This window comes from Phyllostomus discolor, chromosome 10 (assembly GCF_004126475.2).
Source record: "Phyllostomus discolor isolate MPI-MPIP mPhyDis1 chromosome 10, mPhyDis1.pri.v3, whole genome shotgun sequence".
NCBI classification, from domain to species: domain Eukaryota; kingdom Metazoa; phylum Chordata; class Mammalia; order Chiroptera; family Phyllostomidae; genus Phyllostomus; species Phyllostomus discolor.
In genome coordinates, this window is record NC_040912.2 from 90245368 (window position 1) to 90301551 (window position 56184).

At 52.6% G+C, this 56184-nt stretch overlaps 3 protein-coding genes, 2 long non-coding RNA genes and 3 other non-coding genes across 8 annotated transcripts; 2 read left to right on the plus strand and 6 right to left on the minus strand.

Annotated features, from left to right (window-relative positions):
- Positions 1–5010: 5010 nt before the first annotated feature.
- Positions 5011–8503, minus strand: ZNF786 (zinc finger protein 786; the record flags this gene model as incomplete). The annotated part of the gene is given in 6 exon segments (XM_036010287.1): positions 5011–6775; positions 6777–6941; positions 6943–7101; positions 7103–7195; positions 7197–7639; positions 8449–8503. Coding segments are annotated over 6 exon segments (2226 nt in total), but the record flags the coding sequence as incomplete, so codon positions are not given.
- A 9007-nt stretch (positions 8504–17510) lies between these two features.
- ZNF425 (zinc finger protein 425) lies at positions 17511–19211 on the minus strand (the record flags this gene model as incomplete). The annotated part of the gene is given in 6 exon segments (XM_028525249.2): positions 17511–18310; positions 18312–18408; positions 18410–18947; positions 18950–18976; positions 18979–19072; positions 19074–19211. Coding segments are annotated over 6 exon segments (1164 nt in total), but the record flags the coding sequence as incomplete, so codon positions are not given.
- A 14-nt stretch (positions 19212–19225) lies between these two features.
- Positions 19226–21945, minus strand: LOC118497217. The gene is made up of 3 exons (XR_004899751.1): positions 21571–21945; positions 21100–21228; positions 19226–19907 (listed from the first exon to the last, which is right to left on the minus strand). It is a non-coding gene; the product is annotated as an uncharacterized LOC118497217 (long non-coding RNA).
- A 5137-nt stretch (positions 21946–27082) lies between these two features.
- TRNAC-GCA lies at positions 27083–27154 on the plus strand. The gene has a single exon. It is a non-coding gene; the product is annotated as a tRNA-Cys (tRNA).
- A 1112-nt stretch (positions 27155–28266) lies between these two features.
- TRNAC-GCA lies at positions 28267–28338 on the plus strand. The gene has a single exon. It is a non-coding gene; the product is annotated as a tRNA-Cys (tRNA).
- A 6324-nt stretch (positions 28339–34662) lies between these two features.
- Positions 34663–37129, minus strand: LOC118497218. The gene is made up of 2 exons (XR_004899752.1): positions 36469–37129; positions 34663–35327 (listed from the first exon to the last, which is right to left on the minus strand). It is a non-coding gene; the product is annotated as an uncharacterized LOC118497218 (long non-coding RNA).
- On the minus strand, positions 35300–35371 carry TRNAC-GCA. The gene has a single exon. It is a non-coding gene; the product is annotated as a tRNA-Cys (tRNA).
- A 2155-nt stretch (positions 37130–39284) lies between the features above and the next one.
- On the minus strand, positions 39285–48622 carry ZNF783 (zinc finger family member 783). The gene is made up of 9 exons (XM_036010288.1): positions 48400–48622; positions 45525–45926; positions 45305–45431; positions 45013–45141; positions 43144–43176; positions 42953–43105; positions 41778–41888; positions 39479–40247; positions 39285–39427 (listed from the first exon to the last, which is right to left on the minus strand). Exons 1-9 carry the CDS (start codon positions 48421–48423, stop codon positions 39391–39393), a joined length of 1785 nt encoding a protein of 594 aa, XP_035866181.1. The 5' UTR covers positions 48424–48622; the 3' UTR covers positions 39285–39390.
- Between the last annotated feature and the right edge of the window lie 7562 nt (positions 48623–56184).

Below are 56184 nucleotides of genomic sequence, written 5' to 3' on the forward strand. Positions count from 1 at the left end.
CTGACATGCTTTTCAAGCAGTAAAAGTACAGGTCGTTTTCTCGTCTCCTTGCATGAAAACTCTAAGAGAATGGGGGAAGAAGATAATTTTCTGGACAGTTACACTCTATGTTTAACCTGTTGTTACCACTATGTGAATGACTCACTGAATCGTGGCTGCACCTTCATCTGCAAAAGAGACTTCAAAGGAAACATATGTGGCCCTGGCTGGTGTGACTCAGTGGGCTGGGCATTGTTCCACCAACCAAAAGGTCGCTGGTTTGATTCCTGGTCAGGGCACAGACCTGGGTTGCAGGTTTGGGGCGTGTGCAAGAGGCAACCAATTGATGTTTCTCTCTCACATCAATGTTTCCCTCCTTCTTTCTCCCTTCCATTCCCTCTCTCTAGAACCAATAAAAGAAAAAAATCAAATAATAAATAAATATCCATGACTTTAAAAGTCACTGAATGGGTAGGGCAGGGGATCCTGCTGGGGAAGAAAATGGCTGCTGAGGAAAGGCCAGCCAAGCAGCAAACAGAAGAAAGACCTGAGGGAACCTGTGTGGTCTTTGATTTCAGGAATTACTCTCAAATTTAAACGTCATGACTAGACAGATCAATCTCACAGATGTTCCTCATCACATGTGTGTAATGTTTTTTAATTATTGATTTTAGAGAGAGAGAGAGAAACAGTGACTTGCTGTTCCACTTACTCATGCATTCATCGGTGGATTCCTGTCTGTGCCCTGACCGGGGATCAGACCCAGAGCCTTGGGGTGTCGGGCTGACGCTCTAACCCACTGAGCTCACAGGCCAGGGGCTATTGAAAAGTCCTTTCTAATCCTCATCAGTTCTCCTACTCCTGTGCTCAGAAATAGATGGCCAGCCACAGGACCAAAGGGCGCTCCCCCTAGACCCTGTGGATGCGGTTCCTTTCGTCTCAGGACAGCTTCGCACCTGTCCTCGCCAATAATGGTTAAAAGCCTTCTACCTTTGTCCACATCAGGTCAGGAGTTCTGAAGCGGATCTTGAGAAGCCAGGCTTTTCAATATGTAAAACAGGCAAGGCTTTGGTGACATAATACCAGGAAGACTTTGTGATCGTTTTGCCGGTCCTCTTTCCAAAAGTTAACAGAAGCTGCAAACAAAGCAGATTCATACCCAGGAAGAGGTGGGACACTGAGTAAATTTGCCCTTGTTTTATAGGCATAGTGGGGAAAATGCATAAAGAAGTCAGCCATCGGAACCTCGGCAAACACTCATTTCTAACTGGAGAAACAAGACCTAAAGTAAATAATTTATTTAAAAAATTATTCCTTTTTTAGTTTTTAAAAGATTTATTTTTTTTTAGAGAGAGGAGACGGGAAGGAGAAGACAGGGAGAGAAACATCAGTGTGTGGTTGCCTCTTGTGTGCCCCCTACTGGGGACCCGGCCCACAACCCAGGCCTGTGCCCTGACTGGGAATCAAGCAGCCAGCCCTGTGGTTTGCAGGCCAGCACTCAATTCACTGAGCCACAGCAGCCAGGGCAATAGTTTCATTAAATGAACATTTGAGCATATACCACAGGATGCAGTCATGTAAGCAATGTATAGTCTTGTGGGACATGGTCATGTATACATGTTACATAGTACTGCTTGTCTGATAAAATCTGCATAGAACTGTCTTCAATGTTTTCTGTGTGATATCTTTAACACTCATGTGCTTATAAAAAAAGAAATATAGAAAGTTACATCTGAAGAATTCTCTACAATCGGTACTGCTTTTCACTCCAACAATATGAAATTTACGCTGAAAACTATTTGCCCCAAGAATACATTAGAAATGTCAGAAAGAAATGATAGATCATCAATGAACCGTCTGCACCCAAAATCAAAATATCGCTCACTTTCCCTAGAAGAAGGTGTCAAACGGGAGGAAGAAAAAGGCCCCATCGCTTCCTGATAGCCTGAAAAATGTGGGGCAGACACTTGATTAGGGCAGCCACAGTCCAAGAGAGGCAATACTGTGAATATTATTAATGAATATCTATTAAAGGAAAGAAGTCCCAGGAAACAGTTGTTGAAGGGGAGGAGGGAGAGCGCAGAACTGGAACTCCAGAAACCTGCGCTGCATTCTCAGTGACCCACGTGACCTGGAGCAAATCACTTCAGCCTGTCTGCAACTCCCTTTACTCGTCCATGAAACAAGGGGTTACCATCTCTAAGGGTTCTACCCTGAATACCATTTATTTATTTGTCTTTGCATTAGAGAAAAAGGGCAATAAGAATTGTCAATTTAGGCTATCAGGAAACTCCGTTCTTGTCACCCCTGGGGGCCTTTAAGACTTAAATGAGGGTTGCAACCATCGGCATCATTTTCTACGGAACTTGTTAAATGGGAGTCCCATTTGGTATTGTATTATCATATGCGCCCCCCCCACCCCCGCCCCGCATGGGACTCTTGTCCTTTTCTCAGCCATAGCGTCCTCTGTCCTTCTTTCCTCCATTCTGTGCCTCACCAACAGTATTCCCAACTCACAAGCTGAGTTTCGGGAACAAGAACACTCAGAAAGCCCTGGGCTGACAGTAAAATCGGTGTCTGTGTAGGGGCTCTCAAGCCAGTGATTGATTCCACAAGTGTTCGCAGAGCGCCCTCTGGGGGCCACAGGCTGGATGGATAAAGACAAAAAAAGCAGTCTGCTTCACGGAACTTGGTTTGCGGGTGGGTGCACAGATTTCCCCACACCGCCCTCCCTGGCCCCAGCGCGCCAGCTCGGGTCGGCTGCGCCAGGGCGGCAGATCTCACAGTCGGTCCGAGCACCGCGGACAGCATCTCCCCACGGCCTGAACAGCCCGAGCCGGCTGTGTCCTCCTGCCACCACGGACCGACCTGTCTGCCGGCTTAAAAATCACCAACTCCCACCTGACGGCTCCTGCAAAGTCTCAGTAGGCCAAGACTGAGACCCCACCGCGGCCCAGCTCTGCGCCGGGGGGCGGGGGGCGGCGGGGGGAGACCCCGGCGGGCGGAGCCTGCGCCAGTCAGCCCCGCCCCGCGGCCGGCCGTTGCCCTGGGAACGTTTCCTTCCCCGCTGCCTTCCCCGAGCGTGGACTCGGCTTCTACAGCGCCACCTGCCGGCAGGAGCACCAAACAGCCTCCCGCGTCGCCCGACAGTACTGCATTTTTGAACGGCGTCCTGATGGCCCCGGGCTCTGGACTCTGAAAACTGGAATTAACTAGCTAGGACACGCTAACAGGGCTGACTCCTTCCTTTTGTGGTTACACGAGGTTGGGTCTAAAATTGATCGGCATGTAAGTCAGGGAATTGGGTCATGCGTAACACTGTATTCTCCCCTCAATTTTTGCTACTCCAGACTGTCCGTTTTCAACACGAAATCGCGTGTGCACATGCTGGTTCACTACAACCACCTCCCGCCACCCACCCGCTTACGATGGTGGGTTTTCACTGTTTCAGGCAAGATTTAGTCTACCTTGGGTCAGGGCAACTCCCCAGCATCTATGAGGAACTTGGGAGGGGTGGGGTGGGCCGTAAAGGAGGCAAACAGAAAGGTTAAACTAATGCTGGGTCAGGGTTGGTTAGTAAAATTTGTTATCGCGGTGTCAATACACGGCTCTCCCACCACTCCCTATGAAGGCCGGCCCCTGGTCAACAGGAATGTGTACTGTTCGGGGAATGGATTGTAACTCCATTCTTATCTCCTTTTGGGAGCGGCTTCTGGTCCTGCAGCTGCTGCACCTACACCCTCACATGTAACACTAGAGTAGGGAGAAATCTTTCTGCCCCTATAGTCCTACATTTCTAAAGCAATTTTTTTGGTGTACTTTTCCCCCTTGATTTGCCTAACACCTTTCTCCCAACTCTTCCCCCTACGTTTACACCATATGTGCACTTATGATTAAGATATATAATTTTTACAAACTGAAATAAAAGGACCAAAAATTCTACAGAAAAATGGGCAAAAGGCTAGTATTTGTACAATTCAGTTTCTTCCATTTCCTTCCTTATCTTCTACCTGCTGGATCCTGGGTTCTATATCCTGAGAGATTTCTTTAATCCCAGTATAAGGTGTTTTATTTTAGCAATTACGTTTTTCTTTTATCTTCCTAGAACTTGCTTTTGTCTCTAGATGCTTCCTTTTTCATAAAATTATGTTATTTATAATAACAGTGCTTTCTCCAATTTTTCTGAATATTCTTTAAAATTTTTTTTTATTTTGTTTATTTTTAGAGAGAGGAGAAGGGAAGGGAGGGAGACAGAGAGGGAGAGAAACATCCATGGGTGGTTGCCTCTCACAGCCCCCAACTGGGGACCTGGCCAGCAACCCAGGCACGTGCCCTGAGTGGGAGGGAATCAAACCAGCGACCCTTTGGTTCACAGGCCGGCGCTCAGTCCACTGGGCAACAGTGGATATTATATATATAATATTTGAATATTATATATATATATATAATATTTGAAGCTAGTGTTCCACAGAAAATCATCTGTGATACACTGTTTCACAGTAATGTCTATTGCACTTGACCGAGTCCCTCAGAATTCCAGGGCAGCCATTCTGTGACATGAAACGTGAACTCTCTCCAAGTCAGGATTCTCTGTGAAATACAACCCTCTCCCTGTAGCATAAACACTGTGCTCACAGAACCCTCACCTAATGTACCAAACGCAGCATTTTGTTGGCTTTCTACTGGTATCGCGTTTACTTACAACATTTGCTTGAAAACGCTCTACACAAAGCTGTTGCTATTTTATCTGAACTTGGATTTCGGTCGTCTGCTCTGTCGCTCCGTCCATGGATGGGGACCTCGTCCACTCACTCAGCTTCAAGGGGCATCTCTGTCCCAGAGCTCCCAAATCGACACCTCCTGTCCCAAACTCTTCTCTAAATTCTAGTCCCACACATCTCGGCACCTTCAGTTTTATGTTTCTTCAACTCAGATTAGCCAAAATTTTGCTGAAACTAGCAGCTTTTCCTTGGGGGAATTAGTCATGGTCACTGTGGAATCTGCTGTGGAAACTTCAGCACTCACATAAACTATACTTTGGAGAACTCCTTTTATTATCATCAATTTCCAAATAAATCAATCTACACCGAGTCTAATGTCCTATTAGGCCTGCAACCAAACGCGCTGGACTTCACCCCCAGTTTAGGACCGCACTGTGAGTGAGAAGAGAGAAGGGGAGCTGACAGGCAGCAGCCGGCGCTGGAGGGATCTCCGGTTTACATCCGAGCTCCTGATTCCGGAGCTAGCGAAGCCTTTGGGGAGAAATTACCACGTAAGACGGCAGGAAGAACAAATGGGTCTTTTTGTCAACAGGTAGGAAATATACCTGTGATGATTTTAAAAAGGAAGCCCCTCTATGGTTTCTCACATGCCTAACTTGTGTTCCACTCTGGCTCAGACAAGGGCCCCTGTTCCTGAAACCCGTGCCGCAGTGGCTTGGCCACGGCGACCCCCAGGCCCTCTCCACCCCGACGGCTCCGGCGTCTCAGCTCCAGTCGGCCTCGATCATCGCGAAGAGCTGGCTGAGCCGCTTCTGAATGTCGGGCCCGCTCGGGGCCCGACAGGATTTCGTGTGCACTCGGGCGTGCTCGGCAAGCTTAGACTTATAGATGAAGCCCTTCCCGCAGTCGCCACAGGCGAAGGGCCTCTCGGGCCTGTGAATGCGCTGGTGCCTCAGCATGTGTCCCCTTTCCCGGAAGTTTTTGTCGCACTCGGGGCAGTGGAAAGGTCTCTCCCCTGTGTGCAGGCCCTGGTGGCTGAGCAGCTGTGCCTTCAAGCGGAAACTCTTGTCGCACTTGGGACACTGAAAGGGCTTCTCCCCCGTGTGTGTCCGGATGTGCTCCACGAGTTTTGACTGCTTCGCAAAGCCTTTGCCACACTCACAGGAGAACGGCAGCTGCCCGCTGTGCAGCAGCTGGTGGGCCTTCATGTCCGCCTTCACGCGGTAGCTCTTGCCGCACTCGGGGCACTGGAAGGGCCTCTCTCCTGTGTGCAGGCGCCGGTGACTCAGCAGCTGCCCCTTGAGGCGGAAACTCCTGTCGCAGTCCGGGCACTGGAAGGGCCGCTCCCCGCTGTGCACGCGCAGGTGCTCGGTGAGCTTGGACTGCCTGGTGAAGCCCTTGCCGCACTCTGCGCAGGAGAAGGGCCTCTCCGCGCTGTGGGTGTGCTGGTGGGCCTTCAGGATGCCCTTCAGGCGGAAGCTCTTGTCGCACTGGGGGCACTGGAAGGGCCGCTCCCCGCTGTGCACGCGCAGGTGCTCCCGGAGCTTGCACTGGTGGGTGAAGCCCTTGCCGCACTCCGCGCAGGAGAAGGGCCTCTCCGCGCTGTGGGTGCGCTGGTGGGCCTTCAGGATGCCCTTCAGGCGGAAGCTCTTGTCGCACTCGCCGCAGGAGAACGGCCTCTCCCCGCTGTGCCGCAGGCGGTGGGCTCTCAGCATGCTCCTCAGACGGAAGCTGCGCTCGCACTCCGGGCACTGGAAGGGCTTCTCGTCGCTGTGCAGCCGCTGGTGCCGCAGCAGCTGTCCCTGCTGGCGGAAGTCCCGGCCACACTCGCCACACCAGAACGGCTTCTCCCCGCTGTGCACCCGGGTGTGCTCGGCGAGTTTACACTGCTTGCTGAAGCCCTTGCCACACTTCCTGCAGGAGAAGGGCCTCTCCCCACTGTGCACACGCTGGTGGGCCTTCAGCAGGCCACTCAGGCGGAAGCTCTTGTCACACTCCAGGCACGGGAAGGGCTTTTCCCCCGTGTGCACCCGGACGTGGCTAGCGAGCGTGGCCCTGGTAGAGAAGCACTTACCTGCATTCTGTGCAAGAGAATGGCCTCTCCCCGGCAGGGAAGCGCTGGAGGACAACCTCCATGCTCCCCGCCAGGTGGCAGTGCTCCTCACGAGCTGGACAGGGGCCTGGCCTCTCTCCTGAGTGACCACTGCTGGGCTCGAAGGCCCCAGCACCCTGTCGGTGGGAGTCCTGGCCCCGCCCTGCCGCGCTGGCTCTGGGGGGCCTGGGCGCTGTTGTTCGGGAGGAAGCTCTTGTCACACCTGAGGCACTGGGAGGGCCTCGGCCCCGGGTGCGGGAGGTGGGGGCCGAGAAGCGCCCGCCTGTGGTGGAAGCACACGGTACAGTCAGGACTCGGTAAGCGGGCTCTTCCCTGCGTGTGCGGGCAGGTGTCTCAGCAAGTCCTGCTTCAGGCGGAAGCTCCTTCCACACTCGTGACAGCGGCAGCAGCCTCTGTCCCCGAGGGGCGCTCCACTGATGCTGCGGATCAGCCTGTCTGCCCGGCTTCTCCCAGGCCCCACGCGCCTGGTCCCTGGGGTGGCTCCTGTGGGGCCTCTCTGAGGGGTTCTTCTTCCAAAAGCTCTCCCTGCAGACAGGCCGCAGGGGCTGGGTGACCTCCCTGGAGGGTGCTTCTTGGGAGTCTGGGGGAGCCCGAGCTCTGGGGTTCGGGATTCTCTCTCTTTGCAGGGGCTCCCTGGAGTGGTGGACTGCGGGGAGCAGAGCCCGCGGATCGAGTCTGTCTGGCTTCACGAGGGTGGCACCTTGGCCAGGCCTGGAGGAAACACCTCCGCTTTTTCCCGATAAGGGTTCAGAGGAACAGGGGCTCTCACGAGACGCTACCCGAAAATGGCGTTCAGGTTCTCCGGGACGCCCAGCCTGCTGGCTTCCTGAAATTGAACCGAAAATCCAGTCAGAATTCCTATCTACGGCATGACTAAATGCCTCCTGTCACCAGTAAAGGCACCCGTAACAGTGACCTGTGGTGGCCCGGGAACCTGGTTTCTGCTGAGCTGCACTCAGGGTGCATTTCCGGTGGCTCTCTTCCGAGACCAGGAATCTGGTGAGGGTCTGCTGACTGCTCAGCTAAACAGACCTTCTTAGAATAATACAGAGAGGAGGGGAGGACAGGTCACGGGTGTGGGCCGGGGCTCTGGAGCCGACTGCCTGGGTTTGAGGCCAGGTGTCCACGGCAGCGCCCGTCAAGCTGATCTCTCTGGGCCTCAGGCCCGTCTGCAGAAATGGGGCAGGTGAGACTGCAGGGGAATTACACGGGTTCACGTGTGCAGAGTGCTCAGCGCAGGGCCTGGCGTGCTGCACCTGCTCTGCGAGCATCCCCCACTGTCAGGACCCCAGGACTGGCAGGCTCACCCGCTGCGATGAGCAGGTACCCCGGAGTCTCAGAGGGACGGCAGCAGTGTTCCTGGCCAGGTCCTGACTGACCCGAGGCTCCGTGTGACCCACGAGCAGTCCCTAAGCCGGGCAGCAAGGCCTCATCTCTGGTCCCCTCTCATCACTCTCTCCTTCTGGGACCCACTGCCCCTAACCACTGTGCTAACTGCCTTCCTCTAGAACACAGCCCCACAGCCCAGAGCAAGCCTTAGCCCAGCTGAAGCAGGAGACGAGCTTGGAGATTTAGAACTGAGAAGCCTGAATGGGACGTCTTAATCAAGGGCAGGGCTGATTTCTCCGTACTTACCCCGGAACTGCCATCCCTCAGCAACCGGGCCAAAGCTCGGATCTGCAGGGGCTGTGAGTTATGTCTCCTGGTCTCTGTGGCTCTCCTGACTCCCTGAAGAGCTCCGTCCCCCGTTCAATGCAGGAAATCAGTTCTGGTTTGGGAAGCCCACCGTCTGCACAGAGAGGCCAAACGGGAACTCGGTTTCCTCAAGGGTGACATTTAAGGCACACTGAGTTGTTTTTAAATTTCTTAAAATTAACTCAGGACCATGTATGAGAAGAGATGTCCAAGAACAGGTTATAGCCCTGGCTAGTGTGGCTCAGTGGATTGAGCACTGGCCTGCAAATCCCAAAGGGTTGCTGGTTCGATTCCCAGTCAGGGCACATGCCTGGGTTGCGGGCCAGGCTTGTGAGATGCAACCACACATTGCTGTTCTCTCTCTCCCTTTCCTTCTCCCTTCCTTCCATTCTGTCTAAAGATAAATAAAATCTTCAAAAACTAGTTTTAAATAAGTAAAAGTGTTTTCCCAAAAATAAACAAAACAATATGCATTTACATAATATCAAAAAGAATAAAATACTTGGAGATAAATTTAATAAAAAAATGCAAGACCTGTACAATATAAACTGTAAAATACTGTTGAAAAAATTAAAAGTCCTAAATAAATGGAAAGATACCCTATATTCATAAACTGGAAGAGCTGGTATTGTTAAGATGACAACAGTCCCCAAATCCAATCTGCCTTTTGTTTGGCGGGAAAGGGGGGGACAGGAGGGGGTTAGAAATTGACAAACTGATCCTAAAAGCAACAGGAATCAAAACAGTGTGGCAGTGACATAAGGACAGACACACAGACTGAGAAAATAGAGAATTTAGAATCCAGAAATAAACTGACATTTATGGCTGACTGATTTTCCAAAAGGCTGCCAGGAGAATTCAATAGGGGAAAAGTAGTCTTTTCAACAAACAGGTGTTGGGCCAACCGGACAACCATATAAAAGTGGGTTCCCACCCCATGCCATATAGAACAACTAACTCAAAACAGGTCAAAGACCCAAGTGTGAGTGCTGAAACCATAAAACTCCTAGAAGAAAACATGGGGGTGAACCCGTGGCGGCTCCGGATTAGGCATCGGTTTCTCTGATCTGGCACCCAGAGCTCAAGCAGTAAAAGGACACACAAACCAGACTTCATGAAAGCCTGAAAGCTGCTGTGCTGCAAAGGACACCAGGAAACCCACAGAATGGAGAATCATGTGTCTGATAAGGGCCCAGGATGCCAAACAAATAGAGAACACGTCTAATTTGACACTAAAAGGATGAAGAGCCCAGTGCAAAAGTGGGGGAAGTAGTTGAACAGATATTCCTCCAAAGAAGAGGAAAGAGGACGCTCAGCCTGGTGAGCCACCGAGGAAGCGCAGATACAACCACGAGGACATGCCACGGCAGGTCCACTTGACTTTGATGCTTGGGGTGTGCTTTCTGAGTGGCACGTGGTTAACAACCTAAGATTACATTTATTTCTCTTAGACTCAATCACTGGTTCTTCAGTAATAACGAAAACACAGTAATGTAATGTCTCAGATTATAGGATTCAGAAACACTCTACAGATAGAACCTGGAAAAATTATGGTAACAAAAAAATATATAAATATTAGAAACCCTGCAACATAAAGGAAACGGTACAGCTGCCAGGAACTGGCAGGAGAGGGGGAAGGAGGTATAGGAGAACTAACTTCCTCATCAGTCGCACACTCAAGGAGCCGAGCCATGTGATGTAAAGTCGAAGGCCCATAATCTGGAAGTTCATTCGTTATTCAAGTTATAAAGGTATCAAAAAAAAACTATCAAAATCTGGGGAGAAAGGGAAAAAGGAGACAGAAGGATGATAGCATAAGTGAGATAATGCCCCATTTTTCAGAGTGATGAGTTCATTAATGCAGCATAAACATGAAACATCCAAGAAGAGAATTGTAAGCATGACAGCACAGACGGGAGGCAACCACAGTAAGGACTAGACTAGAAATGGTTAAAAGTGGTTGCTTTGGGGAATGAACTGAGTAAGGGGTAAGCATGAGGTAAGAGAGTTTTATCAGTTGATACTTTTCTGGAAGGCATGTTTTTTTAATTTTTTAATTGATAATAAAAAGGAACACAAAAGACCCTGTCAGCAGCAAGACTAAAAAGAACACCCATCCCCACAACTGGGCAGAGACAGCTCAGGGGACAGCGGGGCCCAATCTCACTGCGGGGAAAGGAACATGAGCTTTTCGGACGCACGTGGACACCGCCGGAAAAGCTGACAGATTCAGACACCCGAGGCTGAAGGATCCAGGCGCTTCGTGGGTATGAGCTACCAGGCATGTGCCTGTGTGGACAGCCCTGGAACCTGAGAGTGTGCGGTGACCGAGTGCCCTGGAATGTACTTCTCTGTCACCCCCGCCGCCCTCACACTCCATGTTGTCTTCAGTATTCTCACGTAACGGTGTCTACCCTTGCGTAAGGAGTGGCAGCGCTGATGGGAGTATTAACAGAAGAATACTGGGTGAAAGTGCCTTGCGGAGTTGATTTCTGAGAATTCTGGCTACCTGACAGGTAGGCACATCCAGTGACGGGCCCTGTTCCAGGACCCAGGTGCAGACTCACCCACCAAGTCCAACACTGCTTACCTAGAGAAGCCAGGACCTCGTAATTGGTTCTCATCACATGCTTGTAAAGCTCCTTCTGCCAGGCCTCGAGGTTCTGCCACTCTTGCTCCGAGAAGTAAATGGCAATATCCTCAAAGGTCAGAGGTAGCTGAAATTACATGCATAACACACACACACAGTCACGACTGCTTCCAGGTGACTCCAGCTCCTTCCCGTCCTTTAGAAGACTTGGGGACTGGACACCGTTTTTTGCCTGTTTGGCAGCTTCTTCCTGGGGAGCGGCTCCTCCTCTGCTCTAGGCACGTGGTGCTGTTGCTAACCACAACCCCTTCCACGTTCCAAAAAGGATCCAGCATGTTAGCCTTTGCTGATGAGATGAAACACGTCACCGCACCTCTGCCAGCACAGGATGTCCTTGAAGACTATTTTTTTTTTTGCCAATGTGATGGGTAAAATATTTGTATTTCATTGTTTCACTATGCATTAATCTGTGAGGCTTAGCATCCTGTTCATACTTTTTTGGGGGGGGGGGTCTACATATCTTTGTGCATACCTGTTCATACCCTTTGCTCTCATAAGTCTTATATTAGTGATTAATAACGCTGACTGAGTAGCAAATGTTTTCTCCCAGTGTATCAACTGTAATTTGACTTTATCTTCTGTTATTCTGACCCTTCCATTTAGTTCAAAATCTAAGTCTTTTCCATAGCGTTTCCAGCTTTTTCTTTCCTTTCCCACATCAAAAGTTTATACAAATATTCTAACTGCTTTTTCCTTGTATTATCAGACTTGTTAGGACCTCTTTTGCAGCTTCAGGATTTAGTGTCTGGATTTGGAAGCCTCGGTAGTCTATTGTAGAACTATAAATGATATTCTTCTGAATTCTACATAACGTTTTTACAGCTTTATCAGAACGAGAACTTTTCCCGTATGAAACTCATTTCTCATAACAGAGAGGGACATAATTCTTTTTCCAAAATGATATTCAACAGACATAAAATATATTGAATAGTCTGTTTTTTCACCATTGATTTGGGACCATTTTTTATAAACTAGTTTTCCATTTATATTTGGGTACATTTTTCTTCCACTGGCAAATCTGCCTATTCTTGCTCCAAAACTGCACTCTTTCTTAGTTTTAGTGAATATTTTGCTATTTAAAAGGGTGGAGCCATCTTCCACCACCTCCATCATTTTTTACAGGGAATTGTCTTGACTTCTCTTGTCCATTTTCTCTTCTACATAAATAGAAAACATAGTTTGCCATAGTTTACACAAATTCTATTGGGATCTTGATAGGAATACACTGAGTATATGGATTAATTTTGGGAGAGCTGGATCTCCAAAATATGGGATCTTCCCTCCCAGAAACATGCTCTTTCATTTATCTAGATATTTCATGTGCTTTAATAAAGTTTATAGTTTTCTTCATATAGATATTATAGAATTCTTGATAGGTTCATTCCTAGCAATTTTAGAGTTTTAGTTGCTACTGTGAGAACTGACTGAATAGGAATAATCAAAACGCACACGTGAACACCTTGAAGTACCTGTCTGACCCTGCATGACTAGCCCCACCTTCCACACCTGGCGTTGTGACTTGCTGATTTCAGATAATCTTCCTTCCACGACTTCCCCATAACCCACAAGCCCCACTCCTTCTTACACCCACTTCCACAGCAAATGTCAGGTAGGTCTAAAAATATTATTTCTTAATCATTTAACATGCATAAAACTGCTGTTTTTATTAAGTTCCTATCCTTTTTTTTGGTCTTTAAAATTTTTTTTTATTTATTTTAGAGAGGGGAAGGAGGGAGGAGAGAGAGAAATGTCGATTTGTTGTTCCACTTATTGATGCAAGAATTATTAGTTAATTCTTGTACGTGTCCTGACTGGGGATTGAACCCATAATGGAACATTATGCTACCTGGCCAAGGCTCCTATCTTTTCTTTTTAACACGTAGCTGACAAACTTTTTTTTTTAATTATTGATTTTAGAGGCAGAAAAATATCAATTCATTACTGCACCCATTCATGTGTCCACTGGTTGCTTGCTGCATGTGCCCTGACTGGGAACCGAACCTGGGACGCTCCAGCTGAGCAAGACACCCAGGCAGGGCCAGCACTGACAAAAGTTTTGAGCGTTGTGTGCCCTACACCATTTCTCCCATAAGCTATGGTTTTTATTGCATGATTTTGCCTGGCACTGTGATCTTCAGAATTGCATGATGTATTGTAGCAGAATCAAATGTGTGTTTTAATCTCAGTTAAATATACTTATTCTCCTCTTCTCTGTAAATTCCTTACTTTTAAAAAAAAATTTAAATGTATTTTTAGAGAGAGGGGAAGGGAGGAAGAAAGCGAGGAAGGAAAACATGATGTGTGAGAGGAACATCAATCAACTGACTCTCTCAAGCCCCAAACTGGGGACCTGGCTCGAAACCCAGGCAGATGCTCTGACTGGGAACAGAAATGGCAACCTTTCCGTCTGCAGGCCAGTGCTCAATCCACTACTCCACAACAGCCAGGGCAATTCCTTCCTTTTATTTTTTTTTTTACAACTTTTTAAAAAGACTTTATTTATTTATTTTTAGAGAGGGGGGAAGAGAGGGAGAAAGAGAGGGAAACATCAGTGTGTGGTTACCTCTCACACACCTCCAACTGGGGACCTGGCCTGCAACCCAGGCATGTGCCCTGACTGGGAATCGAACTGGCGACCCTCTGCTTTGCAGTCCAGCGCTCAGCACACTGAGCCACACCAGTCAGAGCCAATTCCTTACTTTTAAATAAATGTTTTTCAAAAATGTTCCAAAAGCTTTCATTGTTTATGACAGATGAAGTTCAAGTCCTCTTGGTCCCCTTTTCAATCTTGTTCTCAGGCTCAGTCCTGGCTTCCTCCTTTCTGAGAAGCAAACAGTATGATGGATGTGGTAACTCTTCAGTCCATGTTTTTAATTTTTAATGTGCACACATATCTATAAATAATATATATCACTGCTTTGTCTTTTATACAAAAATACTTAATCATACTGCAACTTGGATTTTTCCATTCAATACTATGAGATCTGTCCATTTTGATCGAGAACAGACTTATTGTAATTTTCTATAGGGTTCCATTGTGTGAATGTCACAATTTTTAACCATTCTTTTAACCATTGCCCACTCCCTGTTTTCAGTTCTGTGAATTGCCTGTTCATATCCTTTGTCTGTATTTTTACTAGGTCGCCTGTCTTTTCATTTCTAGGATTTCTTTATATAATTTGTACATTGAGTGTTAACTACATTAGGTTGCAAATGCTTTTTCCGAGTGTGTCTAAATCTTTTAACTTTATTTATGCTGTTTTATACTAGACATAATTTTTTAATTTTGATGTAAATATATCTATCTTTTCTTAAGTTAAATGAGGAACGTGGAGTGGATTTCTGTGTTTTATGAAATTTTTTTCTACATTGAGGTTATTCTACATTTTCTTCCAAAAGGCTAAAGTTTCACATTTTTATGTTTCGACTTTTAATATACATAGAATGTAATTTTTTAATGGTATACAGTAGTGATTACCTCAATGTTCCCCCCCCTCCACCAAATGGAAAAGGCAGTATAGCTCCCTATTATCTATCATTTCCTCTATAAATGCACTGCATTATATTTTCTATATTTAACCCAAGGAATTATGACTTTTGTTGTGATTAACAGTATTTTAAAGTGAACGACCTCATGAATTTGTTTAGGAATGAGCAAAAACGCTCAACATAAAGTTTATACAGGAAAACATAATAAAAATAATGGCCACTCCCTCTAAAACTCGGTTTCGACAAAACGCTAATGAAATAATATGCACCCCAGTTTTTATGTCCTCTTCTACCCCCTCCAACGTATGTACCATCAGCATCCTTCCTTTGTACACTCAACACAAACTTGGACACGTTAGCGGCTGAACGCTGGCATCTCAGCCGCCGCCAAACATCGCTTCAACCACGCAGAATCTTAAATCTTTCAAAACACTCGCTCTGATTTCAACAACGAAAGCTGGTTGAACGGTAACACACGTCGCCGGCCCCACTCCTCCTTCCGTCCTTTTCCTTGTCCCCCCCCCCCCCCAAGGCGCGCGCCAGGGAGCCCCCAGCCCGGGCTCGGCAAGCCCACGCTCGGCTTCGTTCAGGTGTTCGGCCACGGACGAGTGCCACGAGCCGCGGTCACCAGCTCCGTCCAGGGCCGGACCCCACAACCCGAGTCTAGCGCGACCCCAGGCAGCGCCCCATCTGTCCGCCGCTGGCCCGCTCTGCACCTGGGCGTCCCCTCGAGGGACCCCTCTTACCGGAGCCGGTGCAGCCATGGCTCTTCGGGGTTCCGCCCGGCCCCCACGGCCGACCCACAGACCCGCCCACCGCCTCCAGCTCCGCCCCGACGCGCAGGCCCCGCCCCAGTGCATGCTGGGACTCGCGGCCGGGCAACGCCCTGACCCCACAGCGCCCCCAGCGGCCGGGAGGAGCGAATGCTGCTTGAGTTGCGGGTACCTGCGCCAGAGCCCCAGGCCCGCTGCCAGGATAGCCGCCACATGTCGGAAACAGGACACTCGCACTCTCTTGGGGGCTCAGGGGTGGCAGGGAGAGACAGAGGCGAATTGAAAGAGCTGGAGAGGGACGGAGACCGAGGCGGCAATGCAGAGTCAGCTGGAAATGGATGGAGAGGGGACAGGGACGGGGACACTTCACCAAGATGGAGACACAGAGGCAGCGCGAGGGTTTGGTTCCTCCCTAAGCCGACCCCACTCATCTGCGAGGTGACCCCAGCTTTAGATTGCGAGGGAGGTGAGGGGGTCAAGGGGCATTAACAGGCAGGTCCCCTGTGTGGACAGTTGGGAATCCACCCGGAGGGGCATTCTTGAGTGTGCAGACCACCCCTCAGAATTGTCCCAGTGAGGATGAGGAAGGTCAGTGGTTATCCTCAGAAAGTCTTGCAGACTGGACTTAAATGAGGAACGTGAGTCATAGTCTATAAAACCCAAGTAGTGGTCTTACAACCGAAACGTGAAATAGATCTCAAATTCGCTTTCACTCTGACCAGTCATTGTGGTTGCACTGCCTGGGCATTTGTAATTGCTATTCCTGCCTGAAACATCTTCTTTTCAAAAATTCCATATAGCTCCGACCACAGTGGCTCAGCTGGTTGGGCATCATCCCACAAAGCTAAAGGTCAGGGGTTTGATTCCCAGTCAGGGCACATGCCCGGGTTAGGGGTTCAGTACCCCTGTTGAGGCATATACAAGAGGCAACCAATTGGCATTGATGTTTCTCTCCCACCCTTCCCCTCTTTAAAAAGAAATAAAATCTTTGCAAAATTACAGATATACATAGCTCTGGCTGCTGTGGCTAAGTGGATTGAGTACCAGCCTGTGAATCAAAGGGTCACTGGTTTGATTCCCAGTCAGGGCACATGACTGGGTTGCAGGCCAGGTCCCTAGTAGGGGGGATGTGAGAGGCAACCACACATTGATGTTTCCCTCTCTTTCTCCCTCCCTTCCCATCTAAAAACAAAGAAAATCTTCAAAAAATAAAAATTACAGATATACATATAATAAAGCAAATTTTAAAACTAAAAGCTGCCCATAATTCTGACCATGTAAATGCTGTATTTTTTCCACGTAACTTCCAGTCTCTGTTACAGGAACAGTTTCCTCCCTCCAGCCTCTCCACTCGCTAGATCAAATGTCCTGAAACTTCAGTTTGCACAAGAGCACCTGGGAAGTCTCTCACTCACTACCTCTGGGGAGGGTTCCCCGGTCTGCCTTTTTAACATGTACGCCAGGCAAGGGCAAGAGTTGTCCTGAGGTACAGGCGTAAGAGGCCAGCCAGCGCTGACATCTGGCCCATACACGCAGGCACAGGCCAGAGGGAAATGTCATTTCCTTGGCACAAAGGCACCATCGACTCGGCAAGAAGCTTGCACCTACAGGAATGCACCAGCCAGAGGAGGCACCGCCGCTTGCTGTTTAGACATCGCCATTCATTCGTGGGGCACCCTTGATCCCAGCTGACTGATTCAGGTGGCTGACCACAGGTTGTGCTACAAAGACAGAACATTTATCTGTGGGCCCTGAAAATCCCTAAGGAAGGAAACCTTTATGTTTCTGTAGGAATCATGTTAAAGATGGACAGTCCACCAGGCAGACGAAGATTTGCTGGGACAGACTGGAGAGCTGCCTTGTGACACAGTAGGCCATGGAACAAAAAACGGAGTGATATTGTGAACTGACAATATTTTTTTCCTTCAGTGTTTAACTCGGAGATCTCAACATTCAGGTGTTTCTTGGGAACTGATACACCGCTGGACATGCAGAGAGGTTAGGGATATGCCGCTGCTTATTACTCACAATGGTGGACTGTTAGGTGATTTAGATTAATCCAGGAGGAAGTAACGCCTATGTGGCCATCATTTTAACAAATTAGATGGTAAGTGACATTTATTCGGAACAATGTAGAAAAATTCCCCCAAGACACAGATGCCCTCTCAGCCATTTGCAAGAAAATGAAAATTCACAATGAGACAAAACGGAAAACTCCCACCACACAAGGCAGCCTGCTAATGGAAAGCACGCTGAGGTGTTTGGGGGCAACAGTTCCGTCTGTAACATTTGTTCAGAGGCTGCGGGTTCAGATTGTAACGAAGGGATTGGCCTTGCTCTTGGACGACACACCAGTGGATGAAGCAGGAGAACAGAGTAAGACGCTCCTCCCACGACTGGCAGGCCCTGCCCATGACGGTTACAGAGGGGAGATGACTGTCATGCCTGGATCATCTGGACCCTTCTTCAAGGAGGCGTCACACCCCGCCTACTACGTATGCATCTGGCCCGTGTGTCTGAAGCCAGCGTTCCATGAATTCTTCATCCTCCCTCGGCCAGAGCCAAGAGATCTGCGGGCCCACCTAACGGCCGCCACTGCTCACTGCCTGTGTGGCTCGACTTAGAGGCCGATGGGCTTTTCCCTGGTGTGCACTGCAGCAACATGGGTGTTCAGTGCCCCCATGGACGTGAAGCTCCTCCCACACTCATCACGAGAAAAAGGCCTCTCCCCTCTGTGATGGTGCAGATGGGACTTCAAACTTCTCTTCTGGAGGAAGCCTCTGCCGCACTCAGGACACCCGAAGGACTTCTGTCCGCCGTGCATGTGCAGATGGACCTTCAGACTCCCCCTGATGCAGTAGCTCTTGTCGCACTGTGGACCCTGGAAGGGCAGTCTCGCCACTGTGGACTCGAGTGTGTTCTGTGAGCCTGTACTGCTGTGTGAAACCTTTGCCACGCTTCACACAAGAGAATGGTTTTTGGCCACTGCTGGAGCAGGTGGCTTTTCAAGTTTCCTTTGAGACGGAAACCCTTCCCGCACTCGGGACACGGGAAGGGGCTCTCCCCACTGTGGATTCTCGCGTGCTCGGCCAGCTGAGACTGCTGGGCGTAGGCCCTGCCGCACTCGCTGCAGGCGAACGGCCTCTCGCCCCTGTGCCCCCGCTGGCGGGCCTTCACAGAGGCCTTCCAGAAGCAGCTCTTGTCACACTCAGGACAGCGGAACGGCCCCTCCCCACCGTGCAGCCTCCTGTGCTCGGCGAGGTGGGAGTGTCGGCGGAAGCCCCGGCTGCACTCGGCACAGGAGAATGGCTTTTCCTTGGCGTGGACCTGGAGGTGCTCCGTGTGCCTGGACTGCCGGGGAAAGGTCTTGCCGCACTCGGCACAAGAGAACTCCTTCTGCCTGCTGTGGGCGCGGCTGTGGCGAGCGAGCTGGGAGGGCCGGGTGAACCTCTTGCCGCACTCGGCACAGGAGAGCGGCCTCTCCTCGCTGTGGAGCCGCTGGTGGGCCCTCATGGCGTTCTTCCAGGAAGGGCCCTCCCGCAGTCCGAGCACTGGAGGGCTTCTCCCCGCTGTGCTGCCCCAGGTGGGCTCGCAGGCTTCTGTGCAGGCGGAAACCCTTCTTGCACTCTGGACACTGGAAGGGCCGCTCCCCCGCTGTGAGCTCCGACGTGCTCAGCGAGGTGAGCCTCGCGGGAGAACGTCCTGTCACACTGGTCACACAGGGAACGGCTTCTCCCTGCCTTGTGCCCTCTGGTGTGCCTGTGCGGCAGCCTTCCAGGAGACACTCCAGGCACCCTTGGGACAACAGAAGGGCTTCTCCCCGCCATGCACCCCGCCGTGCTCAGCGAGCCTGTGCTGCTGGGCCAAGCCCTCGCCGCACCGCTGGCAGGAAAGTGGCCTCTCTCCTTTGCACAAACACTGATGTTTCTCTCAAGTGGCTTTGCGCCGAAAGGTCTTGGCACATTCAGGGCACTGGAAGGGCCGCCGCCCTGTGGGAGCAGCCTGGTGGGCGATGAGGCTGCGCTTCCCGTGGTAGCTCCTCTCGCTCTCGCCGCCCTGGAGGTGCTACTTCTCACCTGGGCTCCTCCAGGCCCACGGGAGGTCGGCGTTCCTTCCGGCCTGGCCCTTGTGCTGAGGGGACTCACGGGGCTGGCTCCTGGGGTGGCTCCTTCTGTGCTCTACCAGGTCTCTCTTGATGGGGAAGACCTTCCTGCAGACGAAGCAGGAATGGGATCTTGGCCCTGGGGGGACTTCCAGGTGCCCCCGGGGACCCCCTGCCTCATGCCCTGGGTCCATCTTTTCCCGGGGAGATGCTGTGACATTAGGGTTTGTACGTGGAGTCTCCATGTCTCAGCGACATTGCAAGGCGGCTCCTTGACCCGGTAAAGCTGTGGTTTCCTCCCCTGGTGAGGGAGCACGTGAGCCCCGCGCCTGGACACTGTTTAAATGGCATTCCTCTTCTTCGGCCCTGGGACTTCCTGGGTGACCTGGGGAGATAAAAAGAGCCACCTGTGTTAGTGATGTGCCTGCACTGCGGTGGTGTCCTGAGGGCCATTTTCACGTCACCACCAACGTGGGAAAGGGGACCTCCCTGACCCCTTTCCAAAGCTGCCCGCCACAGGTAAATTACACATAAGTTTAACTTTGATACCCAGATCCTCTTGTGATAGGTTAAGAAATGGCTTCGCATGAAAAAAAAAATGGCAGGCAAATTTGTGAAGCTGTGGATGGCCCTCAGAGGGCGAGCAGAATTTCAGTTTCGCTGAGAATGTAAAGGTGCCATTATAACAGTTCCTTAAATCTGTGGAATAAACAGCAAAATGGGAAGGCTTCAGGTCATATTCTTTATTTTTTTATCATTTAGAAACGTTATCGATTTATTATGAATAACATTCTGTTTATTATCGGTGGACACACAACCAGCAAAAGAGCCCTGAGGGAAGGAGCCCAGGTCGGGAGCACCTGCACGCGGGTCCCCATGCTGCCGGCCCCCACGGCAAGAGCCTGCAGGGAAGAAGGCTTCTTATAAAGCAGAGGGGCAAAGCCAGACGCCGCCACAGGTGCCCCACTGCAGTGCAGCCCCGGGCACAGTGTTTCTCAGAGAGGACCCCCAGCTCAAGGACCTCCTTGAGCACTTGTGGGACACATGCATGCCTGGGCCTGGGCTGTTAACTCCCAAACTTGGGGCGGGGAGACAAATGCTCCGCAATGACCATCATTTGCAAATACTACTGCCTGCTTTTCAAAATCTGGGAAAACCAGACTGGATTTTCCAAGCCCAAGGCCACTAGTCGTGATAACTCGAAACACCACCAATCAGCACAGGGCTCCAGTCTCCCCTAACCTGCTGGCATCTATCTCCGGAGCCTGACCTCTAACTGCTGGGGTGTCCTGGGCTCTGTGCTAACTATATGTTCCTCCTAGATGAACCCAACGAGTCCCCGAGCTTGGAACGGGAGACAGAATTCGGAGAATGAGTAAGACTGAGGGGCAGAGATCCCACTGGATAAAAAAGGGACGAGTGAAATATTCCCAGGCCATTTTGGGAACTTAAGGAGACACTGTGAATGTGACCAGGCATGGTCCCATGTTCATCCAGCCAACAGCTGATAAAGCGGGGGGAAGCCCATTACTATTAGGTCGGTTCTCGAGAAGTGATTCCTGGGAAGCCCATCTCACCCAGGGAATCCAGGGTCTCATAATTGGTCTCTTCATCACTTGTTGATACATTTCCTTCTGCCACTTCTCTAGGAGCTCCCACTCTTGCTTTGAAAAATACAAGGCCACGTCCTCGAATGTCATGGTTACCTGGAATCACAGAGCACGTATAAATCCATGCTCACTTTAAGGCTATTTTGCTTATCAAAAGCCACATCTTTCAGAGAGAGGAAGGAACTATGGTAGAGTAGCTGTCTCTGGATGGTGCCATGACCACACAATAAGGGGTCACAGATGTCTCAGTGGAACCAGGTGAAGTGAATGAATTAATGAACAGCAGGTCTTTGAGCAAATGCACCATCTCATGGGAGCACCTGCACTTACTAGCTACCAATTTTGTTATGTAAGACGGTGCCGATGCTGCTAGATGTAGATTCACAGAAGTCACAGAGATAGTACAGAAGGGTTCCCTGTACCCTTCACCCAACTGACCCCAATGGTCACATGGTACATCATTACACTACAATATGGAAGTCATGAAATTGACATTGGTGCGGTGTGTGCATAATTCTAGGCGATTTCATTGCATGTGCTGATTTCCCTCTTCTGTACCTGGTGTCTTCACCCTCTTAACAGGATTTTCCGAGAGCAAAAGTTTTTAATTTTGATGACATCCAATTTATTATTATTTTCTTTTATAGATCGTGCTTTTGGTGCCACTTCTAAGAACTTTTCACCAAGCCCTAGGTCTTGAAGACTTTTTCCTATGTCATCGTCTACAGGTCTTACACCTGGGTGATGTGATACTTCATGAAGAAAAACTGGATGTTCATATTTCTTTCTCTCAAGATTTGATTTAATTTTAGAAAGAGGGGAAGACAGAGAGGGAGAGAAACAACTCACTCATCTCTAACTGGGGCATCTGGCCCACAATCCAGGCACATGCCCTGACTGGGAATCGAACTCGCTACCTTTCAGTTCATGGGCCGGCACTCAATCCACTGAGCTACACCAGCCAGGGCCTGGTGCTGTTTTTATAAGGTGGGCTTTCAAAGAAATTCCTCTATCCTTTTTCTTATGTGCTTTCCACCTACAAGACTCTTCTGTGAACATACAATAGCACTGAACTGCTCTCGTGAAAAGTAAAACCAACTAGAAAATGCTGATTTCTCCTTGCCTATCACAAATAGTAGCCAAAAATCTGGCATAATCTGAACATTTTCTGTGGACTCAAACTTACAGCCAAAGAACTACACTTATAGGAGGAAGTCTAGTTGAAGAGACACAGCTTGAAGGAATCCGAACAGAATTTGTATCTGCCAAGAGACGTGAAGGGGAGGAGTGAGAAATGGAAGAAAATGCATTGATTGCATTACTGAAACTATTACATATGAAGTCTCATAGGGTACAAGGAAAACTTGCATATTCAGGGAGGTTATACTGTACTTAACTGATTGTAGAGAGAGAGTTTCCTGTATTAGGTTCAAGACATGCCTTTCAAACTCTAAAACCAGAGTTCAATTTTTCCATTAAAACTGCTAGGGTATTCGAGGTGACTTAAGATAACCACTCAGACTGGCTTCAAATCCTCTGTCCTTTCCTTGGAAGCAGTCTCCATCCAGCCTTCCTTCTCACTTGTTCTCATTCGCTCGTGAAGACGCACTTCTCAGAGGCCACCTTCCTGGCAGAGAAACCACGACCCGCAAAGAGCAGGAACAGCGTGGGTCCTAAGCGTGGCTCCCGGCGCCCCTTCCTTCCAGGTGCAGTGCACAGCTCCTGCACCGAAGTCGCGCCTTCCCCGGCCGCCGATCCCTCCACCTCCCTCCCTGAACGAGGACCACACTCCAGAGCGTGCGAGGAACCAGAAACTAGGCAGGGACCGCCACCTCCATGGTCGCACTTACTCGACACGGGTCTCCCAAAGCCTGTCGCGGTCCCGACCGGCCACTCTCCGGGACCCCGTAATACAAGACGTCCCGCATAGGACCTCCTCCGGCTCCGCCCCGACGTGCCGGCTCCGTCCCGACGTGCAGGCCCCGCCTCGGCGCGGTGCACGCTGGGACTCGAGGCTGGCCCTGTTCCCCCCGCCCCCACAGCGCCCCCCTGCGGCCGGGAGGAACGAACGCCGTCAGAGTTGCGAGTACCTGCGCCAGAGCTCCAGTCTGGCTGCCAGGATAGCCGCCACCTGTCGGAAGTGGATCTTCCCACTCTCTTGGGGGCTCAGGGGTGGCAGACAGAGACAGAGGAGAATTGAAAGAGTTGGAGAGGGACGGAGACAGAGGCGGCATTGCAGAGTTAGCTGGAAATGGATGGAGAGGAGACAGGGACGGGGACACTTCACTGAGATGGAGACACAGAGGCAGTGCGGGGGTTTGGGTCCAAACAAAGGCGACCCCAGTCATCTGCGAGGTGACCCCAGGAATCAAGCTAGGTTGGTAAGACAACCAAGGGCGTTAACAAGCAGGTCCCCTGCGGGCAGTTAGAGGCCCACCCTGTTGGGGACTCAGAGTGTGCAGACCACCCCCCAGAATTGTCTCTGCGAGGAGGCGGGTATTCATCCAAGACCTGCCCTTCATGGGTGCGGGCACTTCTGGCCAGGCTGGTATTAGCTGTCGTTGTTTGTATACGCCTGTCATCAGGCTGGGGGAGTTCCTTCTCACTCCTAGTCTGATGAGAGCTTTGATTGTGAGCAGGTGTTTCGTTTTTCAAAAGCTTCTTCTGTATCAATATATACGTTACTGTAGTTTCAACAAATGAACTTGGGGGAACACAAACATTCAGTTTAATACAATCCAGGGAAGGATTTCTTAAATGCAACCTCCAAAATCAAAACTTACGTAAGAGATAAATTTGATGATATCAAAATTGAAATTGTCATCGGACAAAAAATTCCTTAAACAAGAGACTCTGGGTTGAGAAACACATACGATGGAGAGTGGATTCGTACCAGAATATGGGTCAGAATATGAAAAAATTACTGAGATCTGTGGCACAACAGTGTGAGTACGCTAACATTCCTGAATGTCCACTTAAAATGGTAAATTCCACGTTATGTTTTTAACCACAACTAAAATGACAGAAGAGGCTATTTTATAACCAATAAATATGTGAAAAGAGCTCAATTTTGCTAGGAAGTAAGGAAATGAAAATTAATTAAAACGATAGAGGCACCATTTTCACTCTCCTCCCAAAACTTAGGGTACATTGAGATGTAACTAGATCAAGAGGTGATAAGGAGAACCCTGGCTGGTGTGGCTCAGTGGCTTGAGCGCCGGCCTGTGAACCAAAGTGTTGCTAGTTTGATTCCCCGTCAGGGCACATGCCGGGGTTGTGGGCCAAGTCCCCAGTAAGGGCACGCAACAGGCAACCACTCTATGTTTCTCTCGCACATCCTGTTTTCCTCCCTCTCTTTCTCCCTCCCTTCTATACTCTCTAAAAATAAATAAATAAAATCTTAAAAAAAAAGAGTTGGCGAGGGGGAAATGGTATTTTCATCTGCGCACAATGAAAGTACAATTGGTACACTCTCTATGGGACAACGTTGGGCAATAAAAATCGTAAAGTAAAATGACAACAACTACATAACCCTGTAATAGTAACAGTAAAAGCGTGCATACAATCCAGGAATTTCACTTCGGGGAAGATCCCCCGGAGAAAGCCGCAGCAGAAGAGCATCCGGAGACGTGTAGGAAGACGCTCATTGCGGCATCATTTGCAAAACAACAGGGAACATCCCTAGTACGCCCACTCATAGTGCCACAGATGCATACAACGTTTGCGCTTCTATAATGCGCCCAAATAAAGCAGTTGAAGGTAGTTTGATGGGGAGTCCGAGATGAAACAGGCACAGGCGCCAAAGGCAGGAGTGAGACAGAGCGCCCCGGGCACGCCCCCAAGTCCCTCCCGGCGATCAGATCACTCACCGCCCCCCCCCACCCGCCCCCAGGTGTGAGAGCGTCAGGGTGCTGGGGATCGGCCAGTGTTGTGCAGACACGCTTTTCTGGCCAGACGGTGCTGTGAGGACCCCTCCTCGGCAGAGGAAGAGTCGGGGCGTTCTCCCCCGCATTGAGCCTAGGGAAGGGGCTTCGTGGGGTCCACCAAGGGCCTGGGGGTGTGTCCTGGGGCTGGTGTCTGCAGTGGGGTGTGTCTAGCCCTCTGGACAGAGAGGGGCCAGGCCGCGCTCTGGAATCAGCAGGTGCCACCCGAGTGGGTGGGAACACAAGGCCCACGAGGGTTTCCTGGGCCACACGGAGAGAGGCGTTCTGGAGCGATTTCAGGCTCTCTGCGAGAGGACAGGGCCACGGGCCCTAACAGAGAGGGCTGGGACGCGGATCCCGGAGAGCCGGGAGAGGGACGCACGACCGGGCCACGGAGCTGGCCGGGGGTCCCGGCAGAGGCCTCGGACGTTCCGAGGAGACGCCCCAGGAGCAACTCCAGACCTTCCCTAGCCTGGAGAGAACGAGTCTGTCTTACCCAGAACTCACCCGGCGAGAGCTTTCCCCGTCTCCTTCCCTCTCCTCCTTCCCTTCCTTCTCTTCGCCTAGACGCGAGCATTGGATGCCAGGGGGGGACCGGGAGATGAAGGACCGCATCCCCACTCTCCCCCTTCTCGGGGAGGGCGGACATGCAGTCAGGTCCAGAGAGAGTGCTGGTTACTGCCGGGGACCAGACACTCTGATGACAGAACTCAGCCTGCCACCCGGGGCTTTCTGTCAGCTAGGAATGGTCATTAAGGTCACCTGGAGAAGAGAAAGTTTCACCGAGAAAAGTTTAAAGGGACAGCGTGAGACGCAAAGATGAGGTTGCTCTTCCTGTGACTTCGTGAGGATTCGGAGACAACGGACCCCTCACATACAGCAGTCAGAGGGTGAAACGGCGCGGCCACTCCGGGAAACAGGGTGACAGACTCCTACCACACTGAATGCACACGCTCCACACGTGATGGCTGGGTTTCTGTGTGGCCTTGCCTGGGCCATGTGGTGCTCAGGTTTTTGGTGGGACACTACCCTGGGGGTGGGGGCGAGGGTGTTTGTAAATGAGAATAAGTGCGAGGAGGCCCCTGGGACAGGGAAGCAGCCCCCTGCCCGCAGCCTGTGAGGAGCGGAGCCCTCTCTGCAGCAGCCCCTGAGAGCGAGTTCAGACCCGAGACCGGCTCCCCCAGCCCCAGGCACACCCTCAGGTGAGCAGCGCCGGCTGACAGTGCACCTGCAAGCTCCTGAGAGACCCTGAGCCAGAGCCCCCCAGCAAAGCCACCCCCAGATTCTCGGAACCTCTGAACCTGCAAGACAGGGTGAAGATGTGTCATCCCAAGTTGCTAGGTTTTCGTTTAGTTTGTGTCTAAGACGGAGTCCTTGTGCCATCAATGCTGAAGCACCTGCCCCAGAACCTCCCGAGCCCCCGAACCTGTTGGGGAAAGCACCAGGAAGACAGGGACTCGGTCATGGCAGAGACATCCCAAGAAACCGTCTAGGAAGTGTGTGTCATCATGGACTGGAGGGGACGGCTAAGAACAGACGGGAAGCAGCCGTGAGCCGGGAGGGCAGGGCACACGGGACAGAAAGATGAAATCAGAGGCTGAAGTTCAAGTGCCTTAGAGATCTGAGTCCATGCCTGCCAGAGATGCCCCCAAACTTGCAGGACTCGGAAGGGAGGCGGAGGAGCTCGTCTTGGCCCCACACTGTGGACAGCTCAAAAGTAGCCCCCACCGATCAGCAGGCGAAGAGCAGTCCAGTCCTTGCTCAGGAATGACCAGCTCGCCTCCGGGCTCCATCTTCCACCTGGTACACCAGGTGAGGTACACACTTCGCTGCCCCGGATGGACCCTCAGTGACCCTTCACGCTGGTGCTCAGAAGAGATGGCGCCTTTCTGGGAGAGGAATAATTATGGCCTAAGAGTCGCAAGTACAGTTGAGCAGGACTAGCAACCCTCTGCTGAGTCAGAGTCCACAGCCTGTGTGTAAGTGGAGGTGTAAAGTGTATTAATTACACATCATTGTTAATCAGAGGGGGTATAGCTCAGGGGTAGAGCATTTGACTGCAGATCAAGAGGTCCCCGGTTCAAATCCGGGTGCCCCCTCAGAGGGTTTCTTTTTCCTCCTTGAGCTGAACTGACAGAGTCAGTTCTGTGGACACGGTACTGTAGACCCCCTTTACGGCCCTCCCTTCTGATTCAGGACCCAGCCAGGTGCTGGGCACAGCCTTGAAGGCCAAGGACAAGCCCAAATCCACCCCCAATGCCTCCTTTGAGGGTCTGTTTCCTGGGACCCCAATGGACCAACTCCAGTATCATCCACGGTCCAGTCCAGAGACAAAAACTGAGCCAGTTCTTCTAACCGGATGTGATGTGAATTATCGCGAACCAGCATACCAATGTCCTACAGCTTCTGCAACAAAGTGTCACAGCATGGGTGACATGAACAACAGAAATGCGGTGTCTCACAGTCCTGGACACCAGCGTCTGAAATCGAGGTGTCAGGCGGGCCGTGCTCTCTCCTAAGGCTCTAGAGGGGGTCCTTCCTGGCCTCCCTCCAGCTTCCGGTGTTTGTTGGTGACCCCTGGCCTTCCTCAGCTTGTAGATGCATCACCCAAGCTCTGCCTCTGTCTTTGGCCTGTGAGTTTCTTCTCTTCTTATGACACCCACCACGCTGGAGTAAAGACCCATCCTACTTCATGTTAACAAATCCCTCTATTTTAGGTAGAGACAGGAAGAGAGAGAGAGAGAGAGAGAGAGGGGGGGGGGGGGGGAGATCAATTTGTTCTTGAACTAACGATGCATTCATTGGCTGTTTCTTGCATATGACCTGACCGGGGCTTGAACATGCAACCTTGGTACAACCTTGGCATATTGGGAGTCCCATCTTTGAGGGGCTCCAGGCTGGGTCTGGCCACGGGGACCTGGAGTCTATTCTCAGGTGCTCAGCACAAACCCACTGCACAGATGTGATTGTCAGTCCTTCCAGCTGTCAGGGGCTGCTCCCCAGGTTACTGCCCCCCTCTGGGGCCTGACAGTGGAGAGGCTGTGGAGCTGTGGGAGGAGGGAACCTGTCACTTCTTCCAACGTGGGGGGAGGAGTTAGCAGTAAAGCAGGTCTGGCAACTCAGCCAAGCCACGCGGAAGGGACATCGGGGCAGAAGCTCTGGGTGTGGCTGCAGGGACAAATGGTGCTCATCAGGCTTCACTGGTATGGCAGGGGGTATAGCTCAGGGGTAGAGCATTTGACTGCAGATCAAGAGGTCCCCAGTTCAAATCTGGGTGCCCCCTAGCATTTTAGTCTCTAAAGGGCTCATAGGAGTTTCAGTTTTCTCTCTTCTTGCTGAGTCTGGTCTCCGAGTCTCCCTGCAAAGGGTGAAGAAGCAAAGGGACCCATCCCACCCAGCACGGGGCTACTCTGCTCAGGTGATGTGTTTGTCCAAGTCCTCTCATCTCCCCACGGTCCCCTCGCCTGGTCCCCTGCTCTCCAATGTGAATGTGATCTCCTGGCCGAGCCTGAGGACTGGGCCTTCACTGTGGCCAGAGAGAAATCGAGACCCACTGTGAAGGAACAAGAGTTGGCCTGCTGGCCGGCTTCTCAACAGTGGCCCAGGAAGCCAGAGATGGTGCAACGCCACAGCGCGTGTGTTGAGAAGAAACAAGAGCCAGCTCTGAATTCTATCCCCAGCTAAACTGTTCTTCAGGGGCAGACAAAGCTGAGCATCCCCACCAACAGGCTCTCACTGAAGAGAATTTTAAATACATACTTTCGAGAAAGGAAAAATGATCCCAGATGGGAGGTCTCAGTTACGAGAGGGAAAGTGGTACAAGGAAACTGTAAGATACGTAAGTAAATCTAAAATCACTGACCATATAACACAATATCAACGTCTCATTTACAAGGTTTTTTTTTTAAAGATAGAACTAAAATACTGGTTAACAACATATAAGTAATGGGGTCAGAAGAATTAAGGTGCTTATGTCATTTTGGAAAAAGATAAAGATATTTAGATTTTCAAACTTGCATGCAAAAGTTTTTGAAGGTTGGGCTGTCGGCGCACCCCCCCTCTCAGGGGCACACCTCTGCCTTGCCCATCCCCCTCTTCTTGCGCCCAGGTGCGTCCCCTCTGCCTTTCTCTCTCCTGAGCTCCGAGCGCCCTTCTTTCGTTTCTGTGACCTGTTTCCTGAGCGGACACAGCCCAGCGGGCTCCCTTCTCCCACCGTTGTCACCTTCTAAATAAACATGTTCTTATCCTTTGAACATAAACAAATAAATACAGGTTGTGGTTTTGCCAAGTTCAAGGCGGTAAGGGAATGTAGGGCCTATGCTGGTGGTCTTGCTAAGCACTCAGTCTAGCAATTTCTTCGTCGATTGTTTAAATTTCCTGCAGAGAGGATCCTGTCATCTTTACAAATTCAAATGTTTTCTTTCTTTTTATCCAATCCTTGTATATTTGTATTTCTTTTTCTTACCTGGTTGTGCTGATGAGCACCTCCAGTACTGTGTTGCATGAAAGCGTGGACAGGAGCTGTCTCGTCTCATCCTGGTTTCCAATGAAAAGATTTCAACCTGTCGCCATGACGTCCATGCTGCGGACTAGACCTTTTGTCAATGGCCTTTATCAAACTAAGGACGTTTCTATTTCTGGTTTGCAAAACCTTTTTTATCATGGAGTTTTGTCCAAACCCCCTTTGTGGCATCTGTAGAGATCATCACACGATCGTCCTCTTTTACTTTATTAACGTGGCGAATTACTTTGATTGCTCTTTGTAAAATTAAACACACTTTGCACTCCAGATATAAATCTCACTCGGTCTTGAAGTTCTATCGTGTTTGTATGTTTGTGGATTCAGTGAGATAGTATTTTATTTAATTTTTTAGTGAAATTGGCCTGTACACTTTTTTCCTGTACTCGCTGGGTTTTGGTATTGAGGTTGGGGTTTGGGCTGTAGAATGTGCACATCTTTTCTCCTCTGAGAAAGATTTTTATGTCAAATAGTTATTATTTCTTTAACTACATAATAAAACTCACCAAACTATCTTATCTGATTTTTTTTGGTAAAAGTTTCAAATAAATGGTTTATTTGAGTAACTGTTTAAAACTTTAGAGGACTATTCAGCTTTTCTATTTTTCTTGAGTCCACTTTGGGAAGCCGTAGGTATTTTTCAGTTCTTGCTCATTTTTGGCAGAGTGCAGTGGTCAAGTCTGTGGACTCTGGGGATGTAGCTCAGAAGGTAAAATGCTGGATCCTGTCGGAGTGACTTTGGTGTAGTTGTTTAACATTCTCAGCCTCCGTTTTGCCATATGTGAAATGGGCCTGAAAGTGGAAATGGGCACAACAATAAAGCTTCATTTGTGTTGCTGTTATGGGGATTAAATAAAATAGTATTTCAAAAGTACATGGAACAGTGCCTGCCACACGGTAAGTTCTTTGTACATGTGTGTTAAATAGATTTAATTTTTTGTGTGTGTAATTTTTAATAATGATCTGTAATCATTATTTCAAAGTCTAAAGAATCCACAGTTTTTTCTTTTTGATTCCTGATATTGGTCATGATTCTTGTATGTGCCCTGACCAGGGACCCAATCCAAAACCTTGGTGTATCAGGACAACGCTCTAACCCACTGGGTCACCAGCCAGGGCCTTTCTTCTGTTCTCGAATGCCACTCAAAGCTGTATGTTTTCCTCTAAATGCCTATTTAGTATCCGTTTACAAATGAGTGAACCTGGATGGCATTATACCAAGTGAGATAAAGCAGAAATCCCCCCACCCCCTAGAAAGGCAAATAGTGTATGGTATTACTTAGGTACAGAAGTTTTTAAAAAGTCAAACTCGAGCCCTGGCTGGTGTAGCTCAGTGGATTGAGCGCTGGCCTGGGAACCAAAGGATCACTGGTTCGATTCCTAGTCAGGGGACATGCCTGGGTTGCAGGCCAGGTCTCTAGTGGGGAATGTCTGAGAGGCAACCATATATTGATGTTTCTCTCCCTCTCTTTTTCCCTCTTTTCCCCTCTGTCTAAAAATAAGTAACTAAAATATTTTTTTAAAAGTCAAACTTATAGAAACAGAGAGTAGTTTGGTGGTTGCCAGAGGCTGGGGGTGGGGAAACTGGAGGATGTTGGTCAGAGGGCACCAGCTTTGAGCTGTAACATGAGCAAGTTTCAGGGAAGCAATGCACAGCACGGTCACTACAGTTAATAACACCATCTTGTATGCTTGAAAGTTGCTATGGGCCCTGGCTGGTGTGGCTCAGTGGACTGAGCACTGGCCTGTGAACCAAAAGGTCACTGGTTCGATTCCCAGTCAGGGCACATGCCTGGGTGGCAGGCCAGGTCCCCTGGTAGGGGGTGTGCAAGAGGCAACTGATCTGTTCCCTTCACACATTGATCTTTCTCTCCCTCTCCTTCTCCCTCTCTTCCCCTCTCTCAAAAAGTAAATAAATAAAATATTTAAAAAAAGAAAAGAAAAAAGAAAGTTGCTATGGGTGTAGATCTTAAGCATTCTCATCAAAGAAACAAAACAAGGTAACTGTGTGAGGTGATGGGTGTGTTAATTAATTTGGTTGTGGTAATCATTTCACAATGTGTGTGTATATATACACACACACCTCACATTATCACACTGTACACTTTAAGTATACTGTATTACAATTTTGTTAATTATACCTCAATAAAGATAGGGGCAGAAACTAACAGAAAAATTTTAATTATTCATAATGTTTTTCTATTAACTAATGAGAACAGTATATAAAAATTTCCCACTTTAAGTTTAGGTTCCTTTATTTCTCTCTGTTATTCTATCAAGCTTTGGCCTTACATATTTTAAAGCTATATTACTAGAAGCATAAAAATGAGGAATTCTTATATCTTCCTGGTAAATTCAGTATCTTATTATTAATAAGTGATTTTTTAATCTCTAGTAATAGTTTGTATCTGGAAGCCTATTGGTCTGTTTTCTTTTTATTAATGATCTGCAAGCTGTATATTTTCTCATTCTTTTATTTGAAATCTTCCTGCATCCCTAAGTTTTAGATGTAAATAGAATACAGTTGTTTTTTCACTCCAGTATGACAATCTTTGTCTTTTACCCTGTGGCATTTAATTTATTTACTTTTAATGTGATTGCTGATGTATTTGTATTGACATCTACTACCTTTTTTCCTACCACCTGATTTTGTGCTTTCAATTTATATCACACATTTGTCTTCCTCTCCTCCTTCCATGTTTGACTGAAATGTTTACAGTGCCATTACTTCTCCCTGCCAGTCTGAAAAATATAAATGCTATTTCTTGTGTTTTACTGGTTACACTAGAAATTCCATGTGGGTAATTATTTCTCCAAGTCTGTCTCTGGTTATCCAATAATTTTACCCTCTTCCAGGGTAATACAAGCCTCTTAGACTACCTCATATTTATTCAGATGTTTACTGTTTCTTTTCTTTCTTTCTTTTTTTTTTTTTAAATTAGAGAGGGAAGGGAGGGAGATAGAGAGAGAGAGAGAAACATCAATTTGCCGTTGCTGGGGGTCATGGCCTGCAACCCAGGCATGTACCCTGACTGGGAATTGAACCTGCAACACTTTGGTTTGCAGCCCGCGCTCAATCCACTGAGCTACACCAGCCAGGGCTCGATGTTTACTATTTCTTTGAGCTTTTCTTCCTTCCTCCATCTCTGTCCTGCCACCCAGGTACTTTCCCTGCTGCTTAGAATATCCCCTTTAGAATTGCCTCAGTGCTTGTCTGACGTTGGTGCAGTTTTTAGTTTGGGTTTGCCTGAACGTGTCTTTATTTTACATTTCCTCACAAAGGGTATTTATTTTGCCTGGGTATAGAATTTTACGTCTGCAGTCGCAGTATCTCAGGACACAGAGTTCCACTGTCTTCCGGCTTTCCCTGTCGCTCGGGAGAACTGTTGTCACTCTCACCGGGGCTCCAGTGACAGTGCTGCATCTTCTTTCCATGCAGCTGTCTTCCTGCAGTAACTCGAGGTGCGGATTTCACTTTGTCTCCTGGGTGTGAGGTCCACCAGGGTCCTGGAGTGGAAGGACTGGTCTCAGGCTGTGTCTCCTCAGACACTGCGTCCACTTCCTCCTCTCTCCTTGCTTCTCCCTGGACTCCATCTAAGTGGACGGTAGGCCTTCCCCTGTACCCTCTGTAATTGTCGCTCTCTGTTCTGTTTGCCACACTTCAACCTCTCCGTGTTTTATAATTGAAAAACGAACATCTCCTTCCAGTGTTCCAATTTCCTGATTTTCTCTTTGGCTGAATCTATAAATTGAGTAGAACACAGATGTAGTCATTAAGTTTTTAATTTTTGTTATTGCATGTTAGATGAAAATGTTCCAAGTGGCTCTGTTTTCAAACCCTCTTAGCTACTTTTAAAGCTTTCTCTTTCCCTGCTGAAATTCTCAAGTCTGGCTGTGGGCTCCCTGAACGCGGCAAGCTCTTCGCAGCAGCCATGGCTCCGTGCCTCCCCGCGGCCGTGGCCTCGACAACAGCCACCAGGTGACCAAGAACGTGAGCCAGCCAAAGCACAGCCACCTCTGCAGGCACCTCACCAAGTACACCAAGTTCGTGCGGGATGTGGTCCGAGAGGCGTGTGGCTTCGCCCCCTGTACGTGACACGCCGTGGAGCTGCCCAAGACCACTAACAGTAGGAGGGCCCTGTGAAATACATCAAGAAAAGGGTGAGGGACCCACATCCGTGCCAAGGAGAAGAGGGAGGAGCTGAGCAATGTCCTTGCAGCCGTGAAGAAGGCAAAGACTGGCAAAGACTGGCAAAGACTGAGCCCCATCCCCTCTGTGTGTCACAAAACATGGGACTTTACCGAATTTCCAGTAGTTCTAATGCAAAAAGTTACCATGGTTAGTTCCACGGTCTGTGGCTCCTATTGATTTTTGTCGATGGTTATTTGATAGTTAGCCTTGACTATGTGTTGAACATTGGATCCAAAACTTTATTTGTAGCCCTGGTGGGGTGTCAGCTGATTAGAGCATCGTCCCAATAGGCAAGGCTGTGGGTTCGACCCCTGGCCGGGGCACATAGAGAAGTCAACCAATAAATGCATCAGTAAGCGTAATAAGAAACTGGTGTTTCTCTCTTAAATCAGTAACTAAATAATTTCAAAAACTTATTTGTAGAATTAATTTGAGGCTGGGTGGAGATAATATGGTCCTGCATTTGTTTTTGTCTTTTTCTCTTTCTCGGGTATCGGTGGGACTCCAGCACTCAAGATACTTCGATAAAACTTCAAGGCTTGAGTTTGGGGGGCCATTCCCACGGCACAAAACCAGCCACAAATTCTCGGAGCAGCCGTTTTCTTCCCGTTCACCCTTCCCCTACAGGGTGTGAGCTGAAAGCCAGAGGGAGTCTTACCGGTGTCCCTGCGCCCGGTGGCCCCGGATTCCGGCTTCTGTCCTCCGGGTCCTGAGCGGTGTCCAGAAGCTCCCTCCGCTGCCCCAATGCTTCCCCAGGACCAGAACCCCACGCACAGACAAAGCAGGGTCCGGAGCGGAGCTTTAACTTCCCGCTTCCCCTCCTTCCCAAACCTCCACCTCGTAGTTCCTGTTTCACTACTCAGCTCTTTGATGCTCTTAATGTTTCCGATATTTTCCCAGCGTTTTTATCTGTCCTCATAGGAAAGGTCGTTTCAAATTACCTTGTTCATTAAGGAAGGTGGAGATCCCTCTCCGGGACTTTTTATACTCCTTAGGTCTTCACTACATTTGAATTAAAAAATATCTTATATAAAGTAGAATCGACATCTAAGCATTTTCATCCAGGAAATACTGGCCTAGAGTGAAAAGGAAAAAATGGCAGGACAGAAAGGCGAGGGAAGGGGGAGTCAGGGGTCAAGTCCGCGGCAGCCGCAGCTCCCTTGAGAATCCCGAGACCGGACAGAGCCTTTACTTTGGACGTGGTTCTCACGTCCTCACGGTTGCCTCTGGGAAGCAAGTGGTGGGAGTGAGGAGAACAAAGAGACAGTTTTCTGCCTGGAGATTACAGTGAGGCTGAGGAAATGAGACATTCAGGGAAAGAAGTGAGGCCCCCACACAAGCCCTGAGTCCCGTGTGGCCTGGGCCAGCTTCATCAGCCTCTTCACTTCAATGAGACTGCAGCAGCTGCTGTCTGGATGATGGTCCAAATCTTCAATTTCAATTTTCATCAGAGTGGTCACTGGTCAGATGTGGGAGGAAGAGGTGGAAATTGCAGCACCAGCTTCAGTAACTAAAGGAGAGGGTCAAAGAAATAGGGGGCACCCGGATTTGAACCGGGGACCTCTTGATCTGCAGTCAAATGCTCTACCGCTGAGCTATACCCCCACTTGCATGTACTCTTTCATGAACACCTTTTCACCCTGGCACTGCACCCAGGACAGCCACGTGTCTACATGTCAGTGTTTTTGCTGCATGTCCCGGAGCTGGCCAGTCTTCCCACTCCAGTCTTCTCTCTCGTCTCCCCTTCTCCAGCCTTCGCTGGTTGTCCTCCAGCCCCCCTCTTCCCCAGGTTGTGGGGATGGCACCAGCCTTCACACCTGGGAAGGCCATTTGAGTCTGTCCCCGTGTTTCTGCCTCAGCCAGCACATACCCCTGAGGACTGGCGAGCTCAGTTCCCAGTCTTCAGCGACCCGCCCACTCAGTGCAGGGAGAGCCTCGTCCCCATCCCAAGGCCCCAGGCAGGGTGCTCTTGTTCTACTCACTCACTCGCTCATTCAGTCACTCAACAGGCACGGAGTGTGTGAGGCACCAGGCCCTGTCACTCACGGTGAGGACACAGAGACTTGAAACACTGTCCTGGCTCCTCGAAGGGTCTGAGTCGCACAGGAGACAAGCCCACGAGCCACGGTATTGCCACAAGAGGGGCAGAAGCCCACGGAGAGAGCCGGGGGAGCAGAACTTAAGGAGCCACCCTGCCTGCGGAGTCAGGAGGGCCTTCCTGGAGGAGGTGGACCCTGGGAGGTTTGCTGGGAGAAGCTGGAGAGGCTCTGGGGCCAAGGGAGGAATGAGAACAGAGACCTAAGTGGGTCAGGCGCGTGTGGAGCTCAGTGCGGCTTCAGGCTCGTGTCACACGGAAGGCGTGTGCCCACCAACCCAGGAGACGCTTTGGAAGTCCAGGTTCCTGCCAACGCAAGGGGTGGGACTGAGCCACGGTCCCGTGGGGAAGGCCTGTGACACACAGCATGACGAGCCGTGACCTCAGTTAACACTCACAACCACGTTTCTGTTGTCTGATTCTGACGCAGGTTTGGCCAGGACAGGCCCAGGGAACACCTGGGACACAGCACAGTCAGCACGGGGAGCGAGGGCCCATCCGGGTCTGGGCCCGCTGTGGGTGGCGAGAGCAGCCACTGGCCTCCTTACTCACTACTTCATACTGACAGTCAGTTTGGCAAGGGGGCGTCTGGATTTGAACCCGGGACCTCTTGACCTGCAGTCACATGCTCTGCCCCGGGGGCTCAGGTCCACCTCTTGAACTGTGCCCCCGGCTGCTGTTTGTGGAACTCACAGCCCAGCTCCGGGGAGCAGGGGGCCGCCCCGTGACACCCTGGCTCCACAGCCGTCACTCCCTCACTCCTCCCCCGCCTGTCCACTCCTACTGGCCACCCTCTGTGTGCCAGACTCACCCTTTCTCCTTCCCTTTTCCCTCCCTCCCTCTCTGGCTCCACTTCCCTCTGCTACCACGGTTCTGTCCACCTATGGTGGGCAGTCACTGGCTTGCCCAGCCTGGGACAGCCCCGGGGCCCCCCCAACCCCCGCACTGGGCCACTGAGGGGCAGAGAAGTCTCTGCGTGGACAGAGGAGCAGGTCTGGGACAGGAAGCTGGCCAGGACACCACACCCTGGGACAGATGGCCCCTTTCTCCCCTTCCACCTGTCTGCTTCGGCCACTCAGTGCCCCCCCACCCGCTCAGCCTGATCGACATTGTGCAGGGAAGCGGTGAGCTCGCCGGGGCCGGGCGGCTCGGCTGTTATTTCTGGAGTGTCGTCCCAGATATACACCGGGTTGCGTGATCGATCCCTGACCCGGGTGCGTGTGGGAGGCAGCTGATCGATGCTTCTCTCTCTCACATCGATATTTCTCTCCCCCCCCCCTTCCTCTCTCTGTAAAATCAATAAAAACATGTCCTTGGGTGAGGATTTCAAAAGGAAGAAGAAAGAAAAAGGCGAACCAGCCCCAGATTCCCTTTCGAGGGGAAGGCGGATTTGAGGCGGGTGAAGCCGTGGCCGCTGGCTTGTGGGCCCCAGAGCCAGCAGCTGCGTGTGAGCGAGGAGGCGCAGGAGGGGGGCTGTCCTCTCATCGGAAAGGCTGGCGCTGGGCTGGGGCACAGCCGGAGACAGCTCCCCCACGCCTCCCCTCACCGCTGTAATGGAAGAGCCAGAAAAGGTGTTGAGTGCTTGCTCAGTTCTTAAGGGACTTGAACACGGGGACCCCACCTTTCTTTGTTTTACAAACGAGGAAGCCAAGACCCAGAGCTGGCAGTGAGTCTAAGACCCTAACAGACTCCAGCCTCCCGAGTCCTGAACGTCCGCTCTGACCCTGCACCGCGCAGGGTCCCCTGACTCATTTCTGAGAAAAGAAGTTCCTTTGAACACGTATTGGATGCCAGAACTCACAAGGCCTCACCAGGGGTGCGGCATGTGTCATGCTATGGAAGAAGGAAAGGGGGCGCTAGTGCCTTGAGATTTCTTCTGTTTGGCGTTGGAGAGCGCTTGCATTGACCCAGAACCAAAGTGTCGCAGGTTCGATTCCCAGTCAGGGTACGTGCCTGGGTTGCAGGCCATAACCCCCAGCAACTGCACATTGACCTCTCTCTCTCCCCCCCTTCCCTCTCTAAAAATAAATAAAATCTTAAAAAAAGATTATTTAAAAAAAAAGAAATATTATAAAGCCCGATGGAAAAGTTCCCTCCCTCTGCACCCACGGGGCCTTCACTCGCTCCATGAAACAAAGGTCCTTTGGAGGGAATGGGCTGCAGACGGACATGGGAGAGAGAAAGCGGCCTTGACCTTGAAAGAATGGAACCAGGCCTCCTCTCCTGTTTGTCCGGTTGCCGCTTACTCTGTGGTGACCCTGACAACCCCGAGGGGAGGGGGGAAGCCCTGGGGCCACCACCCTTATCCACGAACCAGGAACAGGAGGCTGGAGGTGGTTTGGAGACTTCCCCAGGTCCCGGGCCTAACTCTGCGGGGGCCCAGTCCTGGGAGACAGCCCCCTCCTCTAACCCGACAAACCACCCAGCCGGGTGACCAGCTTCAGGGGGACAGGGTCCTTCGAAGTCTCAGGAGGAGCTCCCGGAGGCACGCCCTCGCGGCGACACACGGGCATGGGGCATGCACACCCTCGAACGCTGAGACCGTGGGGACATGCCACCTACTCTGGGCTTCAGGTTCCCCTTCTCTACGGATAACCAAAGTCAGTCCCTACCCACTGCAGGAAGGCCCGGGAGCCGGGACTCACTCTGCGCGGAGGCGCACACACCTGGTTTCCCAGCGGCAGCGGGGGCAGGCCCGTCAACGCCCAGCTGGTCTGCGCAGCCGCACCACCGCCCCCCCGCCCCCCCCCCCCCCCACAAGCAGGTGGCGAAATAATCCTGCCGCGCAGGAGTCTTGGTCCCCTATGCAACCACGCACATTTATAAAAGTACCAGAAAAGCTCCATAAGGAGAAAAACAGTTTCAGAATACGAAGTAGAAAAGTCCAGTCTCCAATGCCCGTGCTGCAGGCTCTGTCCACTCCGCCGTCTCTCGTGCCACCGCGGGCAGGCTCCACACCTCCGAGCATAAAATCTGCGGCTGCGGGCCTCGACCTTTCCGGCCTTCCTGTCGGGAGACCCCTGGTCTGGGGTCCGCTTTCCGTCCGTGGAACCCGGCAAAGGCCCGCACCCAAACCTGGCACCCCCTACGCCTTGAGGGATCCTTGGTAAGTCAGGAATATGGAGAAGGAAACAGGAAATGGAGACAACTGTCACACTCACACGCTGTCACCAAAAAGGCTGCTGCTTCCCATTTGAATGAAAAGAAAAAAGCCCTGGCTGGCGTAGCTCAGTGGATTGAGCGCGGGCTGCGAACCAAAGCATAGCAGGTTCGATTCCCAGTCAGGGCACATGCCTGGGTTGCAGGCCACGGCCCCCAGCAACCACACATTTATGTTTCTCTCTCTTTCTCCCTCCCTTCCCTCTCTAAAAATAAATAAATACAATTTTTTAAAAAATTTTAAAAAAGAAAAAAAGAAAAAAGAACCTCTCCAAAGGCATCCCAGAATGAGGAACCAGAGCAAGCATGAAGGGAAGGGTCCCGCAGGTGGAGAGCAGGTCCTGCCGCTGCCGCCGGGGCTCCCGCCTGGTCAGCCCTCCTCCGAGCGGCTGGGCCGGGGCCGGGGCCGGGGCGCGCCGCCCAGGCGGGCGGAGGCGGCGGGCAGGTGCGGGCCGGCCGGGCCGCGCGCGTGGGTCTGCATGTGGATGGCCAGGTGGTGGTTCCGGTTGAAGGCGCGGCCGCACTGCGGGCACTGGTAGGGCCGCTCGCCCGTGTGGATGCGCTGGTGCCGGAAGAGGTCCGAGGGCCTGCGGAAGGCCTTGCCGCAGTAGGGGCAGGCGGGCCAGCCCTGGCTGTTGCCCGTGTGCAGGCGCTGGTGCAGCAGCAGGCTCTTCCGCCGCTGGAAGAAGCGCAGGCACTCGCTGCAGTGGTAGACCTTGGAGGCCGCCGGCCTGCGCCCCGCGAAGGGCCGGCCCGCCAGGGCACGGTGGCTCTCGGGCTCCTCCGGGAGCCAGCGGATGACGGGCCCGGGCACCACCACCTCCCCCGGCTCCAGCGTGGAGGGCGCCTCGCCCCATTCGGCGGGCGCGCCGCCCCGGACCTCCCCCGCCTCCCCGTCCACGTGGGTCCGCTGGTGGATGGTCAGGTTGATCTTCAAGCGGAAGCTCTGCCCGCAGTCCGGGCAAGGGAAGGCCCGCTCCCGCCGGCGGCGAGGGAGGACGCGCGGCGTCTCCCCCGCCGCCCCTGCTGGCCGAGGCCGCGGGTCCCCGGCCCGCACCCTGGGCGCCGCCCGGGCATGACGCTGGTGGGGATCCCCGGTCCGGCTGCTGGGCCCCTCGGGGACTGTGCTCTGGGCCTGGCCGGGGGACCTCACCAGGAAGAGCTGCTCCGCCACCATCTCGTCCTCAGACCGCGCTTCTGTCTTGATGACCACACCGGCAACACCGCCTGCGGAAGGGACCCTCCGCTGATTGGCCGCAGCCGCCCGTCCTGCACTGCCCTGCCCTGAGGGGCCTGCACTGCACCCTTCCACCTGCCAGGCCCACACAGGCCATGAGTGGGGACCTTCCCACTCCGCCCGCCCGCGGCTCTGCCTCCCGAGGTCACCCAGCGGGCTCCGGAGGCCTAAGCCTGCAGGACACAGACTGGAGGAGACAAAGCTTCCAACCACCAGGGAGCCAGGAGGTCAGGGGTCAGACCCGTGGGAGACACATAGGGGGAACGAAGGGGACACAAGGACAGGCAGAGGCCCTGGACCCCGAGACACGGGATACGCTGCCCACGCAGGACCCCCAGGAGCTCTGAGAGTTCTGCACCACCCCCCGTCCTGAACCACAAGGAGCACAAGGAGCCCTGGCTGCCCCCAGACTGGGTGAGGCCTCAGGCCTCCAGGGGCTGGGTGACAGCCACACGCAGAGCTCCTCACCCCCATAACAAGGCCACACTGAGCATCTGCCACCGCCGGCACTGCCATCACAGTGACACACGGAGGCGTGAGGATCTGGGCTTCCCAGCTGGGCCTCAGTGGGTCACACTTGAGTCTGAGACAGGGCTGGGGCCAGGGAGCTCCCAAGGCCCAGAGGTGAAAGGGTGGGGCCGAGGTGGCAGGAGCGAGGGGTCCCTGACACTGGAAGGCGGTCTCAGAGGCTGAGCCCAGCCAGCCGGAACACCATGCGTCCTCCCAGGGCCTCCTCCGGCCGCTGTTCCCTCCTGGGCTGCTGGGCAGTCAGCTCCCCACCGCCCCCCTCTTCCCGGGCCTCCCCCAGCACCTGCCGGCCTCAGCTGCTGGACCGCAAGGTCTGCTCCAAGGGTGATGGGAACCCTGCCCTCCGCACATTAGAATGAAAATCTTCAGCCCTTTACCAGCAACTTCCAAGGTCTGGGACCACAGTAATTTCTGTCCTTGCGGAAGCTTGAACTTAACCCGCAGGCCAGGGGGCCAGGGCACAGGGGGACCTTCCCTGGTGGGCGTCCGGGACAGCACCCAGTGGCAAGGCCTCGGGCCCTCTGCTCCCTGCAGCTGACCCGTAACCCTCACCACGATCTCAGGACAGAACCTGACTTCTGTTAGAGGTGACCCACTGGTATTAATGTAGTCCTGCAGCCACAGAAGCAGTGAGTGTCTGTAAGAATCATCTAAACTTTGGGGTAAGATGGTGTCGCGTTTAATGGGCTACGAAGGTATTCCTGAACTTAGGGACTAGTGGTGGCTGTGAGGCCCTCCTGTCACCTGACCACAGACCGGCCAGCATGCAGCCAGTGTCCAAGCCGCAGCCTTCCAGCCAGGCCGGACCACGGGGAGGGAAGCCAGGGCCACAGAGAACCTGGGTCCCCGGAGCCCCAGGGAAACGTTACCTGGGTGGCGAGGAAGCAACCCCTCGGGAGGAAGCCCCCAGCAGGTCCCCCCACCCACCCCTAAAAGGCCCCTGAGCCCCTCTGAGGCCCTGCTGTGGCTACAGGAGTCCTCGCTTCACTCGCCTGGTCCCATGTCGGGCGGGAGGTCCTTGGGGGTGGAGGCCGGGGACTCCCCACCTGAAGACGCCTCCTCCTGCTTCACTGAGGACAAAGTGCCGGTGCTGGCCGGGGGCGCTGTGGGGGAGACAGACTCCCGTGAGGGCCCTCCCCGACCCCGGGCTCCTGCGGGGTGACACAGCCAGTTCCCGGCGGGCCTGGATCTGCTCCGGCTCCCGCCAGGAAGGGGGGGCGCCCATGCTCTGGTCAGAGCACTGCAGCCTCCCCCCTCCCAGAGGAGAGGGAAGAGCTGTGAAGGCCACGCCCCCCAGTGCCATCAGCTGGTCCCTTAGCATCTGAGTGTCACCCCGATGGGCCTCAGATGCCAAAAGGACAGAGGGTTTGGGGAGGCCCCTGGGGCCCAGTGCCTGGTCCGTGACAGGACAGGGATAATGGGAGGGTCCTACCTGGCCTTGCACAGTGGCTGGGAAAGAGGGACACAGGGAAGGGAGGGGTGTCACCTCCAAGCTCAGGGAGGCCACAGCCAGTGGGGGAGGGGCAGAGAAGTGACTGGGGAGAAGGACCCTGAGTCTGAAAACTCAGGCCAGCAGGAAGGAGGGGGCGCCGGAACCCAAGGGTGCAAAGTGCAGACTGAAGACAGAAAACACGCCTCTGAGTGATCCTCCGGACGCCAGGCTAGTGCCCTCTGAATTGCACCCCATTTCTGTGCGGGAGGGACAGGCGTCCCCTTTCACGGGAGCAGACAGAGGACACCGGGAAGGGCGACAGACACCACAGAGCCTCACCCAGGCCTTCCTTCAGAGAGACGGCCCCACTGAGGCACACACAGGCTGGCCCTGTGCTGGGCGGGGGCACACGCCTCCCCATAAATGCACCCACTGTCAGGAGCCCGGGTCCGCCCTCGTGCGCCCCTCCCCTCACTCCACACAGACCAGTGTGGCGGCTGCCAGCACGCCCGAGGAGCACGCACCTCTGCCGGGACCGTCCCCCATGCTGCAATGCCCTGTGCTCCTCTCTGGCCGTCTCAGCAGAGCGCCCTCTTCCCGGACGCCTGTTCCGCTCATCCCTGGCTGGCCCCAGCCGTCCCTCCCACCCCCCCTCCCCAGAACTGCTAGCCCCCTGGTCCTGCTGCTGGGATGCCGGCCACACTGCCGCCCGGCAGGCAGGCAGGCCTCACTCACCCGTGCTTGGTCCCGGCGGGGGCCCTCTCGCTCCTGAGCCTCTCTGGTCTTCGGGGGCCGGCCTTTCCCTGGGCCCCTCCGGGTCAGACCGTGGCTGGGCTGGGGACACGCTCTGGATACGGAGGGAGAGCAGGGACACACGAGTCAGCGGCACTGAGGAGACAGGGACGGCTCCCCGGGGAGCCGGCAGCCTCTGGGAGATGGCTCCCTGCTGTCCCTGGGACCTGGGACGACAGGTCGAGCACGGGGTGTGGTAATGAATGAATGTCACCGACCATCTTGTGACTACATCCTGGACTCGACTTCTCCACTAGCCACCGAACAGGTTACACGATAGGGCCGAGGGTCTGGCTTTTCCCGGACTCCTGGCTCAGAACATTGTGGCCCTGGCCCCCAATTCCAAGTCCCCCACTAGGGTGGCGTATGAGGGTCCCCTGGGGAGCACCCCCGAGACTCTCATCAGTAAATCTGGGCAGGCCTAGGAAGTTCGTATTTTCAAAAAGCTTCCTAGGGCAAAACAGACGAACAAATATTTCACAGAGTAAGAAATTAAAAGGGCCCATAAACAAATAAAAAGATATGCAAGCCCCGGCTGGTGTAGCTCAGTGGATTGAGTTTGGCTGTGAACCAAAGCATCGCAGGTTCGATTCCCAGCCAGGGCACATGCCTGAGTTGCAGGTCACAGCCCCCAGCAACTGAACATTGATGTTTCTCTTTCACTCTCTCTTTCTCCCTCCCTTCCCTCTCTAAAAATAAATAAATAAAATCTTAAAATATATATATATATATATATATATATATATATATGCAACCACACTCACAATAAGAGGTACCATTAAAACCACACTATTACCAAAGCCTCAGAGACACTCCAAGAACACTACAGACCGATATTCCTTGTGAACACTGAAATAAAAGCCTGCAACAAGATACTGTCAAACCAAAATCAGCAGCCTATTAAGAGGATTAAACACCTTGACCAAATGGAGTTTGTTCCTGGAATGCAAGGATGACTCAATGTATGAACTTAGATCAATGGATTACACTTTATTAACAGAATGAAGGGGAAAAAAAAAACACAAGATTATCTCAATTGATGCAGAAAAGGTATCTGACAAAATTAGACACCTTTACCTGATAGAAACACTCAACAAAGCAGGCACAGAAGAAAATGACCTCAGCACAATAAAATTTAGCCATGTATTAAAAACCCACAGTGAACACCACATTTAATGGTGGAAAACTGAAGGCTTTTCCTTGAAGACTAGGAACAAGGCAAGAATGTCCACTTTCCCCACCTCTATTCAACAACGTGGTGGAAGTTCTGGCCAGAGCAATTAGACAAGAAAAAGAAATAAAAGGCATCCACATTGGAAGGGGAGAAAATTATTTGTTCACAGGTGATATGATCATATATATAGAAAAGAATGAAAATCTACCAAAGACAGGACTAATAAATGAATCCAGCAAATTAGCAGGATAAGAAAAGTAAACACAGAAAGATCAGCTGCATTTTTATACAGTAACAATGACCAAAATTTTCTATTTAAAAAAAAAGCCCCCCATGAGATTCTGATATGAGATCAAGTTTGGAACCACAGTTCCACACAGACCTGCTGTGGGAATGAGGCCAGCCCCAGGCTCCCCTGGGCCATTTCCCCACAGGGAAGCCTGCACGTTCCAGGCCCCAGGGCCGCACATTATGCACGCGGGAGCAGAGGCGGATGGGAACCAGGAGGTGGCGCTAACGGGGCTGCTGCTGCTGCTACTAGCTGCACTGTTAGTAATGAGTCCCCACCTGCTATAAAACGCTCGGCTTTACAAAGCCTGCCCTCGCATGCAGTCCTCACCACCACCAGGCTGTGCACCTGCTTACACAGAGGCGGAAACCTTAGGGCCCTGAAACCCGGTGCCCACCCCTGACCGGCCGGCCCGGGCTAGGGTGTGCCCCACCTCAGGTCACCGGCCTGTGCTCCCTTCCTGGCCTCACAGCTCGCCTGGGAAGCCCGGGAGGACAGGCACACGGCTCCGTTTGCCCCGCCCATCTCGCTCCCACTCACCAGTGCCGGGCCTCTCCGGGCGAGCTGCCTCTCTCTCTTGCCCCTCGTCCTGACCCCACAGGCCTTCAGGACAAGGCTCCTCTCCCCTCTCCATCCTGGCGAGGATGTCCGGTTTGGAGATGGCGTAATCTGTGTACAGAATGGAGAGAGGGAGCTGGGTCAGGATGGGCCCCTGCCGCCCGGACCACCACTGAGACGCAGAGACCCTAGAGGAGCAGAAGCCGAAGCAAAGACACAGACAGCAGGAGGCCAACGTGTGCACAGAGGCCCGGACGCCACTGCGGGGCCTCACCCAGGGAGACCAGCATCTCGTAGTTGCCCCTCATCACGTGCTTGTACAGCTCCTTCTGCCACTCGTCCAGCCTGCTCCACTCCAGCTCGGAAAAGTACACGGCCACATCGTCAAAGGTCACGGGCACCTGGAACCACAGGCATCACGCACAATCACCCACACTGACCACACTGACAGGCACGGCCCCTCGGGCCGTCCCACCCCAGGTGCCCCGGGTTACCTTGGGGACCTCCCCCTTGCTGCCCGGGGGCAGCCGCAGCACCCAGAAGTTCCTGTTCCTCAGCAGGTTCTCCATGTTCTCCAGGCGCCTCTGCAGCAGCCCGTAGTCCTGCAGCAGCGTGCCCAGCACGGCCCACTTGCCCTCCAGCTGGCTCCCCAGCTCTGAGGACGTCTTCTCGAAGTCGGCCAGCTTCCTCTCGGCCGTCCCCGCCCGCCCCTCCAGAGCCAGCAGGCGGGCCAGACAGGAGTCCACTTTCTTCTCCACGGCCTGGACGGCGGCCACCACGGTCCACAGCGTGATCTCCGTGGAGTAGAGGTACGAGTTCTTCTCTGCGGCCGGCCAGGGCGAGGGAGGAGGCGTGGAAGGCCTTCCGTCCCCTGCGTGCTTGTCCCTCTCTGGGGCCTGTCCGCAAGAAGAGAAAGGACAAACGTTATCGGAATCACACAGTCGGAACGTCTACCTCACAAAGAAACCCGAGGGCCAGTCAGGCAGCTGTGTCGGGGATGGGGACATCGGTTAGAAGTCCAGCCTCAGGGACAGGAGACACTGGCTGGTGGGAAACAGAAGGAAAACCACGGCCAGAGAGAGAAGTATGTGCGCTCCCAGACAGGTGACTCCCCACCTGAGCCTGAGTCTCCTCCGAAAGGGAAAGGACAGGCTTTGCATGAGGCTCAGGGAACATGAACTCCGCCTTCAGCCAGCCTGGGTCCCACCCGCAATTCCGCCCCTCGCCTGCTGGCCAACTGTGGGCAAGGTTTCTCAGACATCTTTCAGCGTCCCCTCCGCATCTAGAAAGTGGAGCTAGCAACAGTGTCTACCGGACACAGCCATGAGAATGAATTAGTAACACCGTTCAGTAAAAAGCACTCAGCACAGTGTCTACTGGCGCGTCCAACCTCTTGGGGTCCCCGGGCCACACTGGAAGAAGCACGTTGTCTTCGGCCACACATTAACTACACTGCGACACGCGATCACAAAACAAACCTCATCGTGTTTTAAGTGAGTTTACGATTTTGCGTTGGGCTTCATGCACAGCCACCCTGGGCTGCATGAGGCTTGAGGGCCGCCGGTTGGACACCTTGGTCCAGCCCGTGTTTCTCAGTGAACATGAGCCTGTACTGACCCAGCTGAGGCGCTGGTGATGAGCATGTGGAGGCTGGGACGGTTCTGGCTCGGGGACGCGGCAGGAGCAGGGCAGACGGCAGCGCCTCGCTCATGTGGCGCCTTGGACAAGGGCTTCGGAAGCGCCTCTCAGCTCGCCGCGGTGCCTGATGACAAACGTCCCAGGACACGTGCAAGGGTGTCCGTCCCAGCTCATCTCGCTGAAAGCCTCGCTGGAGTGACAAACCGACTTCTTGGCCCTCCGTCCCCTTTTCTCCTCTTCTACCACCATGGCCTCGTCCAAGCCCCTTCAATGGTCGCCTGGGCGGCTGTGATCCTGCCCAGCTACTTCCCCACTTCCTCCCCGCCCACATCATGCTCTTCTCAGCTCCCCAGCACGCCCAGAATAAAACCTGAACCTTTTCTCGGGCTGCGGCCTATCTCCCTGAGGCAGTCTCCTCCCAGACACTGACCGCTCTCCAGCCACCCTGGCCTCCTCAGGCTCCTCAGACCCGCCCAGCTCCCCGCCACCGCTGCACGGGCTCCCTCTCCCGCAAACCCCCAGCACAGACACTGCCTCACAAGGGCCTTCGAATGTCAGTCAGGGCCCTGTCAGTCCCTACCTCCGCAGCCCGGATAACCCGTGACAACTCTGCGTGCCTGCCTGGGCTTCGGTTCCCCCATGAGGACATAAGCGCCACCTGTAGGGTGCAGGTGCTGGTCACCGCAGTGTCCCCAGTGTCCAGGAGGGCCTTGCTCACAGCAGATGCCCAATCAATGCCCGCCAAATGAACGATGACGAAACAATTCAACGACACACTCATGAACAACTAACTGGACACCTGTCGGCCTGAAGGCACAGCGGGGATGCAGGAAAGGGGCAGGGTTCTTCCCTCCTTCTCCAGGAGAAAACTTCTGTATAGAAACAGTCATAACAAACGAGGGTGGTGCCCACAGGCTAACAAGAGTTGAGGGAAAATCAGTCCCATTGGGGAGCTTTCCTCGGAATGTTGGGGGATGCAAGTGGACGGAGGGAAAGAAGCAGATTGGAGAGGGACAGTCAGAAAGACCGCTGGGGTCCTGGGCCAGGTGGGAGCTGAAGACGTCACCTGTACAGCTAGAGACAGGCTCGCCCCAGCGGGCAGGGCCATAAGCCTGGAGAACTGCCACCCCATGTGTCCGTCCGCCCCCCCCCCGCCCCGCCCCTCAGACCTAAGGGAAAGGGCTGGGGCATCTGGAAAAACCAAGGTTCTGACAACTCTACACCATTGGCACGCGATGAGAACAGCAGATAACCATTTCTGGAGCCAAACGGCAGAAGGGTCACTTTCTCTGATTTGTGCATACAGAACATTATCAGCCAATGTTCTAAAATGTGCTAAAGTAATCTCAAACTGTCCCCCCCCCCCCTCAAGACACACCTCCCATCCCTCTTGTAAACAGCCTTCACTCAATAGCACTGTCCTAGGTGACAAGCAGAACACTGGGTACCGTAAAGGGGGTGCAATTCCAAAGCCTCGGCCTGGCCTCGACCCCCTCCCCGCCCTCCCCGCCCGCCTCGGGGCGCAAGGCCTCCAGTGAGACAATGGGCGGGGAGCCGGCCCCCGCGTTCAAACGCGCGGCCTGTCACCTAAAGTGTTACTGGAACGCGGGCTGGTCCCCGACGCCTGGGCCGCCCGCCGGGCCTGGCGTTTGGGCCGCCCGGTCGCTCGGCCGGAAAGCGGCGCGGACGCGGACGCGGACGCGGACGAGGGTGGCCCGGCGGGGCGCTTACCCGGTCGGGCGCCGCCTCGGCCATGGCTGCTGGAGTCCCTCTCTCGGCCGCTCCGCTCGGGCGGTTGTCAGGCCTGGCGGGCGCGCGGGCGGAGGCGGAGCGGAGCGGAGCCGCCCAGCCTCGGAGCCCCTGCCCCGCGGCCGCGAGCTGCGTCCGAGCCACGTGCCGCGCCGGCCCTTTAAACAAGAGCTGCGCTCGCGGCCCGGCCCCAGGCCGCGCACAGCGCCCCCTGCAGCCCGAAGGACCGCACGCGCGCGGCCCGCGGCCCTGCGTCCCTGCGTCCCCGCGGCCGCGGGGGCCACCCGGGGCGCGGCGTGGGTGTTGGCCGCCCGCCCCGCCTGGGCCGCGGGAGTCGGCGCCGTCGGGCGGGCGCGTATCCTCCGCAGGATGGCGGGACGGCGGGCCCCGCGCCCGGGAATGGGGCCCCGCGCTGATGGAGGGACCGCGCAGACTTTCCCACACTTTGGGAGCCCCCCTCGCCCCACGGCGGCGGGGGAAGAGCGCAGTCTTCGCCCCCAACCTCAAGGGCGTGGGGTCTCCGTCCTAAGGCCTCTGCTGCACCCAAAGGTGATAGGGGACTTAAGAGTTGGAAAATTTTAAGTAATAGCTAATAAGCTTAGTAATCAACGGACGTAAAAACTTTGTTCCAGCGACTGAAGGTGTGACCCGCCCTGACTCCAGGAGACCTTGGGCAGTCCCACCTTTGTGCCCCAGGAGGACTGGCAACAGTTCAACATGACATCTGAGCCATTGTGCCCCAGCGGGAGGTGACCACCGCCCAGGACGCAGCTTAAGGCCACCGCCCAGGGCAAGAATGCTGAAGTTGGGGTTTTTTAAGTCCAATTAACTTTTCTCTGAATTCCAAACCCCTTACCTAAACTTCGTTCTCCTTATAAAAAGGGCGTTTTAAAATGGAATTTAAGACGGTCTGTTAGGGTATGAACCCTCTGTCTTCTCAGATTGCCGGCCATCTGAATAAAACGCCCATAAAGATTCAATCCCTGTCTCTGCTTTTTGGGTCTGGTAGTGACAGGCAGCCTGGATGCCAGTGTCTTTTCTGGTTTCAAAGGGACAGCTCGATGTCCAGGAAAAAACATGGGGTGTGGATAAAGGTTTGTTTTTTAAAAAAGATTTTATTTATTTATTTTTAGAGAGGGAAGGGAATCAATGTGCGGTTGCTGGGGGTCATGGCCTGCAACCCAGGCATGTACCCTGACTGGGAATCAAACCTGCGGTGCTTTGGTTTGCAGCCCGAGCTCAATCCACTGAGCTATGCCAGCCAGGCCTGAGTAAAGGTTTTTAAAACTTTTTTTTTTCAGTTTTCCATAATAAGTAGAAAGACCCCAGGAAACATTAAATTCATCAAAAACAAACAAACAACAACAAACAGAAGAAATCCTCCCTCTCTCCCCAAAAATGCTTTGCGAATCCCGAGTCTCCTCCCAGTACCCTGCAGCCTACCTCCCAGCAGAACCCCAGAAGTCCTGCGAGCCACACTGTGGACCAAAAGAGGGGGGGCACAGGCTAGACCTGACAAGCTCTGGGGAGGTCTGCCCCTGAGCCCCACGAACTCAGAGACCTAAAGTAACCACAGTAGGGTGGTCTGAAATGAAAACTTTGTAACGCCTCTATCTCCCCTGACAAAGGACATTCTTCACCTTAACTGATCGTCTATTGTCCTTTTGTATCTAAGATAACATACCTCTGGAATGGCAGGGTGATATCCTTTTATTCTGCACCCCTCCCTGTACCGGAGACCACACAGCCCCTCATTGTATTGTTATCATGTTAATTGTTGACTGTCTGTCTATTCATTTTACTTTGTATTGGATCCCAGAGGTTTTCCCTACTTAGCTTTCTCCCACTTATGCGGATTTCCCGAAAGCCCTCCCGCCTCCTCTGATTATAACATAAAGTGAGATGCAGAACTGCCAGTCTCTGGAGCATTTCTCAGTTGGTTGAGACTTTGCTTCCAGACGATTGTTGTCAGCTTGGTTCAGATAAACTCATACAAATTCTCTACAGGTTCACACATTTTCCTACATCGACAACATCCACTCTTCCCTCGCACAGCAGCCGCCACCCGGGATGCTCGCAGCTCTGCTCCGGGATGGGCTTGCAGCAGGAGCAAATCCAGGTCCTGGGGCATTCTGGATAAACTGAAACCGGAAAAGACTCTGGGAGTCCGGGCTGCCTGTCACTACTAAACCCAATAAGCAGAGACAGGGATTGAATCTTTATGGGTGCTTTATTCAGGTGGCCGGCCATGTGAGAGGATGGCTGGTTCATACCCTAACAGACCATCTTAAATTCCATTTTAAAACTGCTCTTTTTATAAGGAGAACGAAGTTTAGGTAAGGGGTTTGGAATTCAGGGAAAAGTTAATTGGACTTAAAAAAAAAAAACAAAAAAATGAAACAACTTCAGCATTCTCGCCCTGGGCGGTGGCCCTAAGCTGTGTCCTGGGTGGTGGTCACCTCCCCCTGGGGCACAATGGCTCAGATGTCACCTTGAATTGCTGGGAGTCCTCCTGCAGAACAAAGGTGGGACTGCCCAAGGTCTCTTGGAGTCAGGGTGGGTCACACCTTCAGTTCCTGGAGCAATAGCTTTTACCTGCACTGATTACTAAGCTTATTAGCTATTAAACTAAAAGTTGTAAACTCTAAGTCCCCTATCAAAATCTAGGACCCATCGTTCCTCATTTGTAAAGAGCCTTACTGTAGAACACTAATCACTGAATATAACTTGAAGTGTGCCTTACCCAGTGTAAACTTTATTTTCCCTGTTTTCTGCACTACCCATTCACCTTAGAGTCTTTGTCCAGCAAGCCCGCAAGCTCTTCTGTTTGCATTGCGTGTGAATTCTTACTTTCTAAGATCACACCTTACCAGCATTTTATAATCCTTGAAATATGTGGTCTGACCGATTCCTGATGAGCTCCTAGTGTCAACCACAATTAATTTTAGCCTGTAATAATGAGTAAAAAAAAAAAAAAAGGCAGTTATTTGAGCCAAAAGGAGCAGCCGCCCTGGAGACACGTTCGAAGGGGGCAACCCAAACTGGGTCCCACCAAGACAGAGGGAAGGTCATTTTCCTTGGTGAACGTTCCCGCCCAGGCTCTCAGCTGGGTCCTTTCCAGGCGAGACATCCCTCGTGCAATTCTGATAGGGAGGGTCTCAGTCCGTTAACAGAAGGTGATTCCAGGGTTTCCCTGCAGGGGGCGACGCAGCGCAGACAAGCAGGGGGAGAGCGCGGGACACTCAGCGTCCAGCCCGGGGTTTCCCTGGTACATAGCGTTTTGGAGGAGCCGCGTCAGCACACGGCCGCTAGGCTCGTATTATGTATGAGAGCTGGGCCTTCAGCCTGACCAGGAAGCCATCTCCGCAGATAAATTCTGTCTCGGGTTCGCAGCAAATGTATCTTCCTTCTCAGGGCCCACAGTAGGGGTCCTCTTAGCGCCTTCAGTGCTCATTTGCTGATTGTTGGGCTGCGTGCGTTACTTCAACAAGGGATTTCTCAAGGAACAATGCCTTATATTGATTTGGTCCCGTGTTCCCTTGAAGTAGCACTTCCTAACCCTGCCCCAAATGTCAGAGGTGCACTTAGAGGGAGTATCCGTTTTCCAGCTGGACCCGCCCAGGTGGGTAAAGCTGAGGAGGGAAAGTATTAGCAGAGGCTGAAGCCGTACCGGGTCAGGGCCTTTGTTTTTTTAAGATTGTATTTATTTATTTTAGAGAGAGGGATAGGGAGGGAGAGAGGGAGAGGAACATCAATGTGTGAGAGATACATTAGTCGGTTGTTTCTCATACACACCCCAACTGAGGACTGAACCTGCAACCCAGGCACGTGCTCTGACCAGGAATCGAACCGGCAACTTTTCACTTTGCAGGATGCCGCCCAACAAACTGAGCCACACTGGGTCAGGGTTCTTCTTGGCTCTTGCTGGTCTCACTCAAGAACCTTCTAACATCCCTCCACCCCCAAACAAGAAAAAAGCCTGACAGAACACTTATTAGGTTAATATTCCCAAATCACAGCTATAATCAGGCCATGTTTTTGCTCAAAACTCTCAGCTCCCCATTACTAACTCAATGAAATCCATACCCCTTAGCCTGACCTCAACCTCTTTCCAACCACGTCCCTCAGGCCCCCCTTCTCACACCTACCCTCTAAAGGCGTGTCCAACCGTGTGACACCTCTGGGCCACACTGGAAGAAGAGTTGTCTTGGGCCATATGTTAAATACACACACACACACAAACAAAAACTGATGAACAAAAAAAGGGGTTTTAAATAAATGTACAGTTTTGTGTTGGGCCGCATTCATAGCTATTCTGGGCTGCACACAGCTCACGGGCCGCAGGTGGGACACCCCCATGGACAAATTAAATGAACTGGCATTTATCTGTACACACCCACAGTGTCTCCTATTTGGGCCATGTTGCTCCATTTAGAATGTCCTCTTCCCACCTTCGGAGGGCCGGTTCAAAAATCACCTCCCATCACGCCTTCCCCAACGCCCCAGAAGTACATGTAATTGTTCTCTGAATTTTTAGGCCTTTAGCCTCACTTAGGGCATATAATGTTCTACTTTGTATTAGATTCCCCTGACAGCCCGGAAACCCATCAGCAGAACCTCTGATTTCCCCTTGTTTTTTTAAATTGTGCTTAATATTTTTTTAAAGATTTTATTTATTTATTTTTAGAGAGGGAAGGGAGGGAGAGTGAGAAACATTAATGTGCAGTTGCTGGGGGCAGTGGCCGGCAACCCAGGTATGTGGCCTGACTGGGAATCAAACCTGCGATGCTTTGGTTCGCAGCCCGAGCTCAATCCACTGAGCTACACCAGCCAGGGCTTGATTTCCCCTTGTTTGGCCACTCGTACCAGTGAGTGAACAGCCTGGCAGGCAGACGGAATATGGGGCTGGTCCAGGAAAGGGCTGTGCGAATGTGCAGCACGGGGAGAAATGGGTTTTGGCAGAACTTCACTAGGACAAGCGCTTTGTACCCTGGCATATCCCTAAGCATTTAAAACAGCGCCTGGAAAATAGGTGCTCTGTAGATATAGTTGTTGAATTAAAAAAAAAAATGCAGGAAGCTTTCACAGAAGGAGGTTAGAAATTCAACAGTGAAAAGAGAAACAGAATTTGGTTCACAGGGGAAGGTCCTTCCTGGGAGGGGATGCAGGCGCTGAATGTGGAGATGAGGAAGTACTGTGGTGCGTGAACAAGTCCCATGTGGGGACCACTTAGGTGGTTTAGACGAGAGTGGAAGCTGGCGGAACTCAGAGGAGGTTAGGTTGTCGGAGTCGTGGGTTCTACACTAGAAAGCTGACCCTTGAGCGGGGCTGGCAGGATGCACCGCGAGGCTTTGGGGAAAGCCCTCATCCCATTTGTGTTCTGGGCAGGAACTCCGGGAGCAAAGGGAGCGAGGAGAGGGAGGAGGCCAGTGAGGCCCAGTAGTTCAGGGGGTGACGAGGAGGACCCCCCCCGCCCCCGTTAGAGCGGGAGAAAGGAGATAGGCCAGAGGAGCCCCTAATGCTCCGCATTCATCCTGCCCTGGGTGTTGACTTGACTCTTGCCGATTTGATCAGCCTTGGCTTTCAGACAGTCCCGTTTCCCGTTTCCTTCCCAGCACCTGGCCGGGCAGGCTTCCCAGGAAGGGGTAGAAGGGGCAAGGGGCTGATTGTCTGTGTCACCCAAGGACGGCGCCTGGGTGTGCAGAGATGACCCTGGGGCTCTCGTGAAAGTGCGGATTCCGACGTGGCGGCTCTGAGCCTGCATTTCCTCCCACTGGGCTCCCAGGGGCTGCCGCCGCACCAGACGCCACACACGCTGTGGGTAACGAGGTCTTCAAATCCAACCTGGACACCAGGGACTTCACTGTGGGCTGCAGCGCCCAGACCACGGACTGGAAGGTCACTGGTGCACTTCCCGGTCAGGGCACACGCCTAGGTTGCAGGCCAGGTACCCGGTTGGGAGCCTGGGTGACGGCAGCCGATGGATGTTTCTCTCCTCTCTACCCCCCTCCCTTTCCCCTCTCTCTGAATATAAATAAGTAAAATTAAAAAATATATATTTATTTATTTTTACCTGGCTGGCGTAGCTCAGTGGATTGAGCTCGGGCTGGGAACCAAAGTGTCCAGGTTCGATTCCCAGTCAGGGCACATGCCTGGGTTGCAGGCCATAACCCCCAGCAACCGCACATTGATGTTTCTCTCTCTCTTTCTCTCTCTCTCTCCCTCCCTTCCCTCTCTAAAAATAAATAAATAAAATCTTAAAAAAAAAAAGATTTCTCCTGAAAAAAATATTTATTTTTAGAGAGAGGGGGAGGTAGGGAGAGAGGGAAACATCAATGTGAGAGAGAAACATCCATTGGTTGCCACCTTTGGCACCCCAACTGAGGACCAAACTCAAAACCTGGGCACGTGCCTGACTGGGAATCGAACCTGCGACCTTTCACTTTGTTCGCAGGATGACACCCAACCAACCGCGCCACACCGGCCAGGGCGTATCTGTTTCTTTGTTCCTTTCATCCCCATATCCCACTCACTCCTCCCACGGGTGACTGCAATGCCTTTAATGTGTCACTTGTCGTCTCTGTTTTGTGGACATAAATGGTTTTGTCGTGGATCTCATTCAATTTCTCACATCCCCGCCCAGCACCGCAGGTTTAAGGTCGGCGCACGCGACCGCGCATCCACAGCGCAGCACTCAAGCCAGTACCCCCAACTGCTCCCCAGTACCCCCTGGGGCCCTGGCCTCTCCCCCTGTGCCTCCCAACAGCCGACACCCGGACTGTCTGCAGCCCTGGACCCGCGCGCACAGGGTCCCCAATGCGCCCCCTTCTGGTCTGCTTGGGGTTCGGGCGAGGCCTCCGTGGCCCCTCCAGGTCAGAGGCCGCCTCTTCCTTGCTGCCGCACAGTTCTTGACACCGGGGAAAAAAACTGACACGAGCGCTTTTCCTTTGCCAGTAGCAACTTTTATTCTAAGCAACTGCCATCGAAGGGGACACTCACCCAGGAGCCGGGAGCCCACCCCGGACAGCAGCGCGGCGGGCACCCGGCACCCCCGGCAGGCGGGCAGCCCTGCGCTTCCCCGCATCGGCTCCACAGCGGTCAGTCCTGGAACTAATCTGGAAAAGCGTGTCACCCCAACGACCTCCAGGAGCGAACTCAAATAACCACTATGCAAGCGGAACAACCTTCAGTAACAGGGGAGTCGTGTACCCTGTGCGGCCGGGAACCCGGCAGGGGCCGGATGGAAGAGCCGGGAGCCGAGGCGAGAACCCCCAGCTCCCGGGAGGAAGCGGCTCCGTGTGCGCCGCTCCAAACCAGGCTCTTCGTTCTCAGAGGGGCGCTCTGGGGTCCAGCCCTACTGCTCTCTCCCTCTCGGTCCTTTTGATTCAGTGAGCCCCCTCTGAGAGTGCTGAGACCCCCCACCACCTGGAGCCGCGCCACGCCCCCTGACCCCTGGCCTGAGTGGGGGGGTGGGGGTTCTAAAACAGTCCCAGAAACAGTTCCCCCCTGGATGGCAGGCCAGAAGCCGTGTGAGAAACAACCTCTCTACAGCTCTGGAAACTTAAAAAACAAGTGTTGGGCTGTATGTTACTTTTTTAAATCAACTAAAATCTAATTCCAGAAAGGTTCTCCAGAGCAGGGTGAGCGCTCATTTAAATTATCTTTCTACTTGTTGTTAATAAGGAGACTACAGAAGGGGAAACAGGGCTGTGCTTCCTGGAGCTCTTCAGCAAGCCCCGCCCCGCCTCCGGCCAGGCCCCGCCCCCC

Coding starts and splice junctions, on each gene's coding strand:
- ZNF783 (XM_036010288.1), bottom strand. CDS start 48,423: ATGGCCGAGGCGGCGCCCGACCGG. Junction 43,106..43,143: donor CAGGGAGCCATCTCCCAGAG/GCTGCCGGCTCC, acceptor CTGTCTCCTCAG/TGCCGCTGACTCGTGTGTCC. Junction 39,428..39,478: donor CAGACCCACGCGCGCGGCCC/GGCCGGCCCGCA, acceptor CGGCGCGCCCCG/GCCCCGGCCCCGGCCCAGCC.